The sequence below is a fragment of the Girardinichthys multiradiatus genome, chromosome 21 (assembly GCF_021462225.1).
Source record: "Girardinichthys multiradiatus isolate DD_20200921_A chromosome 21, DD_fGirMul_XY1, whole genome shotgun sequence".
Taxonomy (NCBI): domain Eukaryota; kingdom Metazoa; phylum Chordata; class Actinopteri; order Cyprinodontiformes; family Goodeidae; genus Girardinichthys; species Girardinichthys multiradiatus.
Genome location: NC_061813.1, coordinates 9184457 through 9256545, shown reverse-complemented (window position 1 = coordinate 9256545; position 72089 = coordinate 9184457). Strand labels below are relative to the sequence as shown.

At 40.3% G+C, this 72089-nt stretch overlaps 1 protein-coding gene and 2 non-coding genes across 4 annotated transcripts; 2 read left to right on the top strand and 1 right to left on the bottom strand.

Annotated features, from left to right (window-relative positions):
- The first annotated feature begins 3455 nt into the window (after nucleotides 1-3455).
- Nucleotides 3456-3527, top strand: trnag-ucc. The gene has a single exon. It is a non-coding gene; the product is annotated as a tRNA-Gly (tRNA).
- A 17069-nt stretch (nucleotides 3528-20596) lies between these two features.
- Nucleotides 20597-20668, top strand: trnag-ucc. Its single transcript has one exon. It is a non-coding gene; the product is annotated as a tRNA-Gly (tRNA).
- A 3486-nt stretch (nucleotides 20669-24154) lies between these two features.
- jcada (junctional cadherin 5 associated a) lies at nucleotides 24155-63904 on the bottom strand. 2 transcript variants are annotated; one of them, XM_047349405.1, is made up of 5 exons: nucleotides 61351-63904; nucleotides 48227-48729; nucleotides 41123-42052; nucleotides 36109-39623; nucleotides 24155-27320 (listed from the first exon to the last, which is right to left on the bottom strand). In XM_047349405.1, exons 2-5 carry the CDS (start codon nucleotides 48595-48597, stop codon nucleotides 27286-27288), a joined length of 4851 nt encoding a protein of 1616 aa, XP_047205361.1. In that variant the 5' UTR covers nucleotides 48598-48729; nucleotides 61351-63904; the 3' UTR covers nucleotides 24155-27285. The 2 variants fall into 2 exon arrangements, with proteins under 2 accessions (XP_047205361.1, XP_047205360.1); XM_047349404.1 differs by having other exon boundaries at nucleotides 62280-63904.
- Between the last annotated feature and the right edge of the window lie 8185 nt (nucleotides 63905-72089).

Genomic DNA, 72089 nt, shown 5'->3' with positions numbered 1-72089 from the left:
TGCTCTTTTTTTGTACACGATTTTATCTCTCTTTGGAAATAAATTGTAATTGTAGTGATGGTTTAAGTTAGAGCCACATAGTGTTAAGTATTTGTACTACATGTCACTTAAATTCACTGTTGTTTTTGCGCTATCATCATGACATTAATGTGAATTTTTAAAACTTTATTAAGAGACTATGTTAGAATAATTTGATAGTATTGTGTCAGTGGGTCACATGACCTGGAAGCTATTAAAGAAAAATGCTAAATTTGGACCAAAACAATTCCTGAAAAATATAAAAAGACTTAAAATGGAGCAATTTCTGACAGATTTTGTTAGTGGTTCACATGACCAGGAAGCTATTAAAGAAAGGTGGTGAATTTTAATATGAAAAAAAAAAAGGAAATGCATTTAAATCAGAAAATAATGAGTGTGCCTCTGTCTTCCAGTCTAGTAGGATGATTCAACATTGATTTTTTGTCAATTGGTCACATAACCTGCAAGCTATTGAAGAAAAATGGCGAATTTATGACCAAAACAATTCCTGGAAAATTTTAAAAGATTTAAAATGGAATAAAAAAGAGTGTGCCTTATCTATCCTGTGTAGTAGAACAATTTCAGACAGATTTTGTGTCAGTGGGTCACATGACCTGGAACCTATTAAAGAAAAATGGTGAATTTTAATATAAAAAATGCTAATATATATATATATATATATATATATATATAAAATGCATTTAAATCAGAAAATAATGAGTGTGCCTCCTTCTTCCAGCCTATTTGGATGATTTATGATTGATTTTGTGTCAATTGGTCACATAACCTGCAAGCTATTGAAGAAAAATAGTGAATTTTAATATAAAACATTTATAAAAAATAGAAAATGCATTTAAATCAGAAAAAAAAATGAGTGTGCCTCCTTCCAGTCTGTTTGGATGATTTATGATTGATTTTTTGTCACTTGTTCACAAGACATGAAAGTTATATATATAAAAAAATATTTCCCGGAGCGTTTGGTTCGGACATTTATTGATGGTCCCAAAGGGAACCATCTTGTGTAGGAAGAGCGAGACGGCAGAGAGCAGTTGCCCGGAATCAGCCTGCCCATGCCAGCCCAAATAGGAGACTGACGACGCTGAATCTGCGGTATGGGGTGCCGAATGTAAAAATTCAGCAAAACAAAATTCACTGGCACATTTATGTTATTTATGAGAATGAGAAGAACGGGGAGGTCAACAGCCAACATGGTGGTCTCGCTGCATTCGGAGGAAATTGAATGGGCTGTAGTGGCAGGTGTGCGGGCTGCACTGCAGGGTACACTCCCGCATGCTCCACCCTCAGCCACTCCGGTAAGTACAACAGTTTTTTCACTTAACTTCTGTACATAAGTGAGTTCAAGAGGAATCTGCTCTTAGCCAGCCAGCTATTTAATGTACCGTGGGGTTGGTGTTGCAGGGATTTTCCTGCCGTCGCTACGCTCAACAGTGAGTGGGGGGCACATTATCGATCAAAGAGGCTCAGCTCAAAGTAACAGCTGTAAAATGCTTTGGCTTTAAGCAGTATAAAGATTTGGTTTAAACCTTACATTGTTTCAGAAACGGAAGCGTTCGGAATGAATGCCCCGAATAACAGAAGGCTAATGCTAGCGCTGCTTAACGTTGGTGCACTTGCATATGCGCCACACACAGACCGAAGCAAACGCTAAACATAAACTAGGTCCTATTAAATTGGTGATATTAGTTTAAACTTCCAAAGCACAACTGTTTACTCTTCAATTTCTGCATTTTGATAATAATCAAACAGGCTCTGAATGCATTTTATTTCTCTGTTGCACAACAGAGTTCACAGCAATGTTTACGAAGCACAGTCAGATGTCCAGATTAAATTCTGTGCTGTTATATAATAAAGTATTATTATAGAATAACATGTGTTTAATAAAAGCAGTTTATTTAGCCCCGTAATGTTTCTGCAGTCAACAGCTAAAGACTGAAGCTCATGTTTTGTTCGCAGATGTGTGGAAAACTTTCAGAGAGCTTCCCTGAAGTTCATCCCTTACGTCATAATTGTAAGAAGCAGGGTTGCTGCTACGTTTGATATTTAAACTGGGTTTCTGTTGCAGGACACAACATCACAGGAGGATGCGTTGGTGCTTTGCTTCCTGGGATGTCTTCCTCAGACTTCAACCACGTTGCCGATACCAACACATTGTAAAGATCTGTAAGTAAAGTACCAGCTTTTTGCTGGCTTTTTAAAATGGAAAAAAAAATACTATTCATATCATATGGTCTTAACTATATTGACAGCTAATAGCACGTGTTTGTGTGAATGTCGCTAGACCTGTTTTATAATATATTTACATTGCGTTGGGGGCGTGGCCACGAGTTGAGACGTTGAAGGGGCATGGTTAATTAGCATATATTGTGCAGATTTAAGTTCAAGACTTAGATTTAGGTTTAGATTTAACATTTAGATTTAGATTTAACATTTAGATTTAGATTTAAGATAAAATTTAGATATAACATTTTGATTTAGAATTAAGATTTAGATTTAAGATATATATTTAGATTTAAGATTTAGATTTAAGATATATATTTAGATTTAAGATTTAGATTTAAGATATATATTTAGATTTAAGATTTAGATTTAAGATATATTTCTAGATATAGATTTAAGATTTAGATATAGATTTAAGATTTAAATGTAGCATTTCCCAATAAATGCGAGAAAAATTCACCAAATTTAAAGAAAGTGTGCTAAATAACATAAACTTGCCAGTGAATTTTTTTTGCTGAATTTTTACTTTTGGCATCCCATACAGCGGAGCTTGAATATCCAATATCCAACTTCAAACTAACTTCACCGCGGTTCAAAACCCTGTCCTCCCTCTCGATCTTTTAACATTTTCTGTATATTGCCAGGTAATCTGTTGTGTCCTGCTCTAAACATGATTTGCACCGTGTGAAATTTAACCAGATCTGTCAACTTAAGTCAGTTTGACTGGAAAAGTGAGATGGTAGATTTACTCGGCTGGAGCTAGAATAAAACAAAAATTACTATGGATTATTGCAAACTATATTTAAGTCATACCCACGACAAAACTAAATGTCCTGTCTAAATGAACCCTGCTGGTTACTGCCATAAGAAAGCAGAGTGCTCTGTTGGGATAATATGGAATTCCTAAAAAAAACATCTTAAGCAAAATGAATATAATCTCTTTGAACATGTTTATATTGATTTTGTGTCAGAAACGTTTTACTCTGGATGTTTTGTCATCTAATTTAGCTTCAGATCATAAAAATAGAAACAACAATATAATCGGAAAATGTACCATTGAAACAAATTAAAGTTTTCGTCTTTTCCTAACTTGTTATGAGACATTGTCAGAGCTCATGCTTACAGCAGACCCACATTCCACCTCACTCTGCACGCCCAGGAAAGGTTCTGTTACGTTGGTCAGAGGACTTACACGTCATGCGATGGTGGTATAGTGGTGAGCATAGCTGCCTTCCAAGCAGTTGACCCGGGTTCGATTCCCGGCCATCGCAGTCTTTCATTTGTTTTATTTCTCTTTTTTTTTTTTTGGCGGGACTGCTGAAGAGTCATTATTTGTTTTTTACCGAAGATGACGCAGCATGACGACGGCGTGTTATAGGGACAAACAGTAGCGCTCCCAAAGAAGTTTGCCCATTAGACAGACTTTGATACTTAGTCACTTGTATTTCAGCATTAAAAGCGGAATTTCAATCAACTTAACGGCAGACGCTGTTATCTGTATTGCACGTCTAACTAAAGGTGAAATACCAACGGTGCCCAGCAGATGAAGCAATTCCACAAGTTCCCAACCCGAAAATACCTGAGTAATGTAGTTGTACTCAAGTTACCTCAGTTTTAGCTGCCTTTAACAGTAATCAGTTTCATATGGAGAGGTGTAAATTTATGCCTCATGATACCCTAAGAAAAATAAAGACATTTGTCAGTGTCTGCTGTCATGAAAAACCAGGCCTGAAATTCCTGAAAAACATTCACATCCATCTCCTTTTTTCAGTCTTTCTTGACTTGCACTCCTGAAGAATAGTTTTCCATGGACTATCATTATATACCATCATCACAGAAGTTCAGCTTTGAAATCAAATAGTTAGTTTGGATATTGTGAAGAGTTTCCTTATCTGTTGTAGAACTTTGTCACGTCATTGTTAGCTTGTTGAAGAAGTAAATAAATACTTGGAGTGGTGGAAGGTAGCAAGCTTCTATCCATCGTCTTCCGCTTATCCGGGGGCCGGGTCGCGAGGGCAGCAGCCTAAGCAGAGAGACCCAGACTTCCCTCTCCCCAGCCACTTGGGCCAGCTTGTCCTGGGGAATCCCAAGGCGTTATTACCTCATGACTGCCTCATGGCCACTGTCTTGCAACAATACAACCAGACACAATCATACCAATCAGATGTATAGTGTAATTAAGTACCAGCCAATCATAATCAGCCATCAATTAAACTCAGTAAAGCAATAATCTTTTAGAAATCAATGGTTAAAAGACGCTTATGAGTAGATTTTCAGTAGCTTTGCTTTATATTCATTGGAAATCTGAACAGAATTTCAATGGTAAGTCAAACCAATTTTCTTTTCCTTGTCATTTTAATAGTTGTAATGAATGAGCTATGTTTATATGCAAGATTAGTATTGAGTTTTGATTGTGAGCTGAAGCTTGTGACTTGATTCCATTAATTCAATTAAATTCAATTCAAAAATACTTTATTAATCCCAAAGGGACATTAAATGTTGTTGTAGCTCATACTATGAAGGTTTCCTCAAAGAGCTGTTGTAGATGCTGATGGCTGTGGACATCAGCATCTCCTGTAGCGCTCCGTCTTACAGCAGATCTGAAGAAGCCTCTGACTGAAGACACTCTGTTGTTGTAGGACAGTCTTATGAAGAGGATGCTCAGGGTTCTCCATAATGTTCTTCATTTTATGAAGAATCCGTCTTTGCACAATGATCTCCAGAGGTTCCAGAGGAGTCCCCAGAACAGAGCCAGCCTTCTTTATCAGCTTGTTGAGCTTTTTTAAGTCCCTGGCTCTGATGCTGCTTCCCCAGCAGATGATGGCAGAAGAGATCACACTCTCCACAACAGACTTATAGAAGATATGCAGCATCTTGCTGCAAACACCAAAGGACCTAAGCTTCCTCAAGAAGTACAGTCTGCTCTGTCCCTTCTTGTAGATGGCTTCACAGTTGCATCTCCACTCTAGACTGTTGTCCAGGTGAACACCGAGGTATTTATACTCCTCCACCACCTCCACTTCCTCTCCCATGATAGTAATAGTTTTTGACTTATTCCTGTTTCTCTTAAAATCTACAATCATCTCCTTTGTTTTAGTCATGTTCAAGATGAGATGATTGTTTCCACACCATGCCACAAAGCGGCCCATCACCTTCTTGTACTCAGCTTCTTGTCCATCTCTGATCCTCCCCACGACTGCAGAATCATCCGAGTATTTATGCAGATGACAGGAGTCTGTCTTGTACTGGAAGTCTGAGGTGTACAGAGTGAAAAGGAATGGTGAGAGTACAGTCCCCTGTGGTGCTCCTGTGCTGCTGACTACCTGGTTCGACTCACAACCCTTCAGTCTCACAAACTGTGGTCTGTTTGTCAGGTAATCTTTGATCCAGGAGATTGTTGAGGCCTCCACCTGAGTCTTCTGGAGTTTCTGACAAAGCAAATCAGGTTGGATTGTATTAAATGCACTGGATAAATCAAAGAACATGATCCTCACAGTGCTGCTGGCTTTGTCCAGATGACAGTGGGTTTGTTGAAGCAGGTGTATGATGGCATCTCCAACTCCAACTCCACAGCGATAAGCAAACTGAAGGGGGTCCTGATGGTTTACTGTTTGCTTACCCAGGTGGGCCAACAGGAGTCTCTCTAGGACCTTCATTAAATATTCTTTTTTAACCTGTCTTTAGCTGTATGTTGAATTGTTTTGCCATATTAGACATTTTAGATTTAGTCTTAAAGAAAATAAGCTATTTCTTTTTATCATACTTTTATTAGGTTATGTTTTCATAATATTATTACTAATGTGGTATTAAATCCTTTATAATCTTCAAAATCATATCATGTCCTTGTAGGGCCTAAGCTTTGCATTTTTCTTTCCTTAGGTTACAAGCTTTTAAGACAATGGGCGGAGTAAAAAAAGGAAAGTGTTTTTATCAGGAAAGATTTATGGGTCAAAATAATGAAGAGTAAACACATTAAAAGCCAAAAGACAGATTATTATTTGGAAATCTGGTCAGAAATTTACTTTGCCCTATTTGGTAAAGTTGATCCAAAAAACCATCATTGGCTCTGGGTTGTATGGACCAAAAATCGCAGAGTCAGGGATTTGAAAAGCTCACAACACACAAAAAAATCAAAAGAACAGGAAGACAAAGATAAATTAAAGAACAGAATTGTGTTTGGAGATTTGTAAGACACTAAAAAAGAGGAACAAGAGAGGACAGACAGCAATGTCACAGATAAAGACCTGCAAAACACTGAAGGAGACGAAGATCAGAAGACCCATTAGAGAAATATGAAAGCAGAGGACGATGTAACAGACCTGCAAAACACTGAAGGAGACAAACTAGAGAAGACAGACCAGAGAAATTTGAAAGCAGAGGACAATGTCACAGGTGAAGACTTGCAAAACACCAAAAAGGGAAAAAGAAAACTAAATAAAATGTCTGTGCAAACTGAAGCTCAGGCTCACAAAAACATTGACCAATGGAGAAAGCTACCAGCTGGATCAAAAAAGTTCACTATTACAATTAAACAAGATAAATGGCAGACAATTCTTCCGCTTAGAGGTTCAATTAAACTGAGAAGACCTTGCACCAATGTTTCATACAACAGCTTCTGGAAACAAATTCCTGTTGTACTCTTGCTTTCAAGAGTGAACAGATTAAACCAGCACACAGCTGAAAAATCAAAGGCACATTTTTAAATATTAGTGCCATTTGTACTTTTCCTTCCTGTTATGCTAAATACTTTTTTAGAATGAAAAGAAAACCAATGGGGAATGCTGGAATCAAAATATATGTGCAGCAAAAGGGAAAAATCATAACCTGACGTCTGAATAAGAATGTTCCGAAAGTGATTCAGTCAGAATTTAGCAATAGTACAAAAATTCACAATGATGTGGTCATGGAGATGTACCTCATACAAAAAATTATCAAGTGATGTGACACTCAATTTCACTGAATTCCTGGATACATTCAGCACCTGCAAATTATTCCATTTGGTGTACATATGTACACAGAAACTGGAATCAACATTCTTGTACAACATCTGAGAAAGAAAACCCCATTCACTTTGTACCTACAGGGGTTGGACAATGAAACTGAAACACCTGCTAACCCGGATTGTATCCAAAAAACATGAAACCACGGCTGCCCAAATCACGGCAGAATTAAATGTGCACCTCAACTCTCCTGTTTACACCAGAACTGTCCGTCGGGAGCTCCACAGGGTCAATATACATGGCCGGGCTGCTATAGCCAAACCTTTGGTCACTCATGCCAATGCCAAACATCAGTTTCAATGGTGCAAGGAGCGCAAATCTTAGGCTGTGGACAATGTGAAACATGTATTGTTCTCTGATGAGTCCAACTTTACTGTTTTCCCCACATCCGGGAGAGTTACGGTGTGGAGAAGCCCCAAAAAAGCGTACCACCCAGACTGTTGCATGCCCAGAGTGAAGCATGGGGGTGGATCAGTGATGGTTTGGGCTGCCATATCATGGCATTCCCTTGGCCCAATACTTGTGCTAGATGGGCGCGTCACTGCCAAGGACTACCGAACCATTCTTGAGGACCATGTGCATCCAATGGTTCAAACATTGTATCCTGAAGGCGGTGCACCAATACACACAGCAAGAAAGGTGAAAGATTGGTTTGGTGAACATGAAAGTGACCCCATGACCTGCACAGTCACCAGATCTAAATATTATTGAGCCACTTTGGGGTGTTTTGGAGGAGCGAGTCAGGAAACGTTTTCCTCCACCAGTATCACGTAGTGACCTGGCCACTATCCTGCAAGAAGAATGGCTTAAAATCCCTCTGACCACTGTGCAGGACTTGTATGTCATTCCCAAGACGAATTGACGCTGTATTGGCTGCAAAAGGAGGCCCTACACCATACTGATAAATTATTGTGGTCTAAAACCAGGTGTTTCAGTTTCATTGTCCAACCCCTGTAGATGCCTCTGATAATGTTGCATCCAAGGTTCATGGGCAGACCAGGAGACGTCTTTATTATTCCCTCACTCTTCCTGGACCTTCCAGTCTGTGAGATGCTCACTATTGGGTCCTAAATAGCACCCATCACATTCTGGTTGATGCAGTTTCACAGTACACAAAGTTCAAAGCTCAACAGGTTGAAACTGACCACAGCTGGGCACTTATAAATAGTGTTCTTCTGGTCTTCAACAAGGAAGTATTTTCAGCTACCTGGACAGGGCTTTCACTATTTGTTCAGGACAGATGACATCAAAACACATGAAGTTCACTGTGTTACACATCTGCTCTGCACATGTGTTTAAAAGCAGTTGCTCATTCCATTGGAAGAAAAACTGACAATAAATGTTTGAAAGCTTTTGCAGCCTTTGCATTTGACAGGTTGCAAAACACAACTTCACTGGTTGATGCCCTAAACATTTTCCGGTCACTATGCAGTGTTTATTGCGGGAAACACAACCGCAAAACTGTCCTTTTTAATCTGAAAGTTGTTGGGAGTATGATTATTGATTGAATAATCTTGATCAATAATTATAATTACAAATCATAATCTGACAAAATCAATTTCTTAACCATAAATCCTCATTTACGAAACGAGAGTAGAGATGTTTCTGGTGTTGTAATTGTGGCTCAACGCCTCTGACAATTACAACCGTTAAATACTCCGTAATAGTTAATAACTATTGCCGGAGATGTCACTGTTTAATTGACCATTTCTGCCGAAACGTGTGGAACTTGAACCTTATTTTGACTGACACATAACTTTTTGCACACAATGAAACACCAAACGCGCTCTCTTTATCTATGTGAATATTTATTAATTTTCTCCTACTCAACATGCAAAATTCTACAAACACAGGGGTAACACATCTAAATAAGCAAAGTCAACAAACGGTAGTGGGTATGTATTGAGTCAACCAGCAGTTTATGGCACTACAGATGAAGGGAGAGGATATGAAAGGGGGGTGTGGTGATGACTGGTGGGGGGGTTGGAGTGCAGCTTAGAGTGTCTTTTATGATCTTCTGATCATAAAACTTCCCCCCTTACTCCTGACCACAAAGGATTGATAACTTTTGGCGGCAAGTTAGCACAGTGAGATTGAAGACAAAGGTAAAATGGAGAATTTTACCATGAGGTCGTTTTAACAGTCCAGTCTTGCAACGCACCCGCGTTCAGATAGTAAACACAGACAGCTCTGGGGAACACGGCGGATCCCGATATTACATAACACATCAAAGTTTCAACAAGCAAGGTTACATGCACATATTATTCAGAACACATGAGATCCTAACCAGCGATTCTGATCGCTTCTACAACCTCTGACCCTGCCCAGGCCTTCTAATAAAGAAATTTAAAAAAAGAAATGGGTTTTGCTTGTGTCGTCTTCTTCTGCGTGAGGGAATTCGAGCGAGGAAACGTGGGGTTGAGTTAATTGTGCGTCCACAATTAACTTCAGGGGAAAGGTCAGTCTTTGTCCTTTGGTCTTCTTGACAAAAAGGAAAAATAGGATCTGACCATCAAAGTCGACTTGAAAATGAAACACGGTAGCGGTCCGTCTCTCCGAAGCTCCGTGTTCTCAGTTGCGTGTTAACTCACGTCTTCGATCGGCAAAGTGAAATCTCTGGCCTTCTTATTCCAAAGACTTCAGTTATGAATGGTTCGTTGTCCAACGAGAGAGAATGAATGAAACTCTTCACAGAGTTCTTCTCTTAAAGTGGTGCGCTTCAATCACCAGATCGGTTTCCAGCGGAAGGCGAGTTTTCAAACATGAGCGCCTCCTATATAGCATCCTGTGACATCAGACTGGGGACGCCCAGTCATATCAGTCGCAATGCTCGATGGGATATGTAGGAGCGGGCTGTCCTGGGTACAAAATGGCCGATGCCATTGGAGGGGCACAGTGACGTCCAACAACGGGCAGATAATCCAATACTCAGCAAACAAGTGGTTCAACAAAGTCGTACAGAAACTAATAAAGAAAGCCAAGACACCTGACATGGAAAGTTGGAGGACAGCCAACTAGCGCAGGAGTAAGATGATGAAGAAAAAAGAAAAGCCTGTATAATTATTGGCAGATCTCCCTTCACATGCAAATTCAAGGAGGTTCTGGAGGAGATGCTAAGTGACCTTGAAAAAGCGGATGTCCAAACTCAACAAACTGGAAATCCATATTACTGCCCTGGGATCACTGACGTCCTTTCTGAAGGCTACCTTGGAATTTTTCGTATGTTGAGTGGTGTGTTGTTGGGAGATTTGAAACGGCATGCATCAGACAAGGATGAAAAGAACTTTGACCAAAGGGAAACCAGGGACACAAACTGCCATGTTGAGAGATGGTTTGATATCACAAGCAGTCAATACTAAAAAAATAGAGACGACTGACACTAGCAACATTCATCCAAAAAATTTATGGGGCTCTACAAGGAAGGTACGGAGAACACATCATGTGTCGTCACCTCTCTGAAAAGGTAGTCCTCAAACAAGTGATCTCCAAAGACATCACACAATCCCAGGAAGGTTAAGCAAAGAGCGATTGGGACCGGCCCCACGCTGGAAGCTCCACATACTTCTCGACTCCTTCCACTGTTCCTGTTCCAAAAATGGGAAAATCAGCCAGAAACACTGGCAAAGGACAAAAGACCAAGGATAGGAACAGCAGCAGCAACACGGCTACGAGTGATGGGACCAAGCCTACAAAGGAGGTAATTTGTGCAGATTTATAGCAGCTGATAAAATTTCTATTCACTGTAACTGAACTTTTAAATGGTAGTGAATGAAGCAATGTAAAGTAGTGACAGAGTTTTGAAAAAGTTACCTTCAAATGACTTGGTAAATACTGTGTAAAGTTATACCAGTGTTGTTTGTCATATAGGTTGAGTATCTTCGGACCATTAGGCCAACTAAAGTTGTCCTGGCAGTTGTGAAAACCTGATAAACAGAAGCAAAAGGTAACCCTTAGACAAAGAGGATTCCAAAGTTTGAGGCCTCATGAAGCTTCTTTATGTTTTCAAACAGTTCTTTAATATTGTGCTGCAAGGGTTTTAAACCAGATTTCCTTGTAAGAAATTGTTGATTAAAGGTATTGATTTTCAAACATATTGATACATACTGTATTAGACTTTATTCTCAAAATCATCAGGCATGTGTCCTAATTTAATTCCTAAACTTTCTTTAAAAGGTAATTGAAAGTTGTATAACAGTCATCCTCAATGCAAAGGATATTGCTGGCCGATTGTACCAATTAAATCACTACACCATGGGTGCAATATTATACGGCACAAGAGAGTAGGTGGCCTGGCAAGGGTTAAAAAGAGTGAGTACAACTCTTAATTTCTAGAATAAAGAGCAGTATGTTATGTTACAATTGAGAGGTTTAAATTTTGCTGTACATACAGTACAGACCAAAAGTTTGGACACACCTTCTCATTCAAAGAGTTTTCTTTATTTTTATGACTGTGAATATTGTAGCTTCACACTGAATGAATTAACACATGTGGAATTATATACTGAACAAAATAGCGTGAAACAACTGAAAATATGTCTTATATTCTAGGTTCTTCAAAGTAGCCACCTTTTGCTTTGATTACTGCTCCGCACACTCTTGGCATTCTGTTGATGAACTTCAAGAGGTAGTCACCTGAAATGGTTTTCACTTTACAGGTATGCCCTGTCAGGTTTAATAAGTGGGATTTCAAGCCTTATAAAAGTGGTTGGGACCATCAGTTGTGTTATGCAGGAGGTGGATACAGTACACAGCTGATAGTCCTACTGAATAGACTGTTAGAATTTGTATTATGGCAAAAAAAAAGCAGCTAAGTAAAGAAAAACAAGTGGCCATCATTACTTTAAGAAACGAAGGTCAGTCAGTCTGAACAATTGGGAAAACTTTGAAAGTGTCCCCAAGTGCAGTCGCAAAAACCATCAAGCGCTACAAAGAAACTGGTTCACATGAGGACCGCCCCAGGAAAGGAAGACCAAGAGTCACCTCTGCTGCGGACGATAAGTTCATCCGAGTCACCAGCCTCAGAAATCGCAGGTTAACAGCAGCTCAGATTAGAGAACAGGTCAATGCCACACAGAGTTCTAGCAGGAGACACATCTCTAGAACAACTGTTAAGAGGAGACTGTGTGAATCAGGCCTTCATGGTAAAATAGCTGCTAGGAAACCACTGCTGAGGACAGGCAACAAGCAGAAGAGACTTGTTTGGGCTAAAGAACACAAGGTATGGACATTAGACCAGTGGAAATCCGTGCTTTGGTCCGATGAATCTAAGTTTGAGATCTTTGGTTCCAACCACCGTGTCTGTGTGCGGTGCAGAAGAGGTGAACGGATGGACTCTACATGCCTGCTTCCCACCGTGAAGCATGGAGGAGGAGGTGTGATGGTGTGGGGGTGCTTTGCTGGAGACATTGTTGGGAATTTATTCAAAATTGAAGGCATACTGAACCAGCATGGCTACCACAGCATCTTGCAGCTTGATTAGACATCATGATTATTGCACGGGTGTGCCTTAGGCTGGCCATAATAAAAGACCACTCTGAAATGTGCTGTTTTATCACATAGCACAATGCCACAGATGTCGCACGTTTTGTGGGAGCGTTCAATTGACATGCTGACTACAGGGATGTCGGCCAGAGCTGTTGCCCGTAAATTGAAAATTCATCCCTCTACCATAAGCAGTCTCCAAGGCATTTCAGAGAATTTGGCAGTACATTCAACTGGCCTCATAATTGCAGACCACGTGTAACCACACCTGCCCAAGACTTCCACATCCAACATGTCCAACTTGTTCACCTCTAAGATCGTTTGAGACCAACCACCCATTTATTATTTATAAAAGAAAACAGTAAAGTTCCTTGTTTGTGTCACAAACTTGGCAATAAAGCTGATTCTGAATATTAAGTACAATGTTTTAAACATTTTCTTCATGGCTTGCAACCATAATTTTACCATCACTGCAAAACACAAGTTTCTTAGATACGTTTCAAAGTTGTGTTTATTATGATTTCACAAGTATTATAACATTGTTGCCTTTTTTTGTTACTGTTTGAATACAATTTGGGTTAAATGATATATACCTTGTTCAAACAGTATCTCCATGCCCTTTCAAACCACACTTTGGTGGTCGATCCTCTGCAAAGGTCAAATGAGGCTGAGGACTGCATTAAAACTGGCTACAGATTTGAGTATTGTTTTTCTGCTTTGGGAAAACTGACAATTTACACAAATGTTTTTAAAAGAAGAACTATACAAACCTTGGTAATTCAAAATAAATTAGCTTGATTCCCGTAGACAGTACTCCAAAATGAGCCGGAACAGACTTGGCAAAGACGTGTAAGGATTATGATTATTGATTAATGAATATTTATGAAAGATTACAATTAAAAATCATTATTTAGAAAAATAATTTTCTTAACCAAAACTCATTACTTACGAATACAAATCAGAGATGTCCTCTGTTGTTGTGATTATGGGCTCAAAACACTTAATAATTACAATTTGTTAATTATTATTAAAAATTGATAATTATTAACCAAAACCAGGCTAAATGTCACTGTTTAATCAGCTGCTCTATGGAACAGTGGGGAAACTCTGACCTTATTTTGACAGATAAATCACTCTTGCACGAAATAAACACAAACACTTCTCTTTATACAGGTCCTTCTCAAAATATTAGCATATTGTGATAAAGTTCATTATTTTCCATAATGTAATGATGAAAATTTAACATTCATATATTTTAGATTCATTGCACACTAACTGAAATATTTCAGGTCTTTTATTGTCTTAATACGGATGATTTTGGCATACAGCTCATGAAAACCCAAAATTCCTATCTCACAAAATTAGCATATCATTAAAAGGGTCTCTAAACGAGCTATGAACCTAATCATCTGAATCAACGAGTTAACTCTAAACACCTGCAAAAGATTCCTGAGGCCTTTAAAACTCCCAGCCTGGTTCATCACTCAAAACCCCAATCATGGGTAAGACTGCCGACCTGACTGCTGTCCAGAAGGCCACTATTGACACCCTCAAGCAAGAGGGTAAGACACAGAAAGACATTTCTGAACGAATAGGCTGTTCCCAGAGTGTTGTATCAAGGCACCTCAGTGGGAAGTCTGTGGGAAGGAAAACGTGTGGCAGAAAACGCTGCACAACGAAAAGAGGTGACCGGACCCTGAGGAAGATTGTGGAGAAGGGCCGATTCCAGACCTCGGGGGACCTGCGGAAGCAGTGGACTGAGTCTGGAGTAGAAACATCCAGAGCCAACGTGCACAGGCGTGTGCAGGAAATGGGCTACAGGTGCCGCATTCCCCAGGTCAAGCCACTTTTGAACCAGAAACAGCGGCAGAAGCGCCTGACCTGGGCTACAGAGAAGCAGCACTGGACTGTTGCTCAGTGGTCCAAAGTACTTTTTTCGGATGAAAGCAAATTATGCATGTCATTCGGAAATCAAGGTGCCAGAGTCTGGAGGAAAACTGGGGAGAAGGAAATGCCAAAATGCCAGAAGTCCAGTGTCAAGTACCCACAGTCAGTGATGGTCTGGGGTGCCGTGTCAGCTGCTGGTGTTGGTCCACTGTGTTTTATCAAGGGCAGGGTCAATGCAGCTAGCTATCAGGAGATTTTGGAGCACTTCATGCTTCCATCTGCTGAAAAGCTTTATGGAGATAAAGATTTCATTTTTCAGCACGACCTGGCACCTGCTCACAGTGCCAAAACCACTGGTAAATGGTTTACTGACCATGGTATCACTGTGCTCAATTGGCCTGCCAACTGTCCTGACCTGAACCCCATAGAGAATCTGTGGGATATTGTGAAGAGAACGTTGAGAGACTCAAGGCCCAACACTCTGGATGAGCAAAAGGCCGCTATCGAAGCATCCTGGGCCTCCATAAGACCTCAGCAGTGCCACAGGCTGATTGCCTCCATGCCACGCCGCATTGAAGCAGTCATTTCTGCCAAAGGATTCCCGACCAAGTATTGAGTGCATAACTGTACATGATTATTTGAAGGTTGACATTTTTTGTATTAAAAACACTTTTCTTTTTTTGGTCGGATGAAATATGCTAATTTTTTGAGATAGGAATTTTGGGTTTTCATGAGCTGTATGCCACAATCATCCGTATTAAGACAATAAAAGACCTGAAATATTTCAGTTAGTGTGCAATGAATCTAAAATATATGAATGTTAAATTTTCATCATGACATTATGGAAAATAATGAACTTTATCACAATATGCTAATATTTTGAGAAGGACCTGTATATGTGAACATTTATTGAAACCATATAGCCCTGATATACTACTATTCTGGTCCAAAAACCTTCACCTAACTAAACCTGCACTATTCTACAACAGGAAGCAAAATGACTACCTAAAAATAATGATAAAAGCAAATATATTCGCATTGAGTGTCTATAGAAGATCCAACCAGCAGTTTTATTGACAAAATGTGCAATTTGGGTTAACTTGGAAAGTGGAGCAGAACCACTGTAGAGAGAACCCTTCTTGGTGCACTGATGCGTCTGGATGGTGGCTGTCAGCTGGTAGAACGGTAGGGCCGACCCCCTTTGGCCACTAACAGCTGATTGCCCTGAATCTCGAACAAAAGGCCATAAAATTCTGAGGCTGGAACTCAGTGGAAAAACTCCAGTAATAAAACTGGGACAACAGAGTGATCAGGCCACGAGGCCCAGACCGCAGCTGCTTTGAATGAACTTCTAACTCCTGGCTGGTTTGGGATCAGCTGTACAAAACACACACCTTGCTGATCGCATCCGTGCTTAAGCCACACAGCAAACCAAAACAACTCAGTATAAAACACTTCAATCAGTATTGCATGCAACAAGTTGATACCTTAGATTAACCAAAGGTGATCCTAATTCACCTTAACTATGCCTCGTCCTGCCCAGACCTCTAAGTAGACCTATCCGATTTAATATAAAAAGAACGAAATTACTTTGACGTTGATTTCTTCTCTTCACTGACTTGAGGATGGGTCAGGTCTGAAGAAAAACGTGAGGGCGAACCAGAGCGTCACGCGTCCGTGAACAACTCAGAAACGGTAAACTTTTCATCCGTCAAAAACGGGGAAACTATGAGAAACCATTGCAGTCGACTGAAAAACAAGGGGTCTCCTCGGAAATAAAACTTCTGTGGGCTTTCACCTGCACCTGGTCTTTGATCAGGAGATGAATCTTCTGATCTTCTTGTATCAGACAGATTTCCAACTTTTAAGCTCTTCCGGGAATGACCAAAGTGACTCGCCTGCAAGTTTCTGTCACTCCCAATATGAGCCTCCATTGTATCGTCTTGTGAGACGCACTAGAAATGGCAACGAAAGTTTATTTTCCGTGGGTTTTATAATCCTGGGTGACGTCAGAGTTGCGACGCCTGTTGAGCTATGCATGTCGAACTGCGCAGCCTAGTTGGTCTGTCTGACCAAAATGGATGACCCCAACAGAAGATAGGGTTAACATCAACAGCCTGGGACGATAACCCACACCTTCCAGAAAGATGGCACCAGCTCTGGGGTTTTTGTCATTGATGATAAAAAAATATTTTACTGTGTGGGATCAAACATAATGCATGTGCTTATTTGCACATGCAATTTCCCAACATTCCAAAGAACTTCCACATTGAATCATCTAAAAGGTGTATTAAAAAACTCAGACAAGACATGGCAGAAGAAATTCTCAAAGGATCAGGTAATAACAAATTAGTTTTTGTAAACTTTCTGCAAATGAAACATTTATTTCTTTTGTAACTAAGAATAATCATATGTTATTTTATACTCTTTGTTTATTTTAAGATTTAAGGGATGAGTTCTGCTCCTGTGGAAATGAGGACTTGCTCCGTTCTGTCATTGCTGCCATTTGGGTGAGACAAAAATGTTCAATAGATTAATGTCATCAATTTCAACTTAATTAACAGTAATACTTTAATTGCAATGCCTAACGACATTTTATTCTCTATGACTTTTTTCACGTCAAACGTTTTACAATGATAGACATGTTTTCAATGTTAACATTTTAAGTTATATAAACTCGAGTTGTTTAAGTATTCAGTTAACAGAAAAAGTGGGTCTACTTGTGAGCCTCCTTAAGATTACAATATTCACCATTTATTATGAGTCTACTATACATAAAATCATAGTCTAATTGAAAATATTAACTAGAACTAAAATATGTCATTCCAGTTAAATTCTTCTTTTGTCAGTGAGCAAGTTGGAGTAATGTGGAGCTTACAACTCAGTTGTCCTCATAGCAGGCAATTCCCACTGCAGTCTCCCTCATTCTGATGCAAGAAACGAAAAAGGATATTCAGGTTAACAGGAATTTGTTTGCAGCTGTATGGGCTTCTTTAATATTGGGATTTTTAATTATTCAATGTGATTTTATTTTATGTAATGTTGCATGAGCAAGCTGTAAGACATTTTTGTGTGCTCATGTAATGGTGTCTGATCTCAGGTTGTGTCTGCATCAATAAAGGCAATGTTATGTTTATTCAAAAGATTCAAGATGAGGTGCTCTATGTTTGCTGTGAGTTTGATGGCACTACAAGGTGTTATAGTGAAGTTATTGCTTGTTTTATACTTATTTAGAGAGCAATAAAATCACAAAAAATCTATCTCAACACATTTTCCCAAAGTAATAGTTGTAGCATGATGGTGCCCATTCAGCATGGACTGTTTGGAGGTGAACGATATTTCTTTATTTGAAATATCATGATCTTTTAATAATTTTATGATTTTCCTTTTGGTTAGTTGATTATTATTATGATAAAACAAAGGACAATGATTTTAGACAAATAAACATGTTTTTTTTTTACTAACTACATCAATATAAATGTATGTAACAGTATAAAAATACTAAAATAATTCCTTAATATATGGCTCTTTGTGAATTATCTAGGTGAAATAACAAAATTATTATTAAGTCTGTAACTGTAGTTGCATGTAGCCTAAATAGGAATACTATTTTTCCTTCAACAGTTAAGACAAAGAGTTATTATATTCAGCCATATTCATATTTCATAGTTAAGGTGTATATCTTTATGTAAGTATGTTTTTAACTGGCTGAATATATAATAGTTGCTAACAGTTTGCTAAAATTTTATCTCTAAACACCAATTACACTGTTGAAAACATTTCTTTATGCTCAAGACTAATATTCCTGATTTTTGACTGAAAAGCCTCTGCCAGAGAGCTCTGTCTTTGTGTCAGGGGTCTGGTTTAAGGATCTCCCTCCTCCTTTCTCAACTATTTTTACACCTTGGAGTTCTCTCGAGGTGAGTGTGAACTGTTTTTATATGTTTCTGTAAATTAGTGGTGTTCTCACAGTAGTGAATGACTTTTCTGCACACATGTGGCAGTGTCCTTATCAGCTGTAGTGAACAACGTCCACACAGCGAATCTCTCTCTCTCTCATCACGGGCTGCTGTGATGGCGGTAGAGCTTGCTACAGGAACAGAGCTGACAGAAACTGGAGGAGAAAAATCTGCGTAAAATTTCCCTCTTCTGTAGGATCTCCTCTTTCTTTTCTTGAACCATAGAATTCTTTTTAAAACACTTTTTTATTTCATTTGTTTTAAACTATAGGACAGAAATTTATGTTTTTTCATGTTTGGCCTCATTACAACCATAAACCTACACTCACCGGCCACTTTATTAGGTACACCTGTCCAACTGCTCGTTATTGCAAATGTCTAATCAGCCAATCACATGGCAGCAACTCAATGCATTTAGGCATGTAGACATGGTCAAGACAATCTGCTGCAGTTCAAACCGAGCATCAGAATGGGGAAGAAAGGTGATTTAAGTGACTTTGAATGTGGCATGGCCACAGACTACGTGAGTATTGTTGCTGACCGTGTACATCCCTTTATGACCACAGTGTACCCATCTTCTGATGGTTACTTTCAGCAGGATAACACTCCATGTCATAAAGCACAAATCATCTCAGACTGGTTTCTTGAACATGACAATGAGTTCACTGGACTCAAATGACCTCCACAGTCACCAGATCTCAATCCAATAGAGCACGTTTGGGATGTGGTGGAACAAGAGATTTGCATCATGGATGTACAGCCGACAAATCTGCAGCATCTGTGTGATGCTATCATGTCAATATGGACCAAACTCTGAGGAATGTTTCCAGTACCTTGTTGAATCCATGCCACGAAGGATTAAGGCAGTTCTGAAGGCAAAAGGGGTCCAACCCGGTACTAGCAAGGTGTACCTAATAAAGTGGCCAGTGAGTGTAAGTATGCTACAATGGGATAGACCAAGACACAGCAGGACAGAACTGTGAAGTGGAAAGAAAATGATACAGGGTTGTCCCTTTTTTTTCATAACTAAACACGTGAAACGTCTGGTGGGCAACTGTTGTCAGTCCCCTTTACTTTGATATACCTAAACAAATGGCTTCAGAACTCACCTAACTGCAAAAAGGACTGGACTGACAATGAGAACATATTCAAAGCAGCAAATGAGCCCATGCTAACCCTGGAGGAGCTGCAGAGATCCACAGCTCAGGTGGAAAAATCTGTCATCATGACAACTATTAGTTGTGGAACTCTACAAATCTGACCTTTATGGAAGTGTCAAGAAGTAAGCCAATTTTTAAAGAAAGCCACAAGCCATGTAATGGACAACTACAAACGTGTTTTAAGGTGATCTGGTCAGAATAAAATATAATTAAAATGTTTGGCTTTCTTGTAAAACACTATAAGCAGAGGAAAACTAAGCACCTAGAACACAGCGTCCTCACAGTGAATAAAGTTGGGGATTCTCTGGAGATGCTTCAGCTAGAACTGAGAAACTGATAAGAGTCGGGTGGTGCTAAATTCAGGGCAAGCCTGTTGGAGGTAAATGATCATTACATTAGATTGTATCTGTTTATCACATTAATTCCTCGAAGTTTAATATAGAACAGTTTAAGGGATATAAATACACTGTATACTGCTGATGTTCAGGCTCCATATAGTCTTAGTGTTATATTTGACACAGTTTACGTTTGTTCCTAAAAAAACATCTTAAGCAAAATGAATATAGTCTCTTTGAACATGTTTAAAGAACGTCTGAGTGATTTGGTGGCAGAAACGTTAGTCTAGATCATTTCTAATCTAATTTTGCTTCGCATCATAAAAATAGAGACAACAATGTAATCAGAAAATGTGCCATGGTTAGAAATGAAAGTTTTCGTGTCTTTTCCTAACTTGTTATGAGACATTGTCAGAACTCATGGCTTCCAGCAGACCAACATTCTATTCTGCGTCAGAACATCTCTAGAACTTCTCTCCAAAACAGGAGAATTTGCAGATGGTCAACCCGTTTTTTGTGCGATGGTGGTATAGTGGTGAGCATAGCTGCCTTCCAAGCAGTTGACCCGGGTTCGATTCCCGGCCATCGCAGTCTTTCGTTTGTGTTTTTTCTATATTTTGGCGGGACTGCTACAGCGTCATTTTTTGTATTTACCGAAGATGTAGGCCGATGACGCCACACAACTAAGGTGTGTTTCGGGAACAAACGGAAGCGCTCATTATCTCTTAAAGACGCTTTGCCCATTCGCCAAACTTTGATGATATTTGACTTTTATTGCTGCGTTAGAAAGCAGTTTCACTCAGCAGCACTGCAGACACTGAATTCCGAATTGGACTTCTAACCAAAGGTGAAACACCAACGGTGTCCAGGAGATGGCGCAATCCAACAAGTTCCCAAACAGAAGATACCTGCCAGCAATGTACAATAATATTCAGTGAATTAACACAGGGTATAGAAAGTCAATAAATAAATCAGATAATATGATTATACAGTTGCTCAGGACTTAAGCAGTCTTTTCTCTAAATAAGATTTTTTTTTTGATATTCTCCTTGAATAATACTGTTTTCAGTAACTTACTCTTACTTGATTACAAGTTTTGGCCACTCCACCTCTGCCTTATGGCGATATGTCTTTTTTTTAAATTATAGGTAAAACAATAATTACCGATAATACCTTCACAGAACCTCACTTAAACCGAGGTTCTGTGAAGTTTTAATGGGTTAATTAAAGGGTTCAGATATCTTTCTTAATGATATCTGAACTATGCCTTTAATTACTAACAGCAAATGCCTAAATTAGAAAAGGACTTTCTGACACTTTGTCTCTTTCCTCTGTTCAGCCCTGTTGGGTATGACCTATTAGAAAGTTAACAAAGAATCTCTTCTCAACCTTTCCTCATAGTTCTGAATCTGTACCTCAGAAGGCAGAACTTGAATGTGGGAGTGATTTGAACATAAGTTAAGCTAACCATGTAGTTGCAAGCTGGAAAACCAGTTTCCCTAAGTACGGTTTAGTCGAGTATGCTAAAACAAATTGCCTTCTGTCTAAACATCATGACATTGTGGTTAAATAGTAAAAGCTGATAAGTTATCCACATAATAACGGTTAGGCCAGTTTGCTGGCCAGTTCCGCACAGTAATACCATGGTCATTAAAGCAGATATTGGTTCTTTTGGCAGTGTGGGCAGGTGCCATGTCCTGCTGGAAAATAAAATCAGCATCTCTAAGTAGTCAGTTTTCAACTGAAGATAGTAAGAAGTGACCTAAAATGTCCTGATAAAAGCTTCACTGAATTTGGACTAACCTAATTACCTCAAGGCAGCAGTTACCACTGTTGCTTGTGTAGCTTTTCTACCACACAGGTTTTATAGCTGTGATGTTTTGAGGCTTACCTTCAATGACTGTCAGATATTATACATGCCTTTCACTTTTTGAACCAAAAATAAGCCCCAGTCAGTCATCAACTATTGTGGTTAGCTATATGATAGACCTTTGCTGGATTGACAATGTTGGCCAGGTTGAGTGGGACAGGAGGGTGACTATATTTTTTCCTTGCCATGACTCCTACAGTTAATGTTGGATCAGCAAGACACTCCTGCTTGGTCTAGTGTGCTTTAAATGACCAAATCAATTTTATTCCCTGATGAATGATGCAGGGTGCCCTTTACAGAGACACTGGCAGCAGTGAGTCATGTCAATGCAGCATGTTCAAGAACCAACATTTCTCTACTGCTTAATTAACCTGAAATAAAAAGGTAATAGCAAAGTCTTGACCATCAAATAAAAAAATAAACCCAGTGTACAGTCAAATATTTAGAGCTGCTAAAACAAAACACAAAAAGTTGAAAATGAAAACCCAAATATCATTTTTAAAAGCTGCGTTATTCGGTTTATTTGCCATATGCATAAAATGTAACATTTAGGGCTGCTGCTTCCACATTAACAGCTTCATAAAAACATGATAGAATCTTGTTGCGTAGACTGCAATGCTTTGATGTAAACAGAGAGAGAAATCAAAGCTCTACCTACGTGTCTGAAAGTGTTCAGCTTTTTGATGCTCTTTTAATACTGGAGTCCAGCCAGAGGGTAAAAGAGGGCCTGTCATCCGTCTTCTTGATTGGAATTCTATCATGTTTACAGATCCTTTATCCTGTTTTGAATTGAAACCAAACACACTCAAGGCTTTGTGACATGCAGCATCCAAAGCTTCCTCATAAACATTATAAATGTTTTTATTTATTCAGTCCAGGCTGGTATTATACAAGATTGTGTAGGCATTTAAGACTATATTTATTAAGAGAACATGTTACATTTTAGAAGATTTAGCTTCTTTGCACAAGTGCAAAGGGACACTAATGTTGTTTTAGGTAACACAGAGAGCTTAAATGCATAATTTGTCTGTTGTCTCTGCTAAAAATTAAAGCTATGAGGTTGAGCATTACTACTGCTACTCTAACCGTGCACAGTGAGCTGCCAAATTTCACTAAGCTAACATTTGTCAACCGTTCAAAGAAAAGGCAACACAATCAGTCTAAAAGGGAACTTCTACTATGAAACACTCAGAATAGTTTGACTGGGCAGTTTCTGTAGCCTCCAACAGTCTGTCAAACCATTGAGTGAAGGCCACCAGACACAGAATGTGCCTCCTTAATGCACCAACAAGCACTACCTGAGACTTACTGAGTTTCACAAGGGGTTGAAATTAAAGTTGCCCAATATGTGATGAGAATGGTCACCCAAAGCTGGTGAATGTACCACCTAATGTGAAGGTTTTATGTTACCAGACCCACCAAGGATTAATGTTTTTCTAGCAATGCAGAACCCTATGGCATCTGCCCCCTGATGGAGAGGATATGAAGGTTGTTCTGCGCCAATTATTGTTTGTATCTAGACCAACAGGGTGACATCCCCAACTGACCATCAGTGTTCCTGAACTGCTAACCATTATATCATCTTATTTTGAAGCCAATACCATCCAGACACAAGTGCCATTTATTCATGATTGGAAGGAGGTTAGGAAAACGTCTGCACTGACAGCTTACTGCAGTTTACTCCACATTATAAACACATAAAAAGATGAATTTGATATATTTTATACTCTTTTAGTCCTTAACATTTTATCTAAACTTAGCACAAAAGATATTTGATTTCCTTGATGAAACAATGATTTTTGACAATAAATCTTAAACTGTTGGTAAATCTTTTTATTTCCCTATAAATGCTGGCACACTAGTGTGAGTTGAGTTGTGGGCAAACTCATTGGCAATGCCAGAGAGATTATTCTGCTATTGACTCTTGTTTGGTGTCTTTTATTGGATCGGATGATTAAAGTTTGAAGAAATATTAAGCAATATATTAATTCTCTGTTACAACAGTGAAATAATTGACCTAACACAATTTTTCTTACCTTCTGTCCTACTTACAGATTTTTTTGGATGTTTGCAGGAGTACTTCTAAACCTGTTATACTACGTTTTCAACAGTATGTGAACAATACGGCTAAAGATTTTTTTTTGCAGTTCAAACTGGGTCCCAAATGGGTGATTTTAACATACTGGACAGAATGAAAGGCAACATATTTCATGCAAAGACTTTTATTTATGAACAGTCTGCAGCACGGAAACAACAGCACAGATTTGTCTCGAATTCTGATCAGCCTTAATAATCATACCAAGTATGGTTAAATACTGTGCCTTCAAAAACACCTCCGTCTTCACAATAATCTAAAAATACCATGTTCTGTTTTAAATATGTAGCTTAACATTTGTAAAATAAAATATACATTGTATGAAATATAACAGTTGTTTATTGGATAGACTATATTGTACCAAATGCAATTATTATATGCAAATACACCTTTTCTGTGACTTCTTACATATTACATGCACTAAAATAAAAAGGGAGGGGGTGCAGCACTTACAAAAAAGCTGTACATACTTCTGTAAGAAAATAGAAAATATCAAAGCAAGATGTGCACCAGTTGTCTAGATTATGTTACAAAAAGATCTACAAGGATGAACCAGATAACACTGGAGCACGGAGGTGCAGGAATACTGAGTTGGAGACTGGACAAAGACCTAACCTCGTTATGAACCCTCCATAGAACTGCTTCCATACCGGTTCAAACAGGTTTTACCACACAATTTAAATACAGTTGGATCACAGAATGATATGGTTGCACAAGCAAAGTGGGTAATAGCATTTTAGCTTTGAACTTTGCTGGTAAAAATAAATGTCCAATGCATAGCATAAAGTTTGGTTTGGCATGTTTGTCAATTTTTTTCTATTGCTAACCAACTGCCAGTTCTACCTGCAACTTTTACAATACTGATATGTCAGCATGAAGTTATTAGACACGCCCAGATACTCTGACTAGTATTCCAACAGCAATGTTCTGTACAGCATTGTTACTAAGCATCTCTAGCTTAATATTATTATTGCCTAAACAGTTTCATATGTTTATCTGCTAAAGTGAGTAAATGGAGCTTGTTACTGTCCAGTTAAAACAGCAAACCGGACGGGTTACACACAGATAAAGATCTCCACTGAGACAGTGTGTACAAGGCACACTGCGATCTATAACGCTACATCTATGTTTTTCTGCAAAGAGGACACAAACTGACAAAGAAACCTAAACAGTTCCAGAGGTTTGCATAAACCAATCATGGGTTTGACTATCAGAGTACCTTCTGGGCTTTTAAGGATTTATTGGAACCACTCTTTTACCAAAGTGGAATATTTATGCAACCTACAAGTTTGATGATTTTTAAAAACAAGATGCACAAGTTTGAATTTATGGTGGATTTCCTCTAATCCACACAGGGCTGGAATTATACATACATTCAGCTAAATAGTTGAAAAAGTGGTGTTGAAATTTCTACATTGTTTTTGTATGACAGTACTCAATGGCCCAACCAATACTGAGAAAAATGGGAAAGTCCAAGGGAACATCTAAGAAAGAATTTTAAATTTACACAAGTCGGGAATGTGTTTTGGAGTCATTTCTACAGAACTGGAAATTCTAAGGTCAATTGTATTTAAGTTGTATGTATGTTATTCAGATATGACCCAAACCAATTTGTAATGATTTAAAGAAGACCCAAACTATCCCCCTCAGATAAATGGAACCGACTTATGTTGGTGAGAAACAACCCAAAACCACCAAGACTCAAACCTGCCATAACATGGATGGTGCTGGAACATCACTGTCCCTGTTCATAGTTAAATGAGTTTTCCAACAGGGCAAAGATCTCAAACACACACCAACACTGGTTTGGAATGGATAAAAAGGGGTTACAATAAACCTCTGGAACTGCCTTCCCAAAGCCCTGACCTCAGCTCCAAGACCATTTATATACTATGTTGTATCATTTCTGATAAGAGTGCTCAAATATCCAGCCAGAATTATGCCAGAGGCTTTCTGTTGGCCTTAGCAAGTGAGGTACACCTTGTTAATGTAAAAATAACCAAATATTAGTGGGGTTTCTGGGTATATTTGAGCCTGTACACATATAATTTGGACCCTTTTGTTCAAAATAAATGTAAAACAAATGCAACAAATTCTTTTTTTATGTTTGATGTTATTCATTGTATAGTCATTCCACCCTAGAGGAAAAATAGTTTAAATAAATCATCAAAAGCCCAAGGTTAAGATGACATGGATGTAAACCTCTCAGCGGAACTGTATATACAGGTCTATTAATTCTACACAAAATGTACGGGATGATTTTTGGAACAGTATGTGGTTTAACTAAAGACATTTCTAAACACAGTGTGGCTACATTTACTGAGAGCGAGCAAAGAGGATCGCTCTGAGAGTAATCTCCGAGAATGTGAGGAGATTACCAGGTGTTTGGGAATAACATCGAGCCAGTAATCTCTGCAGTGCAAATCTAACACTTGTACCTTAAAGTAAAGCTTCAAAGCAAATGAGATTAGCTCCTTGTAATAGATTTACTACTGGAATTATGTCACAGACGCCCCGTATAGGATAGCTATATTGCTCTTGAGTTTAACTATTCAAGGACCACAGTGTTTCTCTTTGCAATCCAAACTCATTTCGTACATTCTCTATCACACGCCTATAGGAGAAAACAGGTAAGGAGTTTCATTACTGCTCATACACGTAAGGATTACACTTACAAAACAAATCTAATCTCTCAACATACATAAGAAAATATACATTTCAATTTATTGTCTTAGATTGATTTTTTTATAATCTTAATAAAATCTTAGAACTCTTTTATTTACATTTGGTGTAGGTTAATACTGATTGTAATGCAATACTGTCACCTTGTGTTTTTTTCTGTTCCGCTTAATAAACAGAAATACTCTTACATTCAGTTTTCGACATGGAAGCTCCCGAGAAGTGCAGACGGGAATAATGACGCACAATCTTCCAAACGGAGAGACAACTTCTGGGAGGAGGAAGTCTGCTTGCTTGAGAACATTAACTAGTTTAGAGGCGAAAACAATGGGGTGACACAGTTGAACGATCTAAAGAACCAGCACCAGCTGTAGCTTTTATTAGCTGTAAAAATGCTCTCGCAGCACCAGGATGGTCAGTTCTGGCAGACGTTGGAAGGAATTTGGGGTTGGAGGGGTCAGAGCTGACTGAGCCATGAGGTGAGATGGAAGTCTTTGTTGGAGGAAAAAGCTGTTAACGAGAGAAAGACGGATTTCCACAGTGGTGAAGGCAGTGGTCGGAGGTCACACCCTCTCTACTCGACTGGGGTCGTATGAGTCTGATGAGAAACGGGAGGAAAGAAGAGATGAGAGAACATCCCTGAAAACAAGGCGGACTTGTACCAAACAGGACCTGGAAGGAAGAATTCAACAGTGTTTGCTTTGTCACAGAGAGACAGAGCTGCAGTCAGAGCCTGGTCAAGTTGGCTCCAAGACTCAACACTAAACCCATCTCAAAAGATCCGGTTTGCTTTTATTTCATTTTATTTACACCACAGTGTTTGTGTTTCCATTCCATGTCAAGGCTGACTCGGCAAAGCTTGGGAGAAAAATGAAACAGAGACTTCAAGACATCATTAAAAAGGGAAAACCATGATTTCCTTTTAACGTTTGCAAATATTGGCCAGAATCAGGCCCTGCCCACACTAGCCTGGGTATTTTCCCAAAATATTTCTGCATTTGCATCTGGACAGAAGTGTACAGAAATGCAGAGGCTTTAAAAAAAGATTTTTTAAAGTGAACTTCTGTTAAAACTCTTTATGTCGTGTAAGTTAGGACACGGTGCTATTAAAAGCCATGTCATAGAAGCCCAGTTTTTTTTTTTTTTTCACTTTTCCCACTTTGCAATAACTCAGTTTCCCTTAAGCCTAAACTTTGAAATAGTCTTCAGCCTAGCTGTGCTTTAGCTATGCTCAGCATCTTCGTTTGAATTTTAATATAGTTAATGTCAAGATTTAGTTTTTTTCTAAAATGTAATCCCACGGACAGTGGAGAGGTAGATGTTTTAGAGCAAAAAAAAAAAAAAATAGAGTGCTGTGCAAAAGCAGAAATGAGATCAGATTCAACTTGAGTCTGTTAAGGTCTTAAGTCATTTAAGACACTACATTTTTGGACTGTATTTCTTTTAAATCATTACAAATTGGTAAAAAAAAAAAAAAAAAAGCTACACAGATTAGACGCATACTAGTTATCGGTATCCAGGTTTTCAAAAGTTATGTTTTCCAAACAATTAAAGTATTCTGTCATGAAGTTCTTAGGTTTAAATTCTCATGGGATACCAGAGAAAGTGCCGATATGTGCCAGCTGTATGAAATAGAGAGAAGCACCAGAATACCCTTCCCTCACCTGTTGCTGCCTACTGTTATTGTTCAGCTTACAGCTACTAAATGTTTCTGCCGAAAACAAGAAAAACAAAATTTGTTGTTCAAAAACATTTCTGTTGAAGATGAAGGAGCACCACCCATCATTGTTTTAAAGCTAAAGTTGTCCACCTACAACCTGAATTTTTGTTAAGCAGGCAACTGCAGGGTAGCTACCTGAGCAGATAGCCTGAGTAATTGACTAATACCACCTTTTTATACTTACCCTATAAGAAATGTACCTTCTGCACAACACTGTAACCATTATGGTTAAAAATTAAGAGAAATTAAACATTGAGATATTATTATTATAATTGTATTAATAACAAAGTTCTAGGGCTGCACGGTGGCGCAGTTGGTAGCACTGTTGCCTTGCAGCAAGAAGGTCCTGGGTTCAATTCCCAGCCGGGGGTCTTTCTGCATGGAGTTTGCATGTTCTCCCCGTGCATGTGTGGGTTCTCACTGGGTACTCTGGCTTCCTTCCAAAGACATGCCTGTTAGGTTAATTGGTAACTCTAAATTGCCCTTAGGTGTGTGAATGAGTGTGTGCCTGGTTGTTTGTGTGTTGCCCTGCGATGGACTGGCGACCTGTCCAGGGTGTACCCTGCCTCTCGCCCATAGACTGCTGGAGATAGGCACCAGCTCCCCTGTGACCCACTATGGAATAAGCGGTAGAAAATGACTGACTAAGTTCTAATATTTCAGCAGCAGTGTGCTTAACTGTGCCTTTTAGGTTTTAAGCAAATGTATCTAAAATTCTAGTTTAAAATATTTGCGTAAGTACCATGACACTGTGGTGTTTTTAATACGTTGAAAATCTCATGCCAGCCCATGCCCACATTGGACATTACATGATAAAAGCTTTTTTATTCCAGTTTACACTAAAAATCTAATTCATAAATGTTGGAATCTTTGCAATCTTTTTAACACAATTGATGTATGCAAACACACACAACAACCTGCAACAATCAAAGGTCAAATGTCTCCTGTTTTACAGAATATACAAAATGATACAGGGTAAATGGACTGAATTTATATAGCACCTTTCCAGTCATACAGACTGCTTTACACTAGAGCCACATTCACCCAATCGCACTCACATTCATACACTGATATGCAGATCGGTAGGCAACTTGAGGTTAAGTGCCTTGCCCAGGGGCACATCAACATACAGCAGGAGGGAGCTGGAATCAAACCCACAACCTTCTGATTGCAAGACGACTACTCTTCCTACTGAGCCACAGTCGCCACAGGGTGGTAATGAATTACTTGCATTTTAGGCCACAGCAACTCTGTTAAAATGTTCAGTAAGCTGTTTTGTTTCGTAGAAAAAAGGAACAGCCTACTGTTGTATAAAGAGACACTTCGCCAAGCCAGAACAGCTTATTTCTCATCATTAATAGAAGAGAACAAGAATAATCCTAGGTTTCTCTTTAGTACAGTTGCTAAACTTACACAGAGTCATAGCTCTGTTGAGTCATCCATTCCCTTAGTTCTTAGCAGTCATGACTTTATGGGATTCTTCTTAAATAAAATTGATTCTATTAAAAAGAAAATCTTTGACATACTCCCAAAGATGATTACTTCATCCTCAGCAAGTGAGACAACATTGGACGTAACTGTAGAACCTGATCTGTGTTTGGACTGTTTTGATCCTGTGGAGCTTCCTGAGTTATCAGAAATATTAGCTTCATCTAAACCTTCAACTTGTATGTTAGACCCAATCCCAACCAAATTATTTAAGGTAGTGTTCCCTCTGATTAGCAGGCCCATTTTAGATAAGATTAATCTATCCTTAGTAAACGGATATGTACCACAGGCTTTTAAGATAGCTGTTTAAACCTTTACTTAAAAAACTTTCGCTTGATCGAGATGACTTGGAAAAAGTACAGACCTATATCCAATCTTCCATTCTTATCCAAAATTCTTGAGACAATTGTTGCTAATCAAATGTGTGAGCATTTATACAGCAATGACCTGTTTGAAGAGTTTCAGTCAGGCTTCAGAGCTCATCATAGCACTGAAACAGCTCTGCTGAAAGTCACTAATGATACTCTTATGGCCACAGATAATGGACTTGTGTCTGTACTTGTCCTCTTAGATCTCAGTTTTGCACTTGATACAATGTTCTCTTAGAAAGGCTGGAATATGCTGTAGGGATCAGGAGAACAGCGCTAGGTTGGTTTAAATCGTATTTGTCTGACAGATTCCAGTTTGTTTATGTAAATTGTTATGGGTTAATCGAGGGGTACAGCAAGGTTCAGTGCTTGGGCCAATATATGCTTCCAATAGGTAAAATTATCAGGTAGCATGGGATAAATTTTCACTGTTACGCTGATGATACTCAGCTTTACTTATCCATGAATCCTGATGAGCCCAACCAGTTAGATAGACTACAAGCATGTCTTGAAGACATAAAAACTTGGATGACTTTAAATTTTCTGCTTCTAAATTCAGACAAGACAGAAATTGTTGTCTTTGGACTGGAGTCTTTAAAAAAGAAACTGCTTAGTCAATCACTTAACCTGGATGGCATTAAATTGACCTCCGGTAACAAAGTAAAAAACCTTGGTGTTTTTGACCAGGACATGTCATTTAAATCCCATTTTAAACAGGTTTCCAGGATTTCCTTCTTTCACCTCCGAAACATTGCCAAAATTAGAAATATCCTATCCAGGAGTGACGCTGAAAAACTAGTCCATGTATTTGTTAGTTCAAGGCTGGACTCTTGTAATTCGTTACAATCAGGATGTCCACAAAATGCAGTTAAAAGCTTTCAGCGGATTCAAAATGCTGCAGCAAGAGTTCTGGTGAAAATTAAAAAGAGAGATCATATTTCTCCCACTTTAGCTTCCCTTCATTGGCTCCCTGTTAAATCCAGAATAGAATTTAAAATTCTCCTCCTCACATATAAAGCCCTTAGTGATCTACAGGGGTTGGACAATGAAACTGAAACACCTGGTTTTAGACCACAATAATTTATTAGTATGGTGTAGGGCCTCCTTTTGCGGCCAATACAGCGTCAATTCGTCTTGGGAATGACATATGCAAGTCCTGCACAGTGGTCAGAGGGATTTTAAGCCATTCTTCTTGCAGGATAGTGGGCAGGTCACTACGTGATACTGGTGGAGGAAAACGTTTCCTAACTCGCTCCTCCAAAACACCCCAAAGTGGCTCAATAATATTTAGATCTGGTGACTGTGCAGGCCATGGGAGATGTTCAACTTCACTTTCATGTTCATCAAACCAATCTTTCACCTGTCTTGCTGTGTGTATTGGTGCATTATCATCCTGATACACGCCACCGCCTTCAGGATACAATGTTTGAACCATTGGATGCACATGGTCCTCAAGAATGGTTCGGTAGTCCCATCTAGCACAAGTATTGGGCCAAGGAAATGCCATGATATGGCAGCCCAAACCATCACTGATCCACCCCCATGCTTCACTCTGGGCATGGAACAGTCTGGGTGGTATGCTTCTTTGGGGCTTCTCCACACCGTAACTCTCCCGGATGTGGGGAAAACAGTAAAGGTGGACTCATCAGAGAACAATACATGTTTCACATTGTCCACAGCCCAAGATTTGCGCTCCTTGCACCATTGAAACCGACGTTTGGCATTGGCATGAGTGACCGAAGGTTTGGCTATAGCAGCCCAGCCGTGTATATTGACCCTGTGGAGCTCCCGATGGACAGTTCTGGTGGGAACAGGAGAGTTGAGGTACACATTTAATTCTGTTGTGATTTGGGCAACCGTGGTTTTATGTTTTTTGGATACAATCCGGGTTAGCACCCGAACATCCCTTTCAGACAGCTTCCTCTTGCGTCCACAGTTAATCCTGTTGGATGTGGTTCGTCCTTCTTGGTGGTATGCTGACATTACCCTGGATACCGTGGCTCTTGATACATCACAAAGACTTGCTGTCTTGGTCACAGATGCGCCAGCAAGATGTGCACCAACAATTTGTCCTCTTTTGAACTCTGGTATGTCACCCATAATGTTGTGTGCATTTTAATATTTTGAGCAAAACTGCTCTTACCCTGCTAATTGAACCTTCACACTCTGCTCTTACTGGTGCAATGTGCAATCAATGAAGACTGGCTACCAGGCTGTTCCAATTTAGCCATGAAACCTCCCACACTAAAATGACAGGTGTTTCAGTTTCATTGTCCAACCCCTGTAGCTCCATCATACATCAGAGATCTGATTGTTCCATATATTCCTAACAGAGCACTTCGTTTTCAGACTGCAGGTTTACTGGTGGTTCCTAGAGTCTCTAGAAGTAAAATGGGAGGCAGATCCTTTAGTTATCAAGCTCCTTTCCTGTGGAACCAGCTCCCAGTTTTAGTCCGTGAGGCAGACACCCTGTCTACTTTTAAGGCTAGGCTTAAAACTTTCCTTTTTGATAAAGCTTATAGTTAGAGTGGCTTAGTTTATCCTGAGCTATCTCTGTAGTTATGCTGCTATAGGCTTAGGCTGCTGGAGGACATGACCACTTTCACCCTCTTCGCTACATTTTCACACTACTCTCCAATTTTGCATTATTTGCTGTTATTTCAGTTTTTAACTTTATGTTCTCTCTCTTTTCTCTTCCTAGAAGCTACACCTGGCCTGACTCTGTGTCTACCTGTGACACCTTTCTGGAGGGGGGCATCGTCCAAGCTTCTGCTGGCAACAACTTAATGTTCACCCTCTACCGATGACCCACTTGGCCCTGTCTTTCAGTGTTTAACCCTTTCTCTCTCCTAGACATAGCACTTGACTGAGCTTTTACTGTAACTAATTATATGTGCTCTCTTTCAGACTCTAACCTTGAAAACTGGCTCAGAGTTTATCTGTTTTTTCTTTCTAGATGAAACGACTAAAGGAGCTACATCCATTAACATTTACTTTTCCTTCCCATAGAAAGTACTCCTGGATCAGTGCTTCTTTGTTCTCTTTGTGTCTCTGCTCTGTTCTCTCAAACCGCCAGTCGGTCGTGGCAGATGGCCGCTCACACTGTTGCTACATGCATGCTCAGTATGAGAGATTGCTGCAAAGTCAACGTCAGTAACTGTCCACTGTCGCTACATGCTCATCCAGGTCAGTGAATGCTACAAATCTCTGACTCGATGCAATCTGCTGGGTCTCCTTAGACAGAAAAACTTTTTATCCAATTTGAATAAATAACTGAATCTGACTGCACTGTTCAATGGTTAGGATTAATTGGAATGTATGTACCTGACTTTTGTGAAGTGCCTTGAGACAACATGTGTTGTGAATTGGCGCTATATAAATAAACTGAATTGAACAAAAAGACAATAAGAAAAATGTCAAATAAGACAAAAGGAAGATGAGGAGGAAATATTTATTGAACCACCTGAATCACTCAAAAACTGATTAAGCTGTTAAATTGTATTTGTAAAACAATATTCTATGTATCTTAAGTATTTAGAGTCAAGGCAATACACCTTGATAATAAAAAAATCCACAACAAAGGAAAAGAAAGACGACTGGGCAAAAACAGAAGTTAAAGTTTGTGAGCAACGTGTAAGAAAGTCATTAAAGGAAAAGTGAAAAAGAGAAAAGGAAAACATTAAATCATCAACACCTAAACAGATAAAAACAAGGTTCCAGTGGGCTACAGAGAAGAAATCATTGACTGTAGGTAACTGGATGAAAGTGGTATTCAATGATGAATCCCAAACCAGCATTAATCAAGGAGACAATGGTGAAACATGTATTTGGTGCCTCTCTCATCAAATATACAGTGCTGTCAAAAAGCTTTTGGCCATAACAGATTTCTTTTATTTCACTTCACTTTTTAATGGAGAAATACTATCTAAGCCAACCTGGTTCTAAGTGGAAAAACAAATCCCTCTGCCCCCCTCCTGTTGGTAATAAATAAAATGTGATTGACAACTTTTTTAGGGAATTTGAGTTCAGTTCTACTAACCACACAAAAGCTGGATGACTGCAACATGAAGTAAGCTAATGCCTGGTCCACACAGCAGGATTTATATGGCATTTTTTGCCCAGATCTTCCCCTTCCAACATGCCCTGATTATCGTGATTTCTCTTCAGATAATCTTATGAGATAATTCTGCCGTTTGTGGCGTGTTAAGACATCGGGACTAGTCCGACTTCAAATTACGGATCTTCAACATGTTAAATAGTCTTGGCCTGATATCCTACCGCGTGGGGTGTTCCCCAAGGACAAACAACCACATAGCGTGTTGAATGTGAAGTGTAGCCAATCAGAAAGAGAAAGAAGAAACACTGAAGGGAATAACTCTGAACTCATGTTTAAACTCGAGAGGGTTTGCGAGATTTTCTGTCTGAAATCTGAATGTTTGTGAGTGAAATCTGTTCGTGTGTGGTGTGTTGTGCTTGCCGTGTGGCTGGACAACAAACATTGTAGGACCAAACCTGTTACATCTATGATTTTTTATTGTCACTTGTGGGGTCTCTCAGGATTTGAAAATCCTGTCGTGTGAACCAGCGATGTCAAAAGGCAGCACATCTAAGGCTTTGGGACTCCAGCAAACCACAAAGAGAATAAAATGCAAATGTGGTGAACCTTCCCATAGGCTGGCTTATCAACCGTATCAACGGCTCATTCAGGAGGTCATAAAAGAACCCAAAACAACATCTAAAGCATTGCAGCCCTCACTTGTCTCGGTTTATGTCAGAGTTCATGATTGAGACTGGGTCAAGAGTTCCAAGGCTAAAACCACTGCTGACCTAAACTAACACGAAGGGTCATTCCACATTTGCCAAAAACTATCTTGATGATCCCCAAGACTTTCGGGAAAATATTCAGCAGACTAAGAAAAGTGGGCCAAAATTCCTCCACAGTGACGTAAAAGACTCATAGTCAGTTAACTGATTTTATGGCAGGTTTAAAGGGGAATTAATTTTTCACTTAGGGCCAGGTTGGTTTGCATAGCACTTTTCTCTTTACTTTTTCACAGCACTGTATAAAGATGACTGCCTAAAGAACACAAGCACATTTTCAAAGTCACTGATGGCTGTATGTCAGATAAGGGAGCAGGGCAGATGGCAGCCATTATCCCTGCAGGAAATCGACAGGAAGGTACTGGAACTTTGGACATTTTTCCATCTCCATCAATGATGAAGTTATGTTTCAGGATGACATTGCATTAGGGCTGCGACTAATGATTATTTTGCTAATTAATTATTCTAATAATAATAATAGCAATAATAGCAAATGTGCTTAATAGGAGATTTTGTTTTACAGAATTTCAACCAAGTGAAGCTAAAACTATGTCACTTAAGCAATTCTGGATAGACAAAGAAGGTATTTCACCTTAAATGCATAATGTATATATTTATTGTACAGTTTTGGCTTATTGCTGCTCTGAGTGAGTCTGTATACTCCAGTTAACAATTGTTCGATTACGTAATAAGTTGACGTTTATTTCAATAATCAATAACTCACGATTAATCCGAGTAATTGTTTCAGCTCTGCAATGCATCCACTCAAGCCACCAGACAAAGAGCACCTAAAGTATTCCCCAGGAACACCAGATGAACTGAGTGACATTGCCAGCAACCACAACTTTCCTACACAACTATAATTTAAAGAAAATGGGTAATAGCATATACATGTATAGTTGGAAACATGGCATATTTATGTTTTATATAATGGATGATCCACTCCGATGGGGACATGCACAATAATCCTCTAAGGATTTTACACCCACCTGAGACAGAGAGCATTTCCTCATCCTCCACATCAGAGGTGCTACAGGTCCCGGTGCTGAAGCTTAGTGGCAGAGTTATTTCTCTTTTGGGAACGCTGCGGGGTTTAGGAAGAAGAGGAGGCTTCTGGAGCTTGGTGCGCTGTTTTGGTATTGGTATGTTTCCTCCCTCTGATTGTTGAGTGGTCTCAGCTCTACAGACCAATGCTTGGTTATGCTCTTCTTTTACACTCTCTGAGGTGTTTTCAATGTCTTCTACAATTCTCAATTCCATCACTCTTTTCTCAGTTTCTGTACTAAAATGCTTTTCTTCCCTCAGCCCACTGCTTGCTGTTTGTCTAGTTTCACTGATCATCTCATGTACCTCCTCTTCATCCCTTTGCTCTTCCCTACAAACCCCATCAATCGCTTCCTTTAGTTGTTCAAGATCTCCCAAGTTGGCATGTTCTTCCTGTTTATCCTCTTTTTGACTTCTTTTTCCATTCTCTTCCAGCTCCTCCTTCTCAAGGCGTTGCTGAGCAACATTCTCCCTTGTCTCCTTACAAGCGTCCATTATTTGGTCTTCTCTTTCTTTAGATTCGGGTTCCTCTACAGACTCTGGAGTTTTCAGGCTAAGGCGTCTTATTCTAGACACAGAGTCAAGTTCTTTAAAACGGGCCATTCTGTCTGTAGTTGACCCGGTTGAAGCTGCAGCAGACAAAGCTGCAGAACAGTTCAGCTTATCTTGGAGAGATTCAATTAGTTTGCACGTTCCACCTCTTCCTTTCCTCTCCCCACCACATATGCTCAGCGATAAGGTCTCGCCAGGGGTGATGGGAAGGGAGAGGGGAAGCTTACTTGGTGGGAACTCGGGAAGGTCTAGAAGTGATGGAGTTTCTGCATCCTGGTTCTGTTGACCATCACTATGGTCATTGCTGTGCTTTAGCCTGTCTTCTACCCCTTGCACCACACCTGACTCTGTCTCCTGGATCTCTTCCATATCTGCTCCGTACACTATCAGGGACTCCTCTTTGACTTGCACGTACTTTATTGTCACATGCTGTATTTCTTTATTTGGATTTAACTGTTTCTCAACCAAAATAGCGTCCATGTCAGGCTCTTCATCGTCAGACTGTTTGTCTGCAACACATAAAGCCTCTACTGGAACAGCAATACCCAAGATCCGTGCAGCCCTCTCCTCTATAGACTCATTTTCAGGAATTCCTTTTGCACATTTGACCTCGTACAGGTTGCTGAGGTCCTCTGCAGGCAATGTGTTAGCTTTTTCTTGATTAAGTAGGCTTTCTAAGTGCTTATCTGCAATTGTTGAGTCATTCTTATAGGTCAGAGGTTCAGAGAGCGCATATCTTCCATCATCACCATCATCTACAAACACAAAAGAGACCTCCATTGCCTGTCTTGTAATATGACAAGAATTGCTTTTTTCAGGTGATAAGCAACTTTCCCTCTCTATTCCACAGACCTTCGTCTCAACCCTGAATGGTGAGAGGTCTAATTTAGCATGTCCTTTCGACTTAGGATCAAGTTCTTCATTTGAATTGTGCTCAAAGCTGCCACTAGTTTTCATGAGAGCTGTCATAGATGGAGTATGATCTTTATGACTGAGTGGAAATGGGACTGAGAGCGAGCGTTGCATTGGCTCTCCAGGACGACCAGGAGTTTCTGTGTAGACAGTAAGTCCCACATCCCTCAACAAGGACTCTTGAGGCACAGGGATGTCCTGCCTGTAGAGATGGTTTGACTCATTGTGAGCGGGAACAAAGGACAGGAGACAATTGTTGCTGCTGTCTGAGTTGGGAAGCAGTAATTGTTTACCTGTTAGTGGTATGTTATTGGCTCGTGGCTTGGAGAAAGTTCTTGTCATTTCCATGGATTCTAGATCAGCACTAGAGGCAAATGACTTTGACCTCTTTGTTATATAGTTGGGCTTTTCTATGTGCATTGGTGGAAGACTAATTGCTTCCCTGCCTGGTTCTGGACCACTAGTGAAATGTGCTCCTGATTTAAACCAAGGTAGTCTTTCATCAACACTGTCAAAATCCTTTTTAAATTGACTCACATTCACTCTCTTGCTTATTGTGTCTTCCATCTCTTTGTTAATGGTCTCCAATTGACCGATTGCATCACAGGGTCGTCGGTTTACTGGCTTTAAAAGAAATTGCCCAAAAACCAGTTGTTCTTCACTTTCTGGTGGACTGCTCTTCTTAGGAGAAGATGATGGATGTTCTCCCTGATTTTGTCTCTTGGTAGGAGAAGATGGATCCTGTTGCGTGTGCTGAAGTGACTGGGATTGTGTTGGGCTTAGGCTGAGACGGGAGAAGGCGCTGTTGCTGGAGGGATGAAGGTTTTTTTGACCCGTCATTGGGTAGCCATAAGAAGAGGTACAATCAGTCCCAATATCAATATCCATGGTTGCATCTGAGGCTGACTGAAGAGCCTCCTGTCTCCTGATAGGGCTTTGGGTTTCTGGACTCTTAACACCTGTCACAGGAGAGCCTGTTTGAGTTTCCTGATTACGATATTGGTTTCCAGGCCAAGACCCACCAAAGCCCAACTGCTTGTCTTCATTTGCTTGGAGTACCCAGGCGTCTATGACCTCTTTTCGTAAAGGAGCTCTCTTGTAATTCCTCGATGTGCTGATTGTGTGATGGTGAGAGTAGCGTGATTTGATGGGTATCTCATTTACAGACTTGCTACGAATGTTTGGGCTTTCTTTGAGACCTACAGCAAAAGTGTCAGTGTTTGTAACGGTCAGGTTTGGTATCGCCTCATTGTTGTTCTGATCAGCTGATAAGCCTTTGTTAATGTTTGTTGGTGTGTGAACAGGGACGCTCACGAGGCAGAAGATGGTTTCACTCACTCTTCTCTTGGTATTCCTGTGAATTTCTTTTCCTGACTCTGGTACAATTGTTTTTACTTGTGTAATGGTTTCTGCAAAGAACTGGTCCGAACTGGACCCCTGACGGGAAAGGGTCCTTGTTAATGGTGACTGAAAAGCTGAAGAGGAGGATGTAGGAGATGGTAGAGTGTTGAGATGTCTATTGTTGCAGTTTTGGTCAGGTGCTCGGAAGTTACTCATAGTCTCTTTGTGCAAATCACTTCGCCACCTTTTATTTTCATTGTCTAAGTTGCTAGAAGACGTCAGGTTATTTTCATCTGCCACTTTGGCAGAAATAAAAGGCCCCAGTGGCGGGGGCAAAAAGGCACTGTCGTCGGGTGCAGGCTCCGACACGGTGACGCTGGGAAGCTCATTACGGATGTGCCGGATTTTGTCAGCGTCCGTTAGGGAGTTACCACCCAGGGCTGAGGAAATATGACGGATGCGAGGATCATCAAAGGAGATATACTGAACTCCTCCTCCTGAACGCTCTTGGGTTGAATACACAGGGTAAAGCTGCTTCTGGCTGGACGCACTTCTCTCTCTATGGTGATCAGGCCAGGAACAAGCTGGATGTCTGATGAACCAATGAGATCCATCAGGAGCCACTTGTATCTGCGGATACATATCCCCTCGGTACCTAAAAGTGAAAGGAAAAAAGGTAACAACAAAGACAAGATTAAAATAAAAAAAATATTTATGAATAAATTCATCTGAATAAAAATATGTCTATACTCTGCTGCATGTTTAGTCCTATAAGGAATCAGAAAGGTAAGATTATTATTAAAAAACAACAATGTTCCTACCTCAAACACCTGATTGGGGTAACAACTGGTATGGTGTATTGTTTTTTGTTCTTTAAATAATGAACTAATGTTTTGTAACTGCTGACAATGTTTTCATCTGAAGCAGTTTGCTGAAGCAGACTGATATGACTGATAATTCAGCTCATAACATATTTTAATGCAGTTCTTGTCAATTGACCAAATAGAAAAGGTTCTTGTCCCCTTCTTAAACTTAGCGCTTTGCTTTGAATGTCATAACATTTAATAACTTATAATAACATTTATGGATCTAAGCAGATGTAAGGCCTCCCAGACAGCTGTTCTGTCCTTGATGTAAATTTTGTCATTCATCACTGCCCACTAGGGTCTGTTAGGACTCTCCGGGGACATCAGTGTGTGACCCAGATCTTTGAGGCCAGACTAACTGCATGCAAATAGCCCTACCATTTAAATGGTGGCACTAAACACATAGCAGACAAAGAAAATGACAGGTCAGATCATAAGTAGAAGAAAAAAAATAACAACACCACTTGTTTTGAGAAATACAGCGTAGAGAACCACATTCAAACAAATACTCTCTTGGTTTTGTGGTGAGAAATCACTTCATGTCAGATATCTTTTCAGTTCTTAGCCTTTTGCTCCCCAATGAGAAGGCAGTATACAACCAACCGCATTATCGCACCCTATGAGGCTGTAGTGAAAACGTCATATCTGTGAGTGAAAGGCTGTGGTTAAAACTAGAATGAAGTGTCCTTTCTGTTAAGAAATTTCTTTTTTTTTTTTTTTATCTTATTGGGTTTGTTCTAATGCAGGGCAATAAAAGAGTTTCCAATCCTGGTTCTGGAGAAGTGAAATTTGCTTCTGATTTCAACCAAGCAATTATTTCATCAACCTGTTCACATTATTTATATACTAGTCCACATTTGGTTTCACATTCATTTCGTCTAATATCTTTTTATTTATAGTTTTCAATTCCAATATAGTGAATGGGATATACCCACGTAATGTTATCAAAGATTACCAGTTGAGAGGAGACTATGCTGAGATGCTATATAAGTTAACTGAACTTATTTTTGCCAAATTTTAATAAAACATTATGAAAAAAATGCAGATGATAATAGACAATATATTGGCTCCTACACCTTTAACCAAATACCTAATGAAACATATATGTTTAAAAGTGTTTGAAAATCTCTGAACCAAACAGATTATCACAAAAATAATATTACACTTTATATAGATTTAAATCCAACAGTGGCTCTTTAAAAAGTGGTATTCCATGTTTAAGCTTATTAGGAAATGCAAGTAACAAAATGTATTGAATTAAGTAATTTAAGAAAACAGTGATAACAACCTGTACTCAAAAGGAACATCACCATATCCTCGGAACGCCCCTCCCATTATTGGAGCTCTTTTATATGATGGAGGAGGGATATATCCTGGAGGTCCAGAGTCCTGTGCAAAATAGTCCAACTGAGAGTCTTTAGTTCTCGATGTGGGAATGGGAGTTCTGTCCCTTGCCTGGGGAGTCACTGATTCTCTGCCGGACAGCACCTCACAGCTTCCCCTGATCTGCTGGTGCATCTCGTAAGAAGGAGGTCTGGGGGGTCGGGAGAAGCGGGCCTTTGGTGTGATTGAGAGTTGGTTGGCACTAGCTGGCCTACCATTTTCTGGCCAGCGAGGTGCTCGATATAAGTCTTGGTGGGACAGTGGGTGGCCATTGACCCGCCTGTACATTTCCTGACCAGACAATGCTATGTCAACATATTGCAGGCTCTCAGGTTGTAACATCCTGGGCAGGGACTGGGACTTAGCTTTGATCCTGGGATGGACTACCATGCCCTCTGGTGTTCTGGCATGGAGCCGCTGCTGCTCCTGTGCCCAACGCTCCCCCTCGCTCTGAGACATCTGGCGGGTAAAGCACACAGCTGGATGCCACTCCTCTGTCCCCAGGCTCTGGCATTTCCTCTCAGTTGCCATTCTCCATTGCTGGAGGGCTGCCTCCCTGTCTCTAGAGCGGCCCTGTGCCTGGGCCAAGGCTTGAGCTTGGGCCTGGACTGCCCAGTGTTGCCTTTCCTGAGCTGCTCTCTGACGGTCTTCAACAGAGAGCTCTTGACCTTTGGCCTGTTGAGGCCCTTCTGGCCTGCTGTACCCTCCTTGTCCCTTTCCATGGGGTTCCCTGATGTCAGCGTAGTCCAGCAGCACACTGAAATCCTGGCCTCTCCTCCTCCAGTATGAAAGATCCTTGGATTGTGGCTGTGACCCTCTGTTGCCATCACAAAACCTTTGAGGGAAAGAAACATAAAAATATTAGTATGCCTCCTATGAAATGCACAAAAGCTGGAAAAGATTTGCCATTTCTAGACACTATGTCAGCTTTTTGTTTGTAAATCTCCTTAAGTCAGTGCTGATAATAATTATAATGGAACAAATATATTAACAACACCAATAATTCAACAGTAAAATGAAATAATAAAGCTATACTACATACATACACTGAACTCACTACTTACTGGGACCCCTGGCAAAATAATTAAAATGGACTCAGTTTCATTCTTCTAACACATGGTCACCAAAATTCCTAATGCAATTACCATTAACAAGGATCCATTTAGAAGAGAAACAGGCCCACAGTAATACAGATCGTCCACTATACTTAACAATTGACATGAAGTGCTTTTACAACAAAAAGCATTCCATATTTTCAGTATTTTCAAGACCCATGATTGTTACTCAGAATCAGCTTTATTTTAACCTTGCAAGGGAGAAAACCTTTTTACAGCAGTGGACATGCGCTCAGGAGTGCTACCAAATTATTCTGACTACACAAAGACACAGTTCTCCTTATAACAGCTTCAACAGCTCTCAATGTAAACTCCTTGAGATCCAGACTCATAGAGGAGGGACAGAGATGAAATCTGTGGTAATTACAGTGTGGCATACATCTTATCTCATATATGTGCTCTGGAGAAGACTGAGGAGCCATCTCCCTAAGACTAAACAGAACCATCTGTTCAGTCTTAGGCACTAAATAGAACCATCTGTCCAACTCTTGCCATAGATCAAGTCTGCAACAGAGGAGAAACCGAGGGGTTTGAATACTTTTATCAGGTCAGAAACCAAGGCATTTAAACAAGCCACTAAAAGGTTCAACATTCCCCCCTTCTGATCAAAACTGAAACTTGTTTCATTTGTGATCGACACTGACAAACAAAATAGGAGAGTGACAATGAATAAACATAAATAATAAAAGTAGATACTGAAGTTGATAATTAGGAGAGAAGTTATAAACGTAAGGAATGAAATTGATTAATAATAAAATTGAGTAAAAAGGGAATAATAAGTAATGTAAAGAAACGCAAAAGACTCAAAACTACACAATGTCCTCCTCTGTGTGAGCAAAACAATCTGTCAGATGGAAACTTGCTAGAAAATGTTGCCAATGTCTGTTGCACAAAAGTTCAGAAGGGTTCAGCAAATTCTTTTTTTTTTTTGGCAACAAGTTGGCATGCAGATGGTGTAGATGGTTTCTTGGTGACTCCATGATGCTACTCTTTGCTGCAGTTCTCAAACTGTGAGCTCTGGAGATTGTAAATACATAAACTGGATTTTTGTGAATAATTATTATTGTATATTTTTTTCTACCTCCCCATTGAGTACCAAATTTAAAGTTGGGATTTTTAAAGATTTTTTGGGTGTGACATTAAACAAGTGCAATAAAGGATGTTGAAATATTCTCAGGATATTAGTAACTGTGGAGGTAATTGTACATAAAAAGATCGGAAAATATCCCACTTATCCTAATATCTAGTCATAGCCAAACTGTTGGTTAGAACATAAATACATACTTGGATTATTTGGGTTATGTACAATTTAGACTATTTGTAAAACGGTGAACTACGTTATGCACTCTGGATCTACAAAAATATTTATTCATATAAAAGCAACATGAAAACATTCAAATGATATATTTCTCTTTTCTATTTGCTATTCTGCCCTCTTATATATTTGTTTTATTTGACTTTTTGTCACATTTAAATGTTGCAGAAAGCACAAAGACAATCTGGGTAAATACAAAAAGCAGTTTTCAAATGATGATTTAACTTAGAACAAAAGATAGTTACCAAGTTACGAAAAATGAAAAATCCCTCTGAAAAATTATAAGTCTCCCCCTTTTTAAATCATGAATAGACTGTGATTAACCACATTTTTGTTTCAATTGTACTAGCTACATCCAGGCCTGATTACCACTTGACCAGTCGAGCAACTGTGCTCGGTGGGAGGAGCAGTTGTCTTACAATCCGAACATGGTGGGTCCGATTCCAGCTTCCTCCTGCCATATGTTGATGTGGTCCAGGGCAAGGAAGGCAAGGCACTTAACCCCTGGTTGCCTACTGATCTATGTATTGTGTATGAATGGGTGCCCATTTGTGAATGCAATTGGATGAATGTGGCTCTAGTGTAAAGCGCTTTGAGTGTCGATATCACTGGAAAAGTGCTATATAAATTCAGTCTGTTTACCATTAGAGTCTTTTAAACAGAACCAGTCTAACAACAAGAATCTCAAAAAGCAACGCATAATGCCCCTACTCAAAGAAATTCAAGAACAGATTAGAAACATTTAACAATAAAGAAAGGGTTACAAAGACATATCTTGTGAAACAACAAGCTCTGCGATGTCTTTGAAGTGTGTGTGACGCTTTGGATGCGCTCCCATTCAGTATAGTGCCTGTTTACTGGGATCAACTGTGTGGAATTCAACGTATTCTGCATCGTGTCCGGACACCTTACTTTTCTGTGGTGTCACTTTTTTCATTTACATTTTTTTTTTTTTATTTAAGGATTAACTGACCATCTGTCTCAATGTCCATTACTGCCCCCAACTCACCAGATAATTAATTAGCTGAATTAATGAAACAGTAACAACTGTATAGTATACATGAGGTTACGTAGTTCGGTTAATTCTGTAGCAGTGATGCACATGTGCTGTAAAGGTCACATTTTAAAGGAGCGACACTCAATTTTTGGACATGCCTAAAAAATGTATGGCAGGCTGGTTTATGTGGGAAAGAACTTATGAATGCTACAGTGTAAACTGTGTAGAAAGTCAATGCGGGAGGCCAATTTTATTATGTCATCATGTCTTCCAAAGCTATTAAAATACTAGGCTGATAAACAACTGTTTATTACATTTAAGGGGTAATTAGTTTTTTACATAGAGCCGGGTTGATTTGGACAGCTACTTTTTCTTTAAATAAACTGTATTTTGATTTTACTCATGTTATATTTCCCTGATATTAGATTTGTTTAAGGATCTGAAACATGTGTGAAAAAACAAAAAAGGAACTCTGTAAAGGAAAACTACTACAATATAGGTACCATCATAATGATAAGGGGCAAAATGGGCAGAAATAGAGTAAAGCGTAAACAGATGGAATAATAAAAAGAAATCCTCTCCCACTAGATGGAGACAGATGACTATAAATAGTCATGTAATGTTAGGTAATTGAGATTTTTATGGGGGCATAATAAACACATTACACAATGACATACTGTGGCTGTTTTTTCCTGCAACATCGTCCAGAACACATTCCTGACAGTCTTTCTGGTTCGATTTTCCTTTTTGTTCCCAATGCCAGAGAGCAAGCTGAATTTCAGTGTGAGGACAGCTGCTGATGATGGCGATGTTTGATGGCAGACCGGATGGACAGCAATGAGAGACAGTCGTTTCAGACTATTCCTGGTGATGCAGACTGATTGAAAATGTAAACAAGACGCAAGCACAGATGTGCACATCCTCCAGAGGCCTCGGCTACTGAGCGTCCTTGACATTTCCATCCGCAATCATTACCGGCCGGCAAATGTTTACTGGAAGAGATGGTTGGGATTGGAGGGCAGGCTAGCCACAGCAGTCTGTTAAATTTGAAGGCATTTAATGATGAGTTGCCATCGTCAGTCTAATTGGGTTTAAGCAGCACTGGTCTAGAGAGAGTGTAAAGATAGCTCTGGTCCTTATCTAAACTAAAGCTGCCAGGCTAAATGCATTGTTGCTGAGGGGGAAAATAAGATGGATGAACAAACAACAGATTGAAATTGCAGAACATATGTCTTTGTAATGCCCACATTCCCAGTAGCAGTGGCATCCTGGCTACATGAAAATAGTGATTACTGCTTGGTGGAAAAAACTGCTAACAAAATGTGCAACCTTTGAGGTTAATTATGGCTATGTAACACATCTGAGGGGTCTGTCTCAATACCTAAAACAGTTTGTAGAGAAAAACAGAAATTTGTCCAAACAAAATGTTTGGGGGAAAATCCGGCAGCCCAGACTAATTATGAAGACAAGAAAACAGCTGTATTGACTTTGTCTTATTTGCAGAGCACTAACTCCCACATCTGATGCAAATATACAAGCTCAACAGCTCTGCTTAAAAAAAAAAAAAAAAAAAAAAAAACTAAACACACTGGCTAAAGTGGGGCAACATCCCTGGAAAATATCCCACATTCCAGCAGTCCCTATCTAAGAGATTTTCAATTGCATAACTTCAGACTGAGCTAAATATAGCCAATCCTCCATATGCATACTTTAATATTCCCTATATGACTCCTGTTTTATTGATGGTGTATGCATTATGTAAGTAGTAATATTACTTGTGAAACACTGGGAGCAAGTTAGGCATATTGGTTTATGTGAGGAGAAACACGGAAGGCGGTTTCCTAACAAACCTGGCAACCTATGTAAAAGCAGGCCACTCTTAAACGGGGAGAATGCAGGTTTGCCTAAAAGAAGTGTTGATTACAACTCCAAGAAGTCCCAAGAGGGAGATTAACACATGAGCATACATTATCCCTCCCTCTACTGCATGAAAAAAGATAGAGAAGAAGAGGAGGGATGAGAGGAGAGAAATAATGAAAGGAAGTTACACATAAGGGCAAAATTTAGAAGTAAGCGAGGGAACAAGCAGCAGCGTTAGGACGTTTCATGTCAGGGTGTGACGTTACAGCACCTTGCAAAAGTAATGACAGGCCTCCACATTCTGTAGCATCACAATCACTGACTTCAGTGTATTTTATTGGGATTTTATGTGACAGACCAACACAAAGGGCAGCCTAAATGTTACAAAGGAATATTAAGCAAGTTTTTAAGGATGTGACATGCATCTGTATTCAGTACCCTTTACTCTGATAATCCTGTGCAAGCAATTTCCATAATAAGTCACCCCAATTAGTAAATGTCTTCCACATATATGTACCTGAATCTCAGTGTAAACCCAGCTGTTCTGTGAAGACCTCAGAGGTTTGTTAGAAAACATTCCTACTTTAAAGACCAATATTTAAACTTTCTGTTCTAATAAAGCTTGTAGTCACAGTAGGTTATCTTAAGCCATCTCTGTATTTGTGGTGCCATAATCTTAGGCTGCTGGAGAACATCCTGACCACTTTTCCTCACTCTGCTACGTTCTCCAATTACTCTCCAGTTATGCATTATTTGCAATTATTGTTGCCATTAACTTTATGTTCTGTCTCAGTTTATGTCTCTTTAAAGACATTTCCTCTTGCCCGGTGTTTCTGTTTGAGCTATCGCTGCTAATCACTGCGTGTTTTCTTTCTGTAAACAACAAATTTGCCCTGTCTCTCTGTTTGTCAACCATGTCTCTCTCATTGACTCTGGTAAGCTGAGACCAAATTTAATCTTTTTGGCCGACAAACAGAATGCTATGTATGGTGGAAAACTAACACAGTACATCACCCCAAAAACAGTATCCCCACTGTGAAACATGGCGGTGGCAGCATCATGTTATTCTCAGAGTGTGGAAACAGATCAGAGTTGATGGGACAGTGGATAGAGCTAAATACAGGGAAATCCTGGACAGAGGTTTACCCTCCATCAGCAGAGCAACCCTGAATATACAGCCAGACCTACAATGGAATTGTTTAGATATATTTGGTACATTTATGAGTTAGTTGAAAGTCCAGACCTAAATCCAATTAATAATCTGCACCAAGACTTATAAGTTGATGTTCAGATGGTCTGACTGAGCTTGACCTATTTAAAAGGAACAATGAGTAAAAGTCTCTAGATGTGCAAAGGCAATAGAGAGATGCCGCATATGGCAGGCAGCTGTAGCTGCAGCAATAGTGGTTCTAAAAAACATTGACTTCGAAGAGGGTGACAAATGCATGGCACATCTGTTAGATTTTAATAATAAATTAAAATAAAATAACATTAATACTTTTCCGTCCACTTTAAACAACGCATATAAATGCACAATGTCACTGAGGTTTGTGGTAGTAACATTCAAGCAAAATAATGCAATGAATTATCTCATAGTGTAAATAATGAGAAACATAACAAGTAAGTGATCTACTGTTAAGTCTTTAAGCAGTGAGATAATAAACAAGGAGGACAGAGTATGCAGAAATCGGTACAGGAACCCATCACAAGATCATGTCTTACCCGCTGTCTGAGGTCAGCGACTCTCCCAAGGAGTGGGTGTCAGTTTGGCCACGGTTGTCACCCTCCCGTTTTGGCTGGCTCCCCTCCCTAGGTCCATTGTTGTTGTTGTTGGGGCAGCTGCCAATATATACCCGGGGCTGCCTTATTCCACTGCTGTTCCCCATGGCCACTGCAGGGCCCCTTTCGTAGCCGTTCACTGTCCGGGAGCCGGACCTGTTTTCCAGGATTTCATGGTGTTTGCTGTAGGATGGTGGCAAGGATGTGGTCGGCTGAAGGGATGAGGATGTAGGGACTGGCGCAGGTGTGGAGGAGGCGGTATGTCTGGGCAGTTTGTATCCATGAGAGATGAGGAGGTCCTCCACACTGTACATGGTGGCATTTGTTTCTGCTGGTGCTGGTGTTTCTCCCTTCTCTGCCTTTAGGAAGGTCACTTCACAAGTCTCTGCTTCTTCCCTACACACACCGGCAGGATTACCGGCACAGCTGCACAGCGGAGGCCATCACTGGGAAATAGGGAGACAGAAAAGAGTTTAGCATGAACACACTAGAAGAAAGACAGATGAAAAAACCATTATCCTCGCTATCCGTGTCCAAATGTTGTCAAGACCTTTATGGAAATTTGAGACAACGGGATAAAAGAGAGGTGCCATGACAAAAACGTCCCCCCTCTCCTACAGTTCCACTAGCAGATACCTTTTTTCACTTCAGTTGAACAGTGAAGAAGATCTGCTGGTAAAGAAACAGCAACCAATCTAAAACAGCATCATCATCAGCTGCATGAGGAGCTTCAGAGCAGTGCTGCTGCTTTAAAAACAGGGCCACTGTTTGCACTGGGCTCCCCACAGAACTCCAGCTGGTAGCAGTATTCCCAAGCCCACGTTTTGCATCTCCAAAACTGCTGGAGGACAGTGCGCCTCTGTGCTCACATCAGCATCTCTAAAGTATGTCAGCAAGAGCTGTAGCCAACACTCGGCACAAAGTCGAGGTTGTTCAAAGTGCTGGTTGAACTCAGACCTGCCCCTTGTCCCTGATCCTGTTTACGATTTTCATGGATGGAAAATTAAGGCGTAGTCATAGAGAGGAGGGTGTGTGGTTTGAGACCTTATGTTCTCACTTTTGCTCTCTCCAGATGATATGGTTCTGTTGATGTCTTCAAGCCATGACCTTCAGCATGTACTGAAGCAGTTTGCAGCTGAGTGTGAAGGGTTGTGGTAGTGTGAGATCAAAAAAAGGTGGACTGCTACTTCCAGCTCACTCTCTGCCTCAAGTGGAGTTGATGAATGTTAGTATCTTGTTCACTAGTGTTGACAGGACTGAGCGTATATAAGGGTGCTGCTCTGGATAGTGATTCCATTGTAGTTTTGATGGTGCGCTTGGGATCATTGTCCTGTTTCATGACAAGTTTGGGACAGGCTGCGGCTTTAATAGAAATTGTTACACTTGCTGATGATCACTTAAACAAGTGCAGTTAATTAGCTGCACCTACCCACTACTTGCCCTTTCAAATCCTAAAAAAGAACCAAGAATGATTTTGATTTTCCGCACATAGCTTTTCCGTTTTGGCATCGTTTTTGTTTAGGAAATAATGACAGTGTGGGATCTGGTGTTTAGGGCTATGACCAGATAATTTTTTTAAATAAGTTCTGAATTGTAAAACTCTATTAATGAAGGGTTAACAGAGGAAGTGCAAAAGGCTTCTCTACTGGGACATCTTCAAATCATTCATTTAGCAAACAGCAAACACTAAAACATTTGCCTTATTAAATAAGAAACATTTCGGGGCACGGAGGTGGTGCAGGGGTAAAACTCGCGACCCATGTTCAGAGGCCTGTTGACCTTGGCTGCATGCCCCTCTCTCCACCACTTTTCTGTCAGCTCACTGTTAAAAAACAGGAAAATAAAGGCCACTAGTGATGCACAAAACATAAAAATAAAAAAAGAGAAACTTTGACATTTTGTTTTATAATTTGTGGTAAAACAAAATCTCTTAGCCATTAAATAAAGACTTATAACAACAAAGACAGGAACGGCTTTAAAAAGCCAAATACATCCCAAAAATGACCATGCCTATTAACTTGAAGAACTAATGAATGAATTAGGGATACCCATTGTGCATCCTCAAATGATGTAATGCCCTTGATGAAGTCATGCTTGATGCCTTGTCAGAGGCATAGATGCTGCTGCAGCCCACTCATTCATGCAAACAACCTGGCTGTCCTCAATAAGAAATGGCATAAAAGAAAAGCTCTGTGCGACTTGCTGCCAGAATCAAATGCCGTGCAGATGGTATTAAAGCCAATCACACTGGAATTGTTAAAAGGCAGAGCAAAATCACTTGTTCTCCCCTTTGAAAAACAGAAGGCTGACGCAGCCTCGACAAAATGTATTCAGCTGCAAACCGATTAGCATTTGTTTTGCTCTTCAGTGGTTATTTAGCCATCATAGTCCCATGCAAGCAGAAAAAATGGAGCTATAAAAAGCCATCTCAGAGGGCAGCACCACTTCCCCTCGCCTCCTTCCTTGTACCTGAACCACGGGACAGCCCGCAAGGTGATTAGGTGATTAACGGGATCCAGAACCGTGAAAACGCCACTCCTTTTGTGCGTCTGGCTCTTTAATACGATTATCTTTTTTCATTTAAAACCCTAAACCAGTTAGTTTTGGAGGATTGACTCTTGGCGCTTAGCCAGTTAATACTTTTGTTGAGTTTAACTCTTCCCGTATGTGATTTGAGTAATCCCCTGAAGAACAGGCCGGTTCTGAGTTTCCAAGGACCTTGCGTTAAAGCAATGTCAGTGCAAAAGAAAAAAAGGGCATTGAGATGCACATCATAAGATGCAGTTTTTCGCTCACCATTATTCCCTGAACGTCAGCTGAACTTGTGTATGGCAAAAAGCCAGACATGATGCCTTTTATCTAACATTATGTTATAAAAATGCTGCGAATGGTTTTAAAAGATAACCAAAAAAGGTTATACAGTGGGTAAAATAATTATTGATCATGTCAACTTTTTGCTCAGTAAATTTGTTTCTAATTAGCCTATAGATATTAAATTTAACATCAGGCTGTTTGTTCCTTACTGATGGCTTATAAAAAGTGTTCTCATCACAAAAGTAGCACCAACCAATGGGTAAAAGCAAAAAGATCTCTCTTGACCTTTTGCAACCTTGTTGTTAAACATACATTTGGCATTGGTTACAGAAATGTGTCTAAACTTCTGAATTCTCCAGTGAGCATCATTGGGGCCATAATCTAGAAGCGGAAAAAACATAATTACACCATGAACAAGCCGTGATCAGGGGCTTCTTGCAAGAATTCTGTCAAAAGACAAATTACAACATAATTAAACAAGCTTTTCAAGAGCCAAATGACAACTTGGTGTGAGCTTCAGAAAGACCTGGAATTAGCAGGAACAACCTCTAAACCCAATCACTACACAAGACTCCACTGCTGCAGGAAAAATATGTAAACACTGGTTTAATGTTTGCTGCAAAACATGTGAATGTCAATGAAATACTCAACAGATATAGTCTGGTCAAATGAGACCAATTTATACTCTTTGGATATCGTTGAACACAGCATGTTTGGAGGTAAAACGGCAATAAACATCACCACAAAAAACCATTACAACAGTAAAGTTTCATCATGGTGTGTGTCTGTTTTCTTCATCTAATTGAAGGAAGGATGAAGACACATTTACTGAGACATTGTTAATTAAAATCTAAAGGGATATTTCAGCTAGACAAAGATCCCAAACACACCCAAGGCAACTGAACGTTTGGAGAAAGGCCATAAAGCTGTTAGAATGGGCCATTCACAAATCTTAAGATCAGAGTGCATAGAAAGGACCGCCAGAGTCATCAAGATTTGAAGACAGTGAGGAAGAATGGGTCAAAATCACACTTCAGCATTTCATCCAGCTAGTCTCTCCAAACAGGAGACGTGAAGTTGTCATAACTAAAAAAGGCTTTTCCTACTAAGCATTGAATACATTTCAGTAAGTGTGTTCAAAATGTATAACCTGTGCCATTCCACTTTTATTGTACTAAACTAAACTATTTAGATTTCTTTGTATGTGTGGATTGCTTGGGTTGTAACTGACATCTGATGTGAACTTCATGTCAACAGTCACATTAGAAAAATATTTACTGAACAAAATGTTGAAATGTTCAGTACGTATTTTCCTATTCCTGTCTTTCTCTCGAAATATTTCTTCATTTGAACTTTAAATCCAGAACCTCCTGCAGGTCTGCTTGCATTAAATGAAACCTATCTCTCCAAACAGGCAAAGGCTTAATGAAAAGAGCTTTAGGTCATAGACCATTAATATGCTAACACATATTAACCTGCACTTACTCACCACTCTCCTAATTTAGCCCAAACCCAAATCTGAGCTATTTACCCCTGGTGTCATCACTAAACGAGGATTATCTCCATTATCGGCAAAAGTTGAGGATTTCCTCCTGTAAAAAGTGAGCTGCTTTCATATGCCCCACCCACCTCCCATAACAAGCTCTGCCTGAATACCGTTAATGTTGTTACACAATGGAATTACCCATTTTATATCAAATAAAAACCGACATTCATGCAACATTCCGCCAACAATGGTCGGCTTTTATTCCCCAAAACACAACAACATTGTGTTCCACTACAATGACTGGTTGTGTGAAAAGACACCACAGCTGCTGGATGTAACAACCGGGGGAAAAAAGGGAATGGATCAACTATGTTTTTAATGACATGGCTCACTCAAAGACAGAATGATATAACTTAAAGAAAACATATGCAGCTAAGTAAGATAAAAAATAAATAAAACCATATATGAGGCAGCAGCATCTTTACAGAATTCTGTAGGAATGGATGCTTCTAGGTCAAACAAACTGTTGTCAAGGGTAGTTATTTTGATAAAACCAGGTAACAGCAAGGTTTTGGCTGAATGTTTCGAATGTTTGCTCATGCTGCAGGGGTATGACAGGTTGCAGGTTGACAGTTTGGTGTCAGCTCTTTATTCCTGGCCCGGTTAAGATGAGGGCACGGTGAGAAGCCCGGGAGGAGCAGGGGCAGCCTGGTAGACAATGCAGTGGAGGCATCTAAATCAGGCCTCAGGGAGGAGCCAACTGCAGGGTTAGAGTGTGTAAGCAAACATCCTAGAATAGACTGATAACAGGCATAATGTGGTGAAGGATGGCTGAGTGATTTAAGTCAGTGATGCTTATGGGACATATTGCATCAACTACATGAAAAGAGACAAGTAAACCTGACCGAAGCTAACGAAGACAAAAAGAGCATTGCGAAATGTATTCATATCCATTGAATTTTTTTTCCATTTTGTCACATTTATGTTATCCAATTAGCCTCAGAAAACAGCTAATTAGTAAAGTTAGTTGAAATGTAATCTCTGTACAAATGTAGCTGTTCTGTGAAGGCATCAGAGGTTTAGTAGAGAACAGATTTATGAATACCAGCGAAACACAGTATGTTTAAAGCAAAGTTAGGTTATACAGCAATATCCCAAGCTTAAAACATCTCACAAAGCACTGTTCAATCCATCATCCAAACATGGGAAAAGTATGGCAAAACTGCACGTCTGGGCCAATAGGCCATGTGGGTCTCTACCTAACCCACCAGGCTGGGCAAGGAAAGGGGTTTTTTTATAGCAGAGAGCCCCAGGTTACTCTGGAGGAGTAGCATAGATTCAAAGCTCAACTGGTAGAATCAGTCAACAAGAAAACTATTGGTTGCAAATATCTGTCCTTTATGGCGGAGTGACAAAAACAAAGCCATTGTTTAAAGATAGCTATAGTTTGCAGTTTGCCACAGGCTTTGTAGGAGACAGAGAAAACCTGTGGAAGATGTTCTGGCTAAAATGATCTCCAATCCTTTAAAATGAAAAACAAAACTAAAGAAACATGGAAGAAAATGAAAGACTGCCATTTGATTGGATCGAAGAATAGCCAGAATAGCAAAGACTCAGCCAATGATCAGCTCTAGGGTGATCAAAGGTCTAGAGTTAACGGTGAGTACTGTGGCAATTAGAAGATGCCTGTGTGAAGGTAATCTATTGGCAAGAAGTCCCCGAAAAGTCACACTGCTGAAAAAAAGACATGCTGAGGAGGACAGTTTGCCAAAGAACACATCAACTGGCCTGAAGAGAAATGGAGAAATATTTTGTGAACTGATTAAAGTAAAATTGTTCTTTTTGAGTCCAAGGGCTGCAGACAGTTTGTCAGATGACCCCCGAACACTGAATTGAAGCCACAGTACACTCTAAAGACAGTGAAGCACAGTGGTGCAAGCATTGTGATATGGTGATTTTTCTCTTACAATGTTGTCAGGCCTGTTTATGGCATACAAGGGATAATGGATCAGTTTGCATACATCAAACTATTTGAAGCGGTCATGTCATCTTACGGCAAACAGGAAAAAATTCTTGAAATGTGTATTTCTACAGGACCACAACCCCAAACACACCATTAAGCGAACAGCATCTTTATTTCAGACCAACAAAAATCTAAGTTCTGGAGTGGCCAGCCCAATCCCCAGACCTCAATCTGATTGAAAACCTGTGGGGTGAAATAAAAAAAATGCTGCTTCTGAGGCAAAACCAAGAAATGCAGAAGAATTGTGGAATGTTGGCAAATCATCTTAGGCTGGAAGACCTGTTCACAGGTGCCAGAAAATGGTCGACTCCATGCAATGCAGATGTGAAGCCGTTCTTAGAAACTGGTTATACAACTAAATATTATATTAGTGATTCACAGGAATGATAAATCCTAAAGATCTTTCTGTCAATACGGTAAATATTTGACTTTTTTAAAGAAAAATGCAGACACTGCTATTTTGTAGAACAGCCCAATGTTAATTTTTCTTCAAATTCTGTAATGTGATTAAAAGATTGATACATTTTTGTACATGGTTAACATAATGTGCAGTGGACCCAAAGCATGGAAATAAAAACTATTGTAAGGATTTTGAGCTTTACTCACGTTTTTAAAAACACTGCTATTAATTTGAACACAACTGTATGTTTACAGAATATAGTACTTTAAAATGTTGGTTGCTCGATGCAGGTTGTCTGAGTTGATGGAAGGATGAATTGAGATAAAACAGAGCAATCTGGTTCCCTTGGTTTAAATAAAAGAATACTGTTGTGTTTAAATGCCCCAGTCACACTCTGATCCACCCCCCTTTTCTTTTTTTTCAGACCTACGACCCATCCTCAAGCCGGTAAAGAGAAGAAATCGACGTCAAAGTAATTTTGTTCTTTTTATTTTTAATCAGATAAGTGTATTTGGAGGTCTGGGCAGGATGAGGCATAGTTAAGGTGATTTTGGGGCAATCAGCCGTTAGTGGCTAAAGGGGCGCGGCCCCACCTTTCTACCAGCTGATCACCACCATCGAGACGGATCAGCGCTCCAAGAAGGCTTCCCTGTACAGTGGTTCTGCTCCACTTTCCAAGTTAACCCAGATTACACATTTTGGCCATAAAACTGCTGGCTTGATCTTCATAGACACTCAATGTGCATATATTTTATTTTATTATAATTTTTAGATAGTCATTTTACTCCTTTTCATTACATTTTTATATGTACAGAGCTGGTTGGGGGCGCAACCAGATACAGCAAATTTGCAAAAAAGTGACAGAGCCCTAAATCAGCTCATTCTGAAAGGAGCTAAAAAAAGGGGGAACTGAGAAGGTGAAATCTCATTATCCGAGAATGATTCTGTGCAAAAAATGTAATGTTTAAAAGGAAGCATAATAGGTCACCTTTAAAGTATTGACTTGGGTGACTGAATGCATGATTACAATTGTACGCTACTCTGTTTTGGTCTTTAATAGAACATCCCAATTAAATCTGTATATCATTGTAATGTGATGAAATTTGAAAACTCTATGGGGTGTGAATACTTTTTTTTAAGAAACTGTAGATGCTTAAAAATCCACAGAAAGAAATCACAGAAATATCAAATATATGGAATCATCAGACACCAAAACAACTACATTCTTAAATATCGTGGCGAGGAACCAAAAAAGGACAACAAGCCCCTGTTCTAAAATAACCTACAAGAGCTACGCCTCTTCTGTTCCCAGTCTCCTTGGATCTCTAACTGACCCGAATGGGTGTGCACTTGGCAGGGCTCTGTTCTGCATCTGTTAGAAGTGTGCAGGCGCTTCTGAGGAATGACAAGCCCATCGCACTCAGCAAACAGCATAGCTTGGAAGACTGTTTATCTACGTGACATCACCGTGTCCAGCGGATGGGCCGCCTCGCTTCCTGAGGAAGTGCGTCTCTTTTCAACTGGACGGTTGTCGCAAGTGTTTCCAATCAGGAACATGTTTGTCCCGAGGGGAAGAGGTCAGAGGCATGTTTTCTTTTTTTTTTTAGCTGAGGAATAAAGTGCCTGAGGTGTTTCAAGTCACATTTTACTTAGTGACCCGGCATTTTTTCCTTCTACAAGTACAACAGTGACTCAGCAGCAAAACGTGTGGATTATCCAAAGGTTCATGTGCCCTCTGGAAACTTGCCATCCATCAAGAGAGTCCCATTGATCTCAGCAGACATTACAGTTTGGCACAGTTACAGCATAACCTACTGAAGCAATGAAAATTTACCATCACATCAATTGAGAGAAGTTTCAGCATTTAATATAAAGCAGTGCTCATCACCACGTTGCAACCCCATGTGCCGTGTCAAGAAGGCACGTCCTCCTAGACAGAGCAGTAATGAAGGCACCATGAGTTAATGAACAAAGGTTCAGCCAAAAAAAAAAAAAACCCCACTGGCATAATTTTGTTAAACATACTCCGTGGCACCAGTTGTTTTGCTTTCATGAACGGCAGACAATAGTGTGTGGGCTGCCAAGATATTCGCTCTACATTGCTTCGCTCCAAAACTTATTACAGTCAGACTCTACTGGCACTGAAATCAAAGGCAAGATGGGTTAGAGAAGAAAAAAGGGGTTGGAGTCAGGGTGTGTTTGTGAGGCAGTGGGTGGGGTAGTTTTATCCCACCATATTCCAAAAGATCACAGGTCTGCAAGTCTCATTTCATGCTTTTGAGAAGCAGCCCAGTTTTGTATTTGTCCTCCCTGTTTAAAACGGAGTAAAAACAGAGGGATACTGATGATGTGACTGTAATTGTGTCAGTAGAATTCTTTTCCATTGTGCAACAAGGCTTAGCTCGGTTCAGCTCTTACACAGCGATTTGACGTCAAGGGATTTTCTCCATCTGAGCGCATCCTAAAGGGGTGTGAAAGGCACACTGCATCTCAAAAGCACATGGTATAAAATTCACTTTTTTGTGAAGCAACAAAATGAGACCTTGATAGCTCATTTCAATACTTTTGTTAACCTTAATGTGACATTTATCTACTTCAATTCAACTGAAAAAACAAACAAATCAGACGGAAACATAAAAAAGCTGGTTACATAAGTATGTGCACCCTTGAATTAACACTTTTCAGTCAATTTCAGCATTCAGTCTTCTTTAGTTCGAATGTATCATAATACCACATCTTGACTTATCAATAGATGATAACAGTACCTTGCAAAGGTTCTCGTGTCCAGAGGTAACCTGCCAGATTTTCTGGATTCGGGTACACCATTCCAAAACTTTAAATCTTCTCTTACAAAGTCATTTTTATTTGGAGGTACGATTGGACTCATAGTGCTTTTCCACCAAAAGAGCTCTTGTTCATTAACCAGTTTGGTTCAGGTACCTTTGAACTTTGGTGTTTTGTTGAGCAACAACGTGGGTTTCCACCAGTTTTAAGTAACAAATCATGCATTATCAACAGAAGGCATTACACAATGCAGAAGGAAAGTGTAGTAGTACAGTAAAACCAGAACAGGCTCTAAACCACCTTGGATGAAGACGGGTACTTGTAATTTTAAAAAACGAAATGGTTGTAGAACATTTCTGCTGCTCCTTCAGTTTTGGTGTCTTGGCAGCCTCCTACACTCATTATGCAGTGGAATTGTTTTGTACCCTTTTCTTGATATAGACATTTGTACAAAGAGATCATTTGTAAACTCTCTGGAAAATATAGCTAAATGTTTCAGGATATCTGTCCTATTAAAGCTGATAAAAGTTCTGAAATTATGTTGTTTTGAACAAATGGAGGTTAAAAACTTTTGAGAACTGCCTTAAACCTAAAGTACAGATTTTTAAGCATGCTAATCTCCATGGCTACACATGGCCGTGGGCTTCACCTGCCTTGAACTACTCCCAGCCCTGTGCCATTCCTGAGCCTGCCAAACAGGCTTCATGGTAATTAGTGTCTGTCAAGGTCTAGGGCTTTGCTAGAGATGACAGTGGCATGGTTTATCAGCCAGAAACAGTGTGATCAAAGGGGCAGCACACTCTGCCTTTCTGCTAATCAGATGTGGACTCAGCATGCCTTCTGCTCAGCACCACGGAGGGGAAGGCAGCAAACAACCCAACATAAACATTTCCTCCCAACACAGATCCCCAACTCATGCCTCATCAGCAGCCACTTTAATAAATCGGGAATGCTGCATCCGATATGCTGCAAAACCAGTGAGGCGTGTTTCACCAGAGGAAAAGAAATTTGTTCTCTATGATGGACAGTGTGATGAAGGTAGAAAACGACTACAAAAATACATAATATTGAACAGACTGCGGGTATCTCACGGTCCCCAATAAAGCAGACGAGCAGGAAACATAAAGACTGCCTTGGCCCTCCGCCAGCCAGGATCCAACATAATTTACGCTGAGCTGTAATTTCATGCCTCAGATTCTGCCTCCTCCCGCTTGCAGACGTCAGGAGCTTTCACACGTTTCTGTCTGGCTTCATCTGCCAGCGTCCTCCTTCACGACTGCGTCACCTCTGCTCTGACATCACCATGCGACATCAGCCAAGACCTCAGAGGGGATTCCTGTAGCCAGGCAAAACATTGTATGACTTTCAAAGGCTACAGCAACCCGGTGGCAGACACTCATTTTCCTGATGTGCCACTCAGAACAGACGCTGTTGATCGGCAGAGACAAGACAGAGCTGTTTACTACTGAACATGATTGAGATACTATGCATTAGTTATCATTAAAGAACTTATCTGGCTTCTAGGAGCGTTAGTGAAAACTGAACCCATGTGATTCATTTCATAGCTGTGGAGGGCCCTTCCAGTTTTGCTGACCAGGCCTTTCCTCTCACTGCTAGAAGGAATTAATTAGCTGCTTCCCCTCCTAATATGCTCCCCATCCCAGCAGGCTCCACACCCTTGTTCCTCGGGGCAACTAGCAAACCCTTGTGTTCCCACAAGATCCTAGTTTTAAGAGATGTGCAAAATATGCCCCCAGATAGCACAAATGTACCTCTGTACACACCCATATACTTCAATCGCAATCTTATATTCAAAAAGCCAGCCCAGGGGTGTTGATGTGGGCTACATTTCTGTAGTAGTTTGGGTGTTAAACTCCTAAGCTTCTATAGACCACAAATATGCTGCTGAGATCAGAAAATATGTCTGTGCTGACATTTACTAACAGCTTTTGATGTTGGCTCACTGAGCTGTGAAAGGTCCCGCGGTGAGCAGGAACAGATCGCGTTTGGGTAATAATAAGAGTCCTGGTGTAAATACAACACACAACACCTCCTATAAGTATAAGCCCTTTTTTGAGTGCTCATATATGGGTGTTTAGGTGAGAGGATATAAGAAAGGTCCTCAGTTATAGGAGCAGTGCTGTAATAAAGTAAAGAATCAGACTTTCAGTGCCGGATAAAATCATGTTCGTACACACCTTTCATTGGAAAATTCCACATTATATCAAGCACAAATTTCCAGCTGCCACAGTTAACTTTAGGTTTACCTATAAACTGTAAACTAAAAACAAAAAAACTGTTTATTTAAGATGGATGGATGGATGGAAGCAGAAAGATTGACAGATGGGTGATGAAATAGAAGGATGACAGACGGATGGATGGAGACAAAGATTGGCGGACAGATTGACAAATAGACAGATGGGTCAAAAGATGGAGAGATGCATGTGTGGATAAATTGAAGGACAGATTTATAGAAATTAATAGATAGATAGATAGATAGATAGATAGATAGATAGATAGATAGATAGATAGATAGATAGATAGATAGATAGATAGATAGATAGATAGAAGGTACAGGTTATTAGTCTGATGGATGGACAAATCAATATATGGCTGGAAAGATTAAAGACTCAATGGACAGATGAATGAGAGAATGGACAGAGAAACAGACAGACCAGATGGACAGGTGCACATGGATGACACTTCCAAGAACTTTGTTTTCTTTAAAAATGAATGTCTGTTATTAACTATTGTTCTGTCTTCTTCTGACCTTCACAGGTGTTTGAGCATACATCTGTTGGGTTCCAATGAAACCTTTAGGAACACACAAATCCTTCCCTAACATGATAAACTCAAGACCTGGTGTGGTAGATATACATAAAAGCAAATATTATACTCCAGCAGCATATATTCCCAACTTCATATATTTGCCATTGAGAAAATACTCCATGAGACAGAGTTAAAAATAAAGATATTTTTCCATACCAATTTTTCTTTTTCTACAATTAACCACACCTGAAAAATAACTGACTCACATTCTAAGTTTTTCTAAACTTTTCCAGACCCGGGTCCCTGAGCATCAATTACAATTTATATGAAATAAAGTTATTGAGCCATTGTAAACACAAATAGAGAGACAGGGACGATCAGAGCAAAAATGTTTTAGGCCATCCACCCTTGCAGGTTATTTAAATCAGCAGTTAAATTTAAGGCAGAATCATATCATTTATCCATTTCTGCAGACTGACAGCAGGGTTGCTGCTTTACTGTCCACGGCAGTCTGCGTGCAAGCGACTGCATGTGGATGAAGGAGAGGAGAGGTCAAGCTGCAGCCATCATCATGCAAACATACTGCAGGTGTGACAAAGTGACAACATACAAACATCAAAGCAGCCTAAACTTGGCACAACGTTTGCCAGTGGCGGCTATTCGCAGCTCATTTCCATCGACATTTGGTCGCCCACCGCATCCGGGCAGAACTGCACACACAGCCGGAGCCGAAGGGGCTGTCGCCGCGTCGTTACGGAATGATTGATAAGCCTGGAGAAGAAGATGCTAACCTCGCTCTGGTTCCGTGGCAGGTCGGTATCGACGGCCCCGAAGAAGCGCGCTGTGCACAGATATGGAAAGATGGCGAAAATGCCTCCGAACCTCCGTCTGAATAAGGTTTCACTGAGTAAACAACACATCCCGATCAGATAAACCAAAGTCATGAAAACATCAACGTATGAGAGAGGGTCCTTGGTTGAATTCGGCGTGTTGGTCCTCCAGCACACATGCTGTGTTTTATAACTGCCTCCATCACAGAACACCGATGAGGACGTGAAGGAGCTATTTTACAAGTTAAAACTAGATATCAGTAACTGTTGTTGGAGTATTTAAACACGCTTTCTGGATGTAAGCCAAGGATGAAGCGTTTTCATTCCACTCTCCAGTCAGTGTGTTCACCTTGAGTTAAGTCTATGAACGTGAGTAGGGAAAGATAAAACCGCGTAATTTTGTAGGAATGTGTCTCTTCGACATCTGAGGGCTAACGCTAGCCCGGTTAGCTCCATCAGCAATCTTTAACCTTCAGCTGATGGGAGCGCGTCCGCAAACAGCGGCTGCAAGTTTCAGCAGAGAGATAGAGAGAGAGAGAGAGACCGCCATCCTCCCCAGCTGGCGTCGCCTCCTGACGCCGCGTCTTTCCGGGAAGAGTCGCGGTTTCAGTCCGCGGAGGAGCAGGAAAGGACAGCCAGTCAGGAGAGACCTCAGTCCGAGGCAGCTGGCTCGGCTCGACTCGACTCGGCTTTAACTTGTGGGAGGACAGCTGGAAGATTGTTGAAGGAGACGAGACCGTCTGTCTGCGTCCAAACAGCAGCAGCAGCAGCAGCTCAGCCGCTGCATGTGTCGTGACATGAGCAAAATAACACACACAGACACACACACACATATATGTACCCCAAAATGTCAGAATATAAAACGTAGCTCGACTTGGAGCCACTTTTACCTGTAAAATGCGTCGCTGCGTCGCCGCCTAGTCCCCAGCCTTCAACCCAGCCGCTGGTCTGGACGGACTGAGCTGAGCTGGGATCTACTGAGGGAACAGCCCCTCTTTACTACAACACAGCTCTGTGGAAACATCCCTCTTCTCTCACCGACAGGCAGCTGGATTCTGCCCAGCAATAAGGTCACTAAACTTCCCGCACTTCAGGACAAACCCAGCTGTGTTTCCATCCATGCACATCGGAGAAATTCAAATCGTAAACAATCTGCATACATTGGCATACCTGACAGGATGTTGACGTTGGCCTATTAAGGTCAGGATTGCTTGATAAGACAAATGCTGATTGTCACCTTCTCAGAATGTTTATGTAATCAAGGCTGGTGTTCTGTCCGGGCCCGGGAGAATTTTACTTGGGAGCCCAGCTTTAGTTAATGTTGTGTTTTATCTGATCTCAGCATCTTCTGAATTCCAAGTTAGAAAAATCCTCGTGAAGTAAGAATTCTCACCTGGAATATCAAATTAGGAGAGTTTAGGAAATTTTGTGAGGGGTAAAGAAGTAGTTTCTAACATGTCGAATCATCAGTATATTTTTTGGTATATTGGTACATGAATTTACAGATTTGTAGGATGTTTAAAAAATCCTAAGAAAGATCTGAAGTTTCAACTTCTGCCTTAGCAACAAACCTAATTAAAACACATGAAACTCATGAGTAATAATTAGTGGCCTCCATCTGGCCTGCTCTTACAAGAGTTTCTGGAGGCCCTGCTGTCCCCAAACAAGCTCCAGGTAATAATCCAGTATGACCCAATTTGGCTGCTGCACATGTGATGCACTAGGAAATCGGACATTGATTATTACTGGTTATTCAGATTATTTGGCGCTGATAGATTATTGGCTAGTTGGAATTTTTCCATCTTTTTCCAATCAGTGATTGCACCATTACCACCAGCATTACCACTGAAGACAGCCTTCAGTGTGGAAGTTGTTCATATGAAAGAATACTCCTATTTAGCAATTTTCAATGTTAGTAAGGCGTTTAAAAATAAAATCAGACGAAGCACAAAGATGTGAGCTATTTAGAAGAAAACTTTATTTTCTACAGCACATAAGACCATGTCTGGGGTTCAGTCAGGCTTCGAAAGACAGCGAAATTTCAGCAGACAAAAGGATATATAGTATACAGTATATAGCAAAGTTTCACTGTTTTAGCATTGTGAGCTTTGGAGTCTTTTGACAATCTCGAGTACGGAGTAGGGCTGCACAATATAAGAAAAAAACATGTAATTGAGATACTATTGCTGAGTATTGTGATAGCAGATCAGTTATGATTAAATCACATTTTTCTTACTATTTTTTCTTCTTCTTTTCATTTATCACAATGTCCCACTCCTCTATTCAAGCGGTACCATCTCGGCCACTAAAAATATCCATCAGGTGTGGGCATCGAGGGCAGGGAAAGCCTGTCCAGGAGGTCAACTATATTATTTTCATCCATAATTTGCATCCATGCCACTTGAAGTACAATATCCCGCCAAATATTGCAAATGATATATACATGTATGCTTGTGCCAGTTTAAAGTGTCAACTCCAAATCACTTTGTTTGGTTTTAAAATTATACTATTATACTTTTCTCTCTCTCACACACACACACACACACACACACACACACACACACACACACACACACACACACACAAAGTGTCCTCCTATCATTATAGGGACTTTGCATTGCCTTCCATTTATTGCTATAGCCTAACCCTAACCAAAGGTTTACAAGAAACAAAGATTAGAAACTGGCATTCAGTTAGTCTGAATCAGACAATTCATATATCTTTAATTCCTTGGCACTCATTGGACCCTACAATATTTGTTTATTTTTGAACATGTTCCTTTTTGTTAAAATGCAAACAAAATAGGAGAAGTGCATTGTTGACAGCCTGTTGACAGCCTGGTAATTTTGCCAAACAATTAGAAATTCTACTCATTTCTTAAATTGCAACTAGAAGGATGTAAAGTGGAGCATGATGTCGTTTCTATACTGAGTTTGGACATCTCAGTAACTTGTGGAGATTTATTTCCCAATACATTCTGGCTGAAATGCGGTTGTAAATATATATATATTTTTTCTTAATCTCACTTTAATCTGACTAATGTCTAATACCTATCATCTTGGTATGATTATAAGTAATGTATTTGTCATATTTTTGTATGTTCCATAAATAAAAATTTATATTAATCTATTTATATTAAGAATTTAGTAGTCTGTTGGAGACTTCAAGAACTCATGAGGTCCAAATGCTGTCCCTAAGCGGGGGCTTAGTTTGCCTCTGATTGGGCCAGAGTAATGGAATATCCTCCAAGACGAACCATTCTTATTTGTGTTCACAATCATCCCTGAAAAAGCAGGCAGTTACACAGTGAAAGCTTTATTTTATGACAAGCAACAATCTGGTTCATTTCATTTTTTAAGTCTGACCTCCCAGGTTCCACACTATCATTACTGGCGATTAGCTGTTGTTTTACTGATTTAACAAATAAAATAATAGGATCGTGAGTTTGTGGGCTTCTCTGTTATTACAAAAACTTATTTACAGCAGTTAATCAAAACCTTGTTATTTTTCATTCTCTGGTAACTTTGCCAAAACCTACTATACGCCCATCTGCCCCCAGGCTCTTCAGAGCTGGAGATCCTGTTCCACCTCTTAAAAAGACAGAGGACCCTGAAGCCATCATAATATTGACACAGGTGCTCCATATCATTGAATTCCCCCGCAAATGTAGGAGGGTGGTGGGTTTTGATCGTCCCCAGCTGACCACTGAGGTTATTCATAAGGCTTGCTTTGACCTCCCGTTTTGACTGATCACAGCTGGTAATAGGCTTGTTCCTAACAATAGCAGTGAGGTTTACATAAACGGTGCTTCACTTTGAGTAGCCTGGTACTTGATTATATCTTTTCCTGGAAAGTGAGCCATTGTTCCAGCTGTTGGCTGTACATGTCCTGTAATTGAGGAAGAAAAACATCCATAATTGCCTCATAGAAACAAAGCTACTGTATTTCAGCAGTACCATGGCAATTTCTTAAACTAAAAGCTGTAATAGTTTTTTTTAACGCTGTTTGGAAACAGCATTTTATTTTCGGTTAATGCCAGGGGTCCATTCAGGCGTGCTGCTCCCTGGGTTTGTTCATACAGTATAGGTCTTCTGCACTGCTCAGCACCCAACGTCCCTACACCATGAGCCATGTCTGTTTTCCATTGTGCCGCACATATGCAGCTCATGTGCCGTGGAGTGAAATGTGGTGCAGAGACGCTGATGTCATTGCTCTTTTAGCCAGTTGTGGCTTTGAGGTTGAGCATTTCAGGGCTTGGGGAGCAACGTTGCCCACAGTGAGCTGCTACCTCTCTCCACGTTCCTGTATCCCTGAACTAACATCTTGACTGTGGGAGTGGAAGGGGGCTTATGTAGAAATCCCACTACTATTCTAGTCACCCAGCAGTAGTATTTGGGGTGAAATTAATTCAAGAATTTTAACAGTGGCAACGCACAGAGGCTGGGACTGTATTTCCTTTTCAGTACATATGTAAGTTTAGTTTTGGTACCTGCTGTAAAGGCATATATTTGTAAATAAAGTACTTTGTATATTTGTAGTCACTGAAAACCAAAAGATCATACTTTCCCATTTAAGCTTTATGCAGTTTATTTTAATTAATAAGAGGTTCCATGAGAAATTAGTGGGTCACTTGTATTGGATGATTTTCAGCTTGACAAAAACTGACCGGTGACCGGCCCATCAGAAACTCTGCAAATCCGATCTTATCCCCATCAATAAACGCACCACACCTAAGAGCTTCCAGCTCGTACTAATAACAGTCCTCAGTGTGAAAGATGTTACTGAGGGAGGAAGACTTGAGGTTACCTTTTTAAGGTACCAGTAAGGTTTAAAACCTTTTTTGGGGTATAAAAAGAAACAATCTGCCAAAGGCTTCTTACCTGCCTTGGGGTTGTATTGTTGAAATGCTGAACTACCTAAATGCCTGAACTCAGGCATTTTAGCCTGATGGTCTTGACTTAAAGATTTGTCCAGCCACCCTTGGAAAGAACAGTTTATGGCTGCTTGTATTAATTTTTGATTGCTACTCCATCCTGGGATTATAGAGGAAAGAAATCCAAGAGCTTTCCTGCTTATCTGTCTACTTAACCTAATGACCTCAGCCCATGCAATTACCTGAACAAACTCTTATGTACCCTCAGTTGAGATAAATAACATAATCAAATTAAAATGAGTTGAGATCTAGTATCACCTTCTTAATTTGTAAAACAATTACATTGTTGCAGTAAGAAAAATTTAAAGTGGAATTACATCCTATTCCAAGAGTGACGCTTCAAAAAACTTGAGTCAAATAATTAGGTCCTTAGCAGGACTCTGAAGAACTTGACTACATGCTGAGAAGGAAATTTAGCCATTTGATTTAGATGTGTTGAATTCTTGAAGTTGCAGGACACACCTATACCAATCTCTTTTAGAGAAGAGATAAAAAAGCTAAAGACACTGCAGAACAGCTGTATGCCCGAGTGTATCTGTCATTAGTTTAGGAACCTGAGGTCTTCAGACTTCTTCTTTTTGGGCATACTTGACTTCTAAATCAAAGAAAGCGGGCCATGGCTAGAGAGCTCATGCTGCTGACTCTCATCACCTTCGCATCACAGTCGGCTGCAAATCACAGCAAATAATGCTGTGCTGCTTTGTCCTTTATGTTTTTTATTGTCTATGTTGTGCAAGGGAGACAGCAGCACAAAAGTATTCCCACCCCTTGAACTTTATTACAGTTTATCTCATTACAAGTGCAAGCTTCAATATCTGCTATTCTGATGTTACGTGATAGGCCAACTTAAAGTAGTGCATAATTGTGAAGTGGAAGGAAAATGATAATTGGTTTTAGTTTGGCATGTGTTTGTATTTGTATTCAGCCTTCTGTGATACCCTTAAATAAAATCTAGAGGAAATTTCACAACTCACATAACTGCTAAATGTCTTCAACATGTGTTTAATTTTCAACATAAATCCGACTGTTCTGTGAAGGTCTCTGAGGTTTGCTGGAGAACGTTGCTAAACAAACAGCATCAGGAAGACCAAGGAACACAGGACATGGATAAACTTGTGGAGAAGTTTAAAGTGGAGTCAGTCTATAAACACCGTCTTTAGCTTTTACTATCTCCCTGCTTGATCCATCACCTCCGGAGGTGGATGGGGGTTGTTGGAGACTGGGTTCGGGGCGGGGGCCCTAGGGGGTGCCGCTGCCTGGACCAGGGAGTATAAGGTAAGGTAAGGTAAGTTTATTTATATAGCGCTTTTCAGCAACGAGACACTCAAAGTGCTGTACATACAATTACAATACAATCACAAAGCAAATAAACACAGATACAGACACAGAAAAACAAATCAAATGATAAAATCAAGCAACAGAGGTAATTAAAAAAAGTAAAATAAAATAAAGTGAATAGAATGATGCACAAGAAAATGAAAGGAAAATTGGACTGAAAACGCAAATAATCATGCCTAGATGGCCCAGTCGAAGGCCACTCTAAACAAACAAGTTTTTAATCCTGATTTAAAGCAACTTAGGGTTTCGGCGCTTTTTCAGTTTTCTGGCAGTTTATTCCAGATTAGTGGAGCATAAGAACTAAAAGCTGCTTCTCCATGTTTGGTTCTGGTTCTGGGTATGCAGAGTAGATTTGAACGAGATGACCTGAGAGGGTTGCCCTGCGATGGACTGGCGACCTGTCCAGGGTGTACCCTGCCTCTCGCCCATAGACTGCTGGAGATAGGCACCAGCTCCCCCGTGACCCACTATGGAATAAGCGATAGAAAATGACTGACTGACTGACTGACTGACCTGAGAGGTCTGGCTGGTTGATACACTGACAACAAGTCTGTAATGTATTTTGGTGCTAAGCCATTCAGTGATTTATAGACTAACAGAAGTATTTTAAAATCTATTCTCTGAGCTACAGGGAGCCAGTGTAGGGACTTTAGAACCGGGTTGATGTGCTCCACTTTCTTAGTTCTAGTGAGGACGCGGGCAGCAGCATTCTGGATCAACTGCAGCTGTCTGATCGACTTTTTAGGCAGGCCTGTGAAGATACCGTTGCAGTAATCAATTCTACTAAAGATGAATGCATGAATTAGTTTTCCAAGGTCCTGCTGAGACATTAGTCCTTTAATCCTGGAGATGTTCTTTAGGTGATAGAAGGCCGACCTAGTTACTACCTTTATGTGCCTCGGAAGGTTCAGGTCTGAGTCCATCACTACACCCAGGTTTCGAGCCTGACTGGTCGTTTCAAGCTGTATTAACTGAAGCTGTGTGCTAACTTTTAAACGCTCTTCCTTTGGTCCAAAGATTATTACTTCAGTTTTGTTTTGATTCAGCTGAAGAAAATTTAGGCCCATCTATAGATTGATTTCTTCTAAGCATTTACCCAGCGCTTGAATGGGTTCATGGTCACCTGGTGACATCGTAACGTATAGCTGTGTGTCGTCTGCATAGTTATGATAACTTCTGTTGTTGTTTATTAAAATCTGAGTTAGGGGGAACATGTAGCTATTGAATAGAAGGGGCCCTAAGATGGACCCTTGGGGAACGCCACATATGATTTTTGTGCTCTCTGATGTAAAGTTACCTACTGACACAAAAAAGTCCCTGTCCTTCACGTAGGATTTAAACCAGTTGAGTCCTGTACCAGAAAGGCCAACCCAGTTTTCCAAGCGCTCTAATAAATTGGAGTGATCAACAGTGTCGAATGCTGCACTAAGGTCCAATAATACCAGCACTGTGGTTCTTCCACAGTCTGCATTTATACGGATGTCATTGAACACCTTGACAAGAGCAGTCTTTGTACTGTGGTGAGTACGGAAGCCTGACTGGAAGACATTGAAGCGGTTGGTCGTTGTTAGGAAGTTGTTTAACTGCTGAAACACAGCTTTTTCAATAATCTTGCTGATGAAGGGGAGGTTTGATATAGGCCTGTAGTTCTGTAGTAGCAGCTTGTTCAAATTGGTCTTTTTCAATAGAGGTTTGATAATTGCTGTTTTTAGGGCCTGGGGGAAAACACCTGACAAAAGGGACGTGTTTATTATTTGTGTTAAATCAGATGTTATTACAGGCAAAGCTTTCTTAAGGAAAGCTGTGGGTAAAAGATTGAGACAGCAGGAAGAAGAGCTTAGTTGCTGTACGATTTCTTCTAAGATTTTGCAGTTTATTTGGTGAAATTGGGAAATTTTGTCAAAATCAATTCTAGTTGGAGACAACATTGGTACTAGAGTTGATGTGGATGTGCTAACTGCCCCTCTGATCTTTTGGGTTTTTTCAGTAAAGAATTTAGCAAATTCATTGCAGGCCCTGGTAGAGTGGAGCTGAGATGCTACAGTTACAAGAGGGTTTGTTAACCTGTCGACCGTGGCAAATAATGCACGAGCATTGTTTATGTTTTTGCTGATGACCTCAGAAAAGAAAGACTCTCTTGCATTTTTCAGTTGTAGGTTATATCTGTATAGTCTCTCTTTATAGATAATATAGTGAACCTGGAGTCCAGTCTTTCGCCACCTGCGTTCAGCTTTTCGACACTCCTTTTTTTCACTTCTGACTGGTGGAGCACTTCTCCATGGAGACATTTTCTTCCCAGAAACAGACCTTTTGTGATGACCTCTCTTTCTCAGCCAACTGGCTGATTGTCTCTGCTGGAGCTGTTGGAGGCAGCGTTATCATTGTTGTTGATACTCCATGTTCTCTACTGAAGGTCGAAGCTGCTGGCGGATTATTTACTGAACAGAAGAGATTAGATGTGAGACGTCTGGCTCCTGGCTTGTTCAAACAGAAACCATCTTGCTTGAAGAGTTGTCTTTTTTTCCAAAAAATATTAAAGTTGTCGATGAAGTTCACAGGTGTGGTGGCGCATGTTTTTTTCAACCACTTATTAATCATCAGAAGTCTGGAAAAAATCTCATCTCCACAGAAAATCGATGCAAAGGGTCCGCTGAGAAACACCTTAATATCGAGACCTTCAACAATATTCAGAAGACGAGTGAAATCCTCCTTCAATCCTTCTGATTTTTTCTTAGCCACGTCATCCATGGCTCCACAGTGTATAATAAGGTTTTCTAGAGACGGGTGCTTTTCTGTGATTGCAAGAATATTCTCTGAGATATCAGAGACCATGTTACTGGTACCAATCATAACTTCTGTGTTTTTCTCGTTGCACAAGTTTTTAATCCCATCCACAGCTGTGTTGCCCACTATTAGGGTTCTTGGTCTGGTGGGGTGCTTTTTCTCTGGCAATTTAGGAGAAGACTGTTTAGAATGAAGGTTGTTCTCAAACCTTTTATTGTTCTCAGAGGATGGATCGTTTTCCTGGTTTTCATTCTGTAGTGGAGCAAATCTGTTTTGGAGGGGAATTCCATTATTTCCAGTTGTCTCACTCCTATCAGTTGTTGTGACAGCAGCTCGCTGTCGAAGTCTCCTTTTCCCAGGGGAAACGGGGGCATTTCTCTGTAATTCTGGCCATTCTAATTTATTTGATTGCTGAGATCTTCCAGTGAGTTGACCACCTTGATTTTTTGGGTATGCCCCTAATACATGCCAGGGGGGTCTGCCGGTAGGTTTATTCTCAGTGTTCTGATTGCCGGCTGAGTTGTTGAGCTGGCTGTCACTGTTTGGGATCACAGGCAGAGTTGAATCATCGTTGTACCCCATATTCACCTCCACATTCACTTCAAGTCGGTGGATTTTCATCTCCAAAACAGCCAATTTCTGTAAAAGTTTGTCGAAGTCCTCTGTGGTGAAGGGAGGCATTTTGTGCTGATTACCTGGCGTCAACTTGTCCTGCTTTCGAGCTCGATTATAAAAACATCAAAGTACTTAAAAAAAAAAAATAATAATAATAATAATCCTTGGGAGTCCCTGGTAAGAAGTTGTTTTAGTCCAATATTTCCGTAATTTTGGCTAAGAGATAAAAAGTTAGGAGTAAAAGAATGCAAGCAAGCAGGGAGCTTAGGAGAAAAGCGTCTGAGCAGGCAGAGAGGCGGAGGCAAAGTATAGAGTATGTATAGAAAGAGGCGGAAGTATAGAGTATGCATGGGGCAGTGTGAGTGAGTGTATGATGTCCATTGTTGTTTGTCTTTACGTTGGGTGCAAGTGATTTTATGTGTATGTATGAGGGTGGGAGTGGGTGATTGTGACTGTGTGTGCCTGTTTTTTTTTTTTTTTGTGACAGGTTGGGTCTTGGACTGCTCCCTCTCTTGGATCAGCATAGCCCCCCCCATATTGGGGGGGGCTATTTCCTCCCCGCCACACTACCTGCCGGTGGTTGGAGTTTCTGCCCGCTGGTGTACTGGTGGTTCTTGGTGTCCGGGGCTGGGTGCTTTGGTGCGTGCTGGCTCACTCCCGGTGGCTGCTTGCCGGGGCCTGGCCCCCGGGGCTGTCGGGCCTCTGCTTGGGGGGTGGTGTGTCCCGGGGTCTTGGGTCTCTGAGTCCATGGCTGGATCTGCTCGGGCATGGACGGCTGCCGGCGGGGCCTGTGGGCTCGTCGCTGCGGCTCCCTGGGGCTTCTGCACTGTTGCTGCTGGGTGGCTCCCCTGGGACTCTCCACTGCTCTTCTCTGGGGGGGTTGCGGTAGTCCCAGTGGTGGTTCTCCTGGGGTTCCTGTGTTTTGGGGGGCTTTGGATGTCTGTGGCTCGGATCTCCTCAGTGTCCGTCCAGGGACCATGGGGCAGGTCTGTGGGTCCTCACACTCGCTATTGCATATTTTTGTGGAGAA

Excerpts from the sequence above, each read along its gene's own strand:
- jcada (XM_047349405.1), bottom strand. The coding sequence starts at position 48,597 with ATGTACAGTGTGGAGGACCTCCTCATCTCTCATGGATACAAACTGCCC. Across the intron at positions 39,624-41,122 it reads GATGTTCCTTTTGAGTACAG|GTACCGAGGGGATATGTATC; the intron begins GTTGTTATCACT and ends TTTCACTTTTAG. Across the intron at positions 27,321-36,108 it reads GGAAATGCTCTCTGTCTCAG|ACTCATACGACCCCAGTCGA; the intron begins GTGGGTGTAAAA and ends GTTTCTCATCAG.